A 70,102-nucleotide genomic window follows, 5' to 3' on the forward strand; every position below is an offset into this window, starting at 1 on the left:
CCCGAACAGAGGGTCTCGAAGGCGAGAATGGGCCCGAACGAGGGTCCCGCAGACCACGATAGGAGCGAACGGAGAGTCTCGCAGGCCAGAATAGGCCCGAATAGAGTCCCGCAGGGAAGGACAGGCCTGAATAGAGGAGCCCCGCACACACTATCAGGCCTGAATAGCGGAGCCCCGCATGCACGAACAGGCCCAAGTAGTGGAGCCCTGCATGCACCAACAGGCCCGAGTAGCGGAGCCCCGCACGCACAATCAGGCCTGAGTAGCGGAGCTCCGCATGCTAGAACAGGACCGAATATCGGAGCTCCGTAAGCACAAAAGGCTGGAATAGAGCAGCCCCGCACGCAACAGGAGACCCCAAAGGAGACTCCCAGAGGCTAGATTAGGTCCGAACGGAGAGTTTTGCAGGTCAGAATTGTCCCGAACGGAGAGACCCGCAGGCAAGAATAGTCCCGAACGGAGAGTTGCGCAGGCGAGAATAGGCCCAAAGGAAAGTCCCGCAGGCGAGAGAATATGCCCAAATTGAGAATACTGCAGGCCAGCATACGCCTGAACGGAGATTCCCGTAGGCAAGCATAGGCCCAAACAGAGTCCCGCGGGCCAGAATAGGCCCCAACGGAGAGTCCTGCAGGCCACAATAGGCCGGAACAGAGATTCCTGCAGGCAAGCATAGGCCCAGAGTCCCGCAGGCCAGAATAGGCCCCAACGGAGTCCCGCAGGCCAGGGTATGCCCGAACGGAGATTTCCGGAGCAAGGATAGGCCCGAACAGAGTCCCGGGGGCAAGAATAGGCCCGAGTAGAGCAGCCATGCAGGCAAGATGAGGCACGAACAGAGTCCCGCTGGCAAGAGTAGCCCTGAACGGAGAACCCTCAGGCAAGAATAGGCTCAAAAGGAGAGTCCCGCAGACAAGAATAGGCCCGAACAGAATCCCAGAGGCAAGAATAGAGGAGCCCCGTAGGCAAGAGTAGGCCCGACTAAAGTCCCGCTCCAGAGAATAGGCCCAAACGGAGAGTCCCGTAGATGAAAAAGGCCTGAACAGAGAGCCCCGCAGGCAGGCATGGGCCCGAACAGAGTCCCACAGGCCAGAATAGTCCCGAACAGAGATTCCCGGAGCAAGAATAGCCCCGAACAGAATTCCGCAGGCCAGAATAGACCAGAACGGGGATTTCCGAAAGCAACCAAAGGCCCGAACAGAGTCCCGCAGGCCAGCATACGCCTGAACGGAGATTGCCGAAGGGAAGCCTAGGCCCCAACGAAGAGTCCCGCAGGCCAGAATAGGCCCGAACGGAGATTGTCGGAGGCAAGAATAGGCCCCAATAGAGTCCCACAGGCAAAAATAGGCCCGAGTAGAGGAGCCGTGCAGGCAAGAAGAGGCCCGAACAGAGTCCCGCAGGCAAGGATACGCCCAAATGGAGAGTCCCGCAGGCAAGAATAGGCCCGAACGGAGAGACCCGCAGGCCAGCATACGCCTGAACGGAGATTCCCGCAGGCAAGCATAGGCCCAAACAGAGTCCTGCAGGCCAGAATAGGCCCGAACGGAGAGTCCTGCAGGCCAGAATAGGCCAGAATAGAGATTCCTGCAGGCAAGCATAGGCTCCAACAGAGTCCCGCAAGCCAGGGTACGCCCGAACGGAGATTCCCGGAGCAAGAATAGGCCCGAAAAGAGTCCCGCAGGCCAGAATAGGCCCGAACGGAGAGTCCCGCAGGCCAGAGTAGGGCGGAACAGAGATTCCTGCAGGCAAGCATAGGCCCGAACAGAGTCCCGCAGGCCCGAACAGGCCAGAACGGAGATTCCCGGAGGCAAGAATAGGCAAGAATAGAGGAGCCCCGGAGGCAAGAATAGGCCCGAGTAAAGTCCCGCTCCAGAGAATAGGCCCGAACGGAGAGTCCCGCAGGCCAACATAGGCCCGAACAGTCATTCCCGCAGGCAAGCATAGGCCCGAACAGAGTCCAGCAGGCCAGCATAGGCCCGAACGGAGATTCCCGGACCAAGAATAGACCCGAACGGTGTCCCGAAGGCAAAATGAGGCCCGAGTAGAGGAGCCGTGCAGGCAAGAAGACGCCCGAACACTGTCCGGCAAGCAAGAATAAGCCCAAACGCAGAATCCTGCAGGCAAGAACGGGCCTGAGCAGAGTCCCACTGGCAAGAAGAAGCACGAATAGAAGAGGCCCCTAGGCAAGAATAGGCCCGAGTAGAGTCCCGCTCCCAAGATTAGGCCTGAACGGAGAGTCCCGCAGGCCAGAAACGACCGAACAGAGGGTCCCGCGGGCGAGAATAGGCCTGAAGAGATGTCCTGCAGGCGAGAATACGCCCAAACTGAGAATCCCACAGGTCAGCATAACCCTGAAAGTGGATTCCTGCAGGCAAGCATACGCCCGAACAGAGTCCCACAAGCCAGAATAGGACCGAACGGAGTTTTCTGGGGGCAACAATAGGCCTGGACAGAGTCCCGCAGGCAAAAAGAGGCCCGAGTAGAGGGGCTGTGCAGGCAAGAAGAGGCCCGAACAGAGTCCTGCAGGCAAGAATAGGCCCAAACGAAGAGCCCCGCTGGCAAGAAGAGACCCGAACAGAGTCCCGAAGGCCAGAAAGGCCCGAACGGAGAGTTCCCCAGGTGAGAATAGGCCCGAACGGAGAGTCCCGCAGGCCACAATAGGCCCGAATAGAGGAGCCCTTAGGCAAAAATAGGCCCGAATAGAGACCCGCTCACAAGAATAGGCCCGAACGGAGAGTCCCGCAGGCCAGAAAAGCCCGAACAGAGGGTCTCGAAGGCGAGAATGGGCCCGAACGAGGGTCCCGCAGACCACGATAGGAGCGATCGGAGAGTCTCGCAGGCCAGAATAGGCCCGAATAGAGTCCCGCAGGGAAGGACAGGCCTGAATAGAGGAGCCCCGCACACACTATCAGGCCTGAATAGCGGAGCCCCGCATGCACGAACAGGCCCAAGTAGTGGAGCCCTGCATGCACCAACAGGCCCGAGTAGCGGAGCCCCGCACGCACAATCAGGCCTGAGTAGCGGAGCTCCGCATGCTAGAACAGGACCGAATATCGGAGCTCCGTAAGCACAAAAGGCTGGAATAGAGCAGCCCCGCACGCAACAGGAGACCCCAAAGGAGACTCCCAGAGGCTAGATTAGGTCCGAACGGAGAGTTTTGCAGGTCAGAATTGTCCCGAACGGAGAGTTGCGCAGGTGAGAATAGTCCCGAACGGAGAGTTGCGCAGGCGAGAATAGGCCCAAAGGAAAGTCCCGCAGGCGAGAGAATATGCCCAAATTGAGAATACCGCAGGCCAGCATACGCCTGAACGGAGATTCCCGTAGGCAAGCATAGGCCCAAACAGAGTCCCGCAGGCCAGAATAGGCCCCAACGGAGAGTCCTGCAGGCCACAATAGGCCGGAACAGAGATTCCTGCAGGCAAGCATAGGCCCAAACAGAGTCCCGCAGGCCAGAATAGGCCCGAACGGAGTCCCGCAGGCCAGGGAATGCCCGAACGGAGATTCCCGGAGCAAGGATAGGCCCGAACAGAGTCCCGGGGGCAAGAATAGGCCCGAGTAGAGCAGCCATGCAGGCAAGATGAGGCACGAACAGAGTCCCGCTGGCAAGAGTAGCCCTGAACGGAGAACCCTCAGGCAAGAATAGGCTCAAAAGGAGAGTCCCGCAGACAAGAATAGGCCCGAACAGAATCCCAGAGGCAAGAATAGAGGAGCCCCGTAGGCAAGAGTAGGCCCGACTAAAGTCCCGCTCCAGAGAATAGGCCCGAACGGAGAGTCCCGTAGATGAAAAAGGCCTGAACAGAGAGCCCCGCAGGCAGGCATGGGCCCGAACAGAGTCCCACAGGCCAGAATAGTCCCGAACAGAGATTCCCGGAGCAAGAATAGTCCCGAACAGAGATTCCCGGAGCAAGAATAGCCCCGAACAGAATTCCGCAGGCCAGAATAGACCAGAACGGGGATTTCCGAAAGCAACCAAAGGCCCGAACAGAGTCCCGCAGGCCAGCATACGCCTGAACGGAGATTGCCGAAGGGAAGCCTAGGCCCCAACGAAGAGTCCCGCAGGCCAGAATAGGCCCGAACGGAGATTGTCGGAGGCAAGAATAGGCCCCAATAGAGTCCCACAGGCAAAAATAGGCCCGAGTAGAGGAGCCGTGCAGGCAAGAAGAGGCCCGAACAGAGTCCCGCAGGCAAGGATACGCCCAAATGGAGAGTCCCGCAGGCAAGAACAGGCCCGAACGGAGAGACCCGCAGGCCAGCATACGCCTGAACGGAGATTCCCGCAGGCAAGCATAGGCCCAAACAGAGTCCTGCAGGCCAGAATAGGCCCGAACGGAGAGTCCTGCAGGCCAGAATAGGCCAGAATAGAGATTCCTGCAGGCAAGCATAGGTTCCAACAGAGTCCCGCAAGCCAGGGTACGCCCGAACGGAGATTCCCGGAGCAAGAATAGGCCCGAAAAGAGTCCCGCAGGCCAGAATAGGCCCGAACGGAGATTCCCGCAGGCCAGAGTAGGGCGGAACAGAGATTCCTGCAGGCAAGCATAGGCCCGAACAGAGTCCCGCAGGCCCGAACAGGCCAGAACGGAGATTCCAGGAGGCAAGAATAGGCAAGAATAGAGGAGCCCCGGAGGCAAGAATAGGCCCGAGTAAAGTCCCGCTCCAGAGAATAGGCCCGAACGGAGAGTCCCGCAGGCCAACATAGGCCCGAACGGTCATTCCCGCAGGCAAGCATAGGCCCGAACAGAGTCCAGCAGGCCAGCATAGGCCCGAACGGAGATTCCCGGACCAAGAATAGACCCGAACGGTGTCCCGAAGGCAAAATGAGGCCCGAGTAGAGGAGCCGTGCAGGCAAGAAGACGCCCGAACACTGTCCGGCAAGCAAGAATAAGCCCAAACGCAGAATCCTGCAGGCAAGAACGGGCCTGAGCAGAGTCCCACTGGCAAGAATAAGCACGAATAGAAGAGGCCCCTAGGCAAGAATAGGCCCGAGTAGAGTCCCGCTCCCAAGATTAGGCCTGAACGGAGAGTCCCGCAGGCCAGAAACGACCGAACAGAGGGTCCCGCGGGCGAGAATAGGCCCGAAGAGATGTCCTGCAGGCGAGAATACGCCCAAACTGAGAATCCCACAGGTCAGCATAACCCTGAAAGTGGATTCCTGCAGGCAAGCATACGCCCGAACAGAGTCCCACAAGCCAGAATAGGACCGAACGGAGTTTTCTGGGGGCAACAATAGGCCTGGACAGAGTCCCGCAGGCAAAAATAGGCCCGAGTAGAGGGGCTGTGCAGGCAAGAAGAGGCCCGAACAGAGTCCTGCAGGCAAGAATAGGCCCAAACGAAGAGCCCCGCTGGCAAGAAGAGACCCGAACAGAGTCCCGAAGGCCAGAAAGGCCCGAACGGAGAGTTCCCCAGGTGAGAATAGGCCCGAACGGAGAGTCCCGCAGGCCAGAATAGGCCCGAATAGAGGAGCCCTTAGGCAAAAATAGGCCCGAATAGAGACCCGCTCACAAGAATAGGCCCGAACGGAGAGTCCCGCAGGCCAGAAAAGCCCGAACAGAGGGTCTCGAAGGCGAGAATGGGCCCGAACGAGGGTCCCGCAGACCACGATAGGAGCGAACGGAGAGTCTCGCAGGCCAGAATAGGCCCGAATAGAGTCCCGCAGGGAAGGACAGGCCTGAATAGAGGAGCCCCGCACACACTATCAGGCCTGAATAGCGGAGCCCCGCATGCACGAACAGGCCCAAGTAGTGGAGCCCTGCATGCACCAACAGGCCCGAGTAGCGGAGCCCCGCACGCACAATCAGGCCTGAGTAGCGGAGCTCCGCATGCTAGAACAGGACCGAATATCGGAGCTCCGTAAGCACAAAAGGCTGGAATAGAGCAGCCCCGCACGCAACAGGAGACCCCAAAGGAGACTCCCAGAGGCTAGATTAGGTCCGAACGGAGAGTTTTGCAGGTCAGAATTGTCCCGAACGGAGAGACCCGCAGGCAAGAATAGTCCCGAACGGAGAGTTGCGCAGGCGAGAATAGGCCCAAAGGAAAGTCCCGCAGGCGAGAGAATATGCCCAAATTGAGAATACTGCAGGCCAGCATACGCCTGAACGGAGATTCCCGTAGGCAAGCATAGGCCCAAACAGAGTCCCGCGGGCCAGAATAGGCCCCAACGGAGAGTCCTGCAGGCCACAATAGGCCGGAACAGAGATTCCTGCAGGCAAGCATAGGCCCAGAGTCCCGCAGGCCAGAATAGGCCCCAACGGAGTCCCGCAGGCCAGGGTATGCCCGAACGGAGATTTCCGGAGCAAGGATAGGCCCGAACAGAGTCCCGGGGGCAAGAATAGGCCCGAGTAGAGCAGCCATGCAGGCAAGATGAGGCACGAACAGAGTCCCGCTGGCAAGAGTAGCCCTGAACGGAGAACCCTCAGGCAAGAATAGGCTCAAAAGGAGAGTCCCGCAGACAAGAATAGGCCCGAACAGAATCCCAGAGGCAAGAATAGAGGAGCCCCGTAGGCAAGAGTAGGCCCGACTAAAGTCCCGCTCCAGAGAATAGGCCCAAACGGAGAGTCCCGTAGATGAAAAAGGCCTGAACAGAGAGCCCCGCAGGCAGGCATGGGCCCGAACAGAGTCCCACAGGCCAGAATAGTCCCGAACAGAGATTCCCGGAGCAAGAATAGCCCCGAACAGAATTCCGCAGGCCAGAATAGACCAGAACGGGGATTTCCGAAAGCAACCAAAGGCCCGAACAGAGTCCCGCAGGCCAGCATACGCCTGAACGGAGATTGCCGAAGGGAAGCCTAGGCCCCAACGAAGAGTCCCGCAGGCCAGAATAGGCCCGAACGGAGATTGTCGGAGGCAAGAATAGGCCCCAATAGAGTCCCACAGGCAAAAATAGGCCCGAGTAGAGGAGCCGTGCAGGCAAGAAGAGGCCCGAACAGAGTCCCGCAGGCAAGGATACGCCCAAATGGAGAGTCCCGCAGGCAAGAATAGGCCCGAACGGAGAGACCCGCAGGCCAGCATACGCCTGAACGGAGATTCCCGCAGGCAAGCATAGGCCCAAACAGAGTCCTGCAGGCCAGAATAGGCCCGAACGGAGAGTCCTGCAGGCCAGAATAGGCCAGAATAGAGATTCCTGCAGGCAAGCATAGGCTCCAACAGAGTCCCGCAAGCCAGGGTACGCCCGAACGGAGATTCCCGGAGCAAGAATAGGCCCGAAAAGAGTCCCGCAGGCCAGAATAGGCCCGAACGGAGAGTCCCGCAGGCCAGAGTAGGGCGGAACAGAGATTCCTGCAGGCAAGCATAGGCCCGAACAGAGTCCCGCAGGCCCGAACAGGCCAGAACGGAGATTCCCGGAGGCAAGAATAGGCAAGAATAGAGGAGCCCCGGAGGCAAGAATAGGCCCGAGTAAAGTCCCGCTCCAGAGAATAGGCCCGAACGGAGAGTCCCGCAGGCCAACATAGGCCCGAACAGTCATTCCCGCAGGCAAGCATAGGCCCGAACAGAGTCCAGCAGGCCAGCATAGGCCCGAACGGAGATTCCCGGACCAAGAATAGACCCGAACGGTGTCCCGAAGGCAAAATGAGGCCCGAGTAGAGGAGCCGTGCAGGCAAGAAGACGCCCGAACACTGTCCGGCAAGCAAGAATAAGCCCAAACGCAGAATCCTGCAGGCAAGAACGGGCCTGAGCAGAGTCCCACTGGCAAGAATAAGCACGAATAGAAGAGGCCCCTAGGCAAGAATAGGCCCGAGTAGAGTCCCGCTCCCAAGATTAGGCCTGAACGGAGAGTCCCGCAGGCCAGAAACGACCGAACAGAGGGTCCCGCGGGCGAGAATAGGCCTGAAGAGATGTCCTGCAGGCGAGAATACGCCCAAACTGAGAATCCCACAGGTCAGCATAACCCTGAAAGTGGATTCCTGCAGGCAAGCATACGCCCGAACAGAGTCCCACAAGCCAGAATAGGACCGAACGGAGTTTTCTGGGGGCAACAATAGGCCTGGACAGAGTCCCGCAGGCAAAAAGAGGCCCGAGTAGAGGGGCTGTGCAGGCAAGAAGAGGCCCGAACAGAGTCCTGCAGGCAAGAATAGGCCCAAACGAAGAGCCCCGCTGGCAAGAAGAGACCCGAACAGAGTCCCGAAGGCCAGAAAGGCCCGAACGGAGAGTTCCCCAGGTGAGAATAGGCCCGAACGGAGAGTCCCGCAGGCCACAATAGGCCCGAATAGAGGAGCCCTTAGGCAAAAATAGGCCCGAATAGAGACCCGCTCACAAGAATAGGCCCGAACGGAGAGTCCCGCAGGCCAGAAAAGCCCGAACAGAGGGTCTCGAAGGCGAGAATGGGCCCGAACGAGGGTCCCGCAGACCACGATAGGAGCGATCGGAGAGTCTCGCAGGCCAGAATAGGCCCGAATAGAGTCCCGCAGGGAAGGACAGGCCTGAATAGAGGAGCCCCGCACACACTATCAGGCCTGAATAGCGGAGCCCCGCATGCACGAACAGGCCCAAGTAGTGGAGCCCTGCATGCACCAACAGGCCCGAGTAGCGGAGCCCCGCACGCACAATCAGGCCTGAGTAGCGGAGCTCCGCATGCTAGAACAGGACCGAATATCGGAGCTCCGTAAGCACAAAAGGCTGGAATAGAGCAGCCCCGCACGCAACAGGAGACCCCAAAGGAGACTCCCAGAGGCTAGATTAGGTCCGAACGGAGAGTTTTGCAGGTCAGAATTGTCCCGAACGGAGAGTTGCGCAGGTGAGAATAGTCCCGAACGGAGAGTTGCGCAGGCGAGAATAGGCCCAAAGGAAAGTCCCGCAGGCGAGAGAATATGCCCAAATTGAGAATACCGCAGGCCAGCATACGCCTGAACGGAGATTCCCGTAGGCAAGCATAGGCCCAAACAGAGTCCCGCAGGCCAGAATAGGCCCCAACGGAGAGTCCTGCAGGCCACAATAGGCCGGAACAGAGATTCCTGCAGGCAAGCATAGGCCCAAACAGAGTCCCGCAGGCCAGAATAGGCCCCAACGGAGTCCCGCAGGCCACGGAATGCCCGAACGGAGATTCCCGGAGCAAGGATAGGCCCGAACAGAGTCCCGCGGGCAAGAATAGGCCCGAGTAGAGCAGCCATGCAGGCAAGATGAGGCACGAACAGAGTCCCGCTGGCAAGAGTAGCCCTGAACGGAGAACCCTCAGGCAAGAATAGGCTCAAAAGGAGAGTCCCGCAGACAAGAATAGGCCCGAACAGAATCCCAGAGGCAAGAATAGAGGAGCCCCGTAGGCAAGAGTAGGCCCGACTAAAGTCCCGCTCCAGAGAATAGGCCCGAACGGAGAGTCCCGTAGATGAAAAAGGCCTGAACAGAGAGCCCCGCAGGCAGGCATGGGCCCGAACAGAGTCCCACAGGCCAGAATAGTCCCGAACAGAGATTCCCGGAGCAAGAATAGTCCCGAACAGAGATTCCCGGAGCAAGAATAGCCCCGAACAGAATTCCGCAGGCCAGAATAGACCAGAACGGGGATTTCCGAAAGCAACCAAAGGCCCGAACAGAGTCCCGCAGGCCAGCATACGCCTGAACGGAGATTGCCGAAGGGAAGCCTAGGCCCCAACGAAGAGTCCCGCAGGCCAGAATAGGCCCGAACGGAGATTGTCGGAGGCAAGAATAGGCCCCAATAGAGTCCCACAGGCAAAAATAGGCCCGAGTAGAGGAGCCGTGCAGGCAAGAAGAGGCCCGAACAGAGTCCCGCAGGCAAGGATACGCCCAAATGGAGAGTCCCGCAGGCAAGAATAGGCCCGAACGGAGAGACCCGCAGGCCAGCATACGCCTGAACGGAGATTCCCGCAGGCAAGCATAGGCCCAAACAGAGTCCTGCAGGCCAGAATAGGCCCGAACGGAGAGTCCTGCAGGCCAGAATAGGCCAGAATAGAGATTCCTGCAGGCAAGCATAGGCTCCAACAGAGTCCCGCAAGCCAGGGTACGCCCGAACGGAGATTCCCGGAGCAAGAATAGGCCCGAAAAGAGTCCCGCAGGCCAGAATAGGCCCGAACGGAGAGTCCCGCAGGCCAGAGTAGGGCGGAACAGAGATTCCTGCAGGCAAGCATAGGCCCGAACAGAGTCCCGCAGGCCCGAACAGGCCAGAACGGAGATTCCCGGAGGCAAGAATAGGCAAGAATAGAGGAGCCCCGGAGGCAAGAATAGGCCCGAGTAAAGTCCCGCTCCAGAGAATAGGCCCGAACGGAGAGTCCCGCAGGCCAACATAGGCCCGAACGGTCATTCCCGCAGGCAAGCATAGGCCCGAACAGAGTCCAGCAGGCCAGCATAGGCCCGAACGGAGATTCCCGGACCAAGAATAGACCCGAACGGTGTCCCGAAGGCAAAATGAGGCCCGAGTAGAGGAGCCGTGCAGGCAAGAAGACGCCCGAACACTGTCCGGCAAGCAAGAATAAGCCCAAACGCAGAATCCTGCAGGCAAGAACGGGCCTGAGCAGAGTCCCACTGGCAAGAATAAGCACGAATAGAAGAGGCCCCTAGGCAAGAATAGGCCCGAGTAGAGTCCCGCTCCCAAGATTAGGCCTGAACGGAGAGTCCCGCAGGCCAGAAACGACCGAACAGAGGGTCCCGCGGCCGAGAATAGGCCCGAAGAGATGTCCTGCAGGCGAGAATACGCCCAAACTGAGAATCCCACAGGTCAGCATAACCCTGAAAGTGGATTCCTGCAGGCAAGCATACGCCCGAACAGAGTCCCACAAGCCAGAATAGGACCGAACGGAGTTTTCTGGGGGCAACAATAGGCCTGGACAGAGTCCCGCAGGCAAAAAGAGGCCCGAGTAGAGGGGCTGTGCAGGCAAGAAGAGGCCCGAACAGAGTCCTGCAGGCAAGAATAGGCCCAAACGAAGAGCCCCGCTGGCAAGAAGAGACCCGAACAGAGTCCCGAAGGCCAGAAAGGCCCGAACGGAGAGTTCCCCAGGTGAGAATAGGCCCGAACGGAGAGTCCCGCAGGCCAGAATAGGCCCGAATAGAGGAGCCCTTAGGCAAAAATAGGCCCGAATAGAGACCCGCTCACAAGAATAGGCCCGAACGGAGAGTCCCGCAGGCCAGAAAAGCCCGAACAGAGGGTCTCGAAGGCGAGAATGGGCCCGAACGAGGGTCCCGCAGACCACGATAGGAGCGATCGGAGAGTCTCGCAGGCCAGAATAGGCCCGAATAGAGTCCCGCAGGGAAGGACAGGCCTGAATAGAGGAGCCCCGCACACACTATCAGGCCTGAATAGCGGAGCCCCGCATGCACGAACAGGCCCAAGTAGTGGAGCCCTGCATGCACCAACAGGCCCGAGTAGCGGAGCCCCGCACGCACAATCAGGCCTGAGTAGCGGAGCTCCGCATGCTAGAACAGGACCGAATATCGGAGCTCCGTAAGCACAAAAGGCTGGAATAGAGCAGCCCCGCACGCAACAGGAGACCCCAAAGGAGACTCCCAGAGGCTAGATTAGGTCCGAACGGAGAGTTTTGCAGGTCAGAATTGTCCCGAACGGAGAGTTGCGCAGGTGAGAATAGTCCCGAACGGAGAGTTGCGCAGGCGAGAATAGGCCCAAAGGAAAGTCCCGCAGGCGAGAGAATATGCCCAAATTGAGAATACCGCAGGCCAGCATACGCCTGAACGGAGATTCCCGTAGGCAAGCATAGGCCCAAACAGAGTCCCGCAGGCCAGAATAGGCCCCAACGGAGAGTCCTGCAGGCCACAATAGGCCGGAACAGAGATTCCTGCAGGCAAGCATAGGCCCAAACAGAGTCCCGCAGGCCAGAATAGGCCCGAACGGAGTCCCGCAGGCCAGGGAATGCCCGAACGGAGATTCCCGGAGCAAGGATAGGCCCGAACAGAGTCCCGCGGGCAAGAATAGGCCCGAGTAGAGCAGCCATGCAGGCAAGATGAGGCACGAACAGAGTCCCGCTGGCAAGAGTAGCCCTGAACGGAGAACCCTCAGGCAAGAATAGGCTCAAAAGGAGAGTCCCGCAGACAAGAATAGGCCCGAACAGAATCCCAGAGGCAAGAATAGAGGAGCCCCGTAGGCAAGAGTAGGCCCGACTAAAGTCCCGCTCCAGAGAATAGGCCCGAACGGAGAGTCCCGTAGATGAAAAAGGCCTGAACAGAGAGCCCCGCAGGCAGGCATGGGCCCGAACAGAGTCCCACAGGCCAGAATAGTCCCGAACAGAGATTCCCGGAGCAAGAATAGTCCCGAACAGAGATTCCCGGAGCAAGAATAGCCCCGAACAGAATTCCGCAGGCCAGAATAGACCAGAACGGGGATTTCCGAAAGCAACCAAAGGCCCGAACAGAGTCCCGCAGGCCAGCATACGCCTGAACGGAGATTGCCGAAGGGAAGCCTAGGCCCCAACGAAGAGTCCCGCAGGCCAGAATAGGCCCGAACGGAGATTGTCGGAGGCAAGAATAGGCCCCAATAGAGTCCCACAGGCAAAAATAGGCCCGAGTAGAGGAGCCGTGCAGGCAAGAAGAGGCCCGAACAGAGTCCCGCAGGCAAGGATACGCCCAAATGGAGAGTCCCGCAGGCAAGAATAGGCCCGAACGGAGAGACCCGCAGGCCAGCATACGCCTGAACGGAGATTCCCGCAGGCAAGCATAGGCCCAAACAGAGTCCTGCAGGCCAGAATAGGCCCGAACGGAGAGTCCTGCAGGCCAGAATAGGCCAGAATAGAGATTCCTGCAGGCAAGCATAGGCTCCAACAGAGTCCCGCAAGCCAGGGTACGCCCGAACGGAGATTCCCGGAGCAAGAATAGGCCCGAAAAGAGTCCCGCAGGCCAGAATAGGCCCGAACGGAGAGTCCCGCAGGCCAGAGTAGGGCGGAACAGAGATTCCTGCAGGCAAGCATAGGCCCGAACAGAGTCCCGCAGGCCCGAACAGGCCAGAACGGAGATTCCCGGAGGCAAGAATAGGCAAGAATAGAGGAGCCCCGGAGGCAAGAATAGGCCCGAGTAAAGTCCCGCTCCAGAGAATAGGCCCGAACGGAGAGTCCCGCAGGCCAACATAGGCCCGAACGATCATTCCCGCAGGCAAGCATAGGCCCGAACAGAGTCCAGCAGGCCAGCATAGGCCCGAACGGAGATTCCCGGACCAAGAATAGACCCGAACGGTGTCCCGAAGGCAAAATGAGGCCCGAGTAGAGGAGCCGTGCAGGCAAGAAGACGCCCGAACACTGTCCGGCAAGCAAGAATAAGCCCAAACGCAGAATCCTGCAGGCAAGAACGGGCCTGAGCAGAGTCCCACTGGCAAGAATAAGCACGAATAGAAGAGGCCCCTAGGCAAGAATAGGCCCGAGTAGAGTCCCGCTCCCAAGATTAGGCCTGAACGGAGAGTCCCGCAGGCCAGAAACGACCAAACAGAGGGTCCCGCGGGCGAGAATAGGCCCGAAGAGATGTCCTGCAGGCGAGAATACGCCCAAACTGAGAATCCCACAGGTCAGCATAACCCTGAAAGTGGATTCCTGCAGGCAAGCATACGCCCGAACAGAGTCCCACAAGCCAGAATAGGACCGAACGGAGTTTTCTGGGGGCAACAATAGGCCTGGACAGAGTCCCGCAGGCAAAAATAGGCCCGAGTAGAGGGGCTGTGCAGGCAAGAAGAGGCCCGAACAGAGTCCTGCAGGCAAGAATAGGCCCAAACGAAGAGCCCCGCTGGCAAGAAGAGACCCGAACAGAGTCCCGAAGGCCAGAAAGGCCCGAACGGAGAGTTCCCCAGGTGAGAATAGGCCCGAACGGAGAGTCCCGCAGGCCAGAATAGGCCCGAATAGAGGAGCCCTTAGGCAAAAATAGGCCCGAATAGAGACCCGCTCACAAGAATAGGCCCGAACGGAGAGTCCCGCAGGCCAGAAAAGCCCGAACAGAGGGTCTCGAAGGCGAGAATGGGCCCGAACGAGGGTCCCGCAGACCACGATAGGAGCGATCGGAGAGTCTCGCAGGCCAGAATAGGCCCGAATAGAGTCCCGCAGGGAAGGACAGGCCTGAATAGAGGAGCCCCGCACACACTATCAGGCCTGAATAGCGGAGCCCCGCATGCACGAACAGGCCCAAGTAGTGGAGCCCTGCATGCACCAACAGGCCCGAGTAGCGGAGCCCCGCACGCACAATCAGGCCTGAGTAGCGGAGCTCCGCATGCTAGAACAGGACCGAATATCGGAGCTCCGTAAGCACAAAAGGCTGGAATAGAGCAGCCCCGCACGCAACAGGAGACCCCAAAGGAGACTCCCAGAGGCTAGATTAGGTCCGAACGGAGAGTTTTGCAGGTCAGAATTGTCCCGAACGGAGAGTTGCGCAGGTGAGAATAGTCCCGAACGGAGAGTTGCGCAGGCGAGAATAGGCCCAAAGGAAAGTCCCGCAGGCGAGAGAATATGCCCAAATTGAGAATACCGCAGGCCAGCATACGCCTGAACGGAGATTCCCGTAGGCAAGCATAGGCCCAAACAGAGTCCCGCAGGCCAGAATAGGCCCCAACGGAGAGTCCTGCAGGCCACAATAGGCCGGAACAGAGATTCCTGCAGGCAAGCATAGGCCCAAACAGAGTCCCGCAGGCCAGAATAGGCCCCAACGGAGTCCCGCAGGCCACGGAATGCCCGAACGGAGATTCCCGGAGCAAGGATAGGCCCGAACAGAGTCCCGCGGGCAAGAATAGGCCCGAGTAGAGCAGCCATGCAGGCAAGATGAGGCACGAACAGAGTCCCGCTGGCAAGAGTAGCCCTGAACGGAGAACCCTCAGGCAAGAATAGGCTCAAAAGGAGAGTCCCGCAGACAAGAATAGGCCCGAACAGAATCCCAGAGGCAAGAATAGAGGAGCCCCGTAGGCAAGAGTAGGCCCGACTAAAGTCCCGCTCCAGAGAATAGGCCCGAACGGAGAGTCCCGTAGATGAAAAAGGCCTGAACAGAGAGCCCCGCAGGCAGGCATGGGCCCGAACAGAGTCCCACAGGCCAGAATAGTCCCGAACAGAGATTCCCGGAGCAAGAATAGTCCCGAACAGAGATTCCCGGAGCAAGAATAGCCCCGAACAGAATTCCGCAGGCCAGAATAGACCAGAACGGGGATTTCCGAAAGCAACCAAAGGCCCGAACAGAGTCCCGCAGGCCAGCATACGCCTGAACGGAGATTGCCGAAGGGAAGCCTAGGCCCCAACGAAGAGTCCCGCAGGCCAGAATAGGCCCGAACGGAGATTGTCGGAGGCAAGAATAGGCCCCAATAGAGTCCCACAGGCAAAAATAGGCCCGAGTAGAGGAGCCGTGCAGGCAAGAAGAGGCCCGAACAGAGTCCCGCAGGCAAGGATACGCCCAAATGGAGAGTCCCGCAGGCAAGAATAGGCCCGAACGGAGAGACCCGCAGGCCAGCATACGCCTGAACGGAGATTCCCGCAGGCAAGCATAGGCCCAAACAGAGTCCTGCAGGCCAGAATAGGCCCGAACGGAGAGTCCTGCAGGCCAGAATAGGCCAGAATAGAGATTCCTGCAGGCAAGCATAGGCTCCAACAGAGTCCCGCAAGCCAGGGTACGCCCGAACGGAGATTCCCGGAGCAAGAATAGGCCCGAAAAGAGTCCCGCAGGCCAGAATAGGCCCGAACGGAGAGTCCCGCAGGCCAGAGTAGGGCGGAACAGAGATTCCTGCAGGCAAGCATAGGCCCGAACAGAGTCCCGCAGGCCCGAACAGGCCAGAACGGAGATTCCCGGAGGCAAGAATAGGCAAGAATAGAGGAGCCCCGGAGGCAAGAATAGGCCCGAGTAAAGTCCCGCTCCAGAGAATAGGCCCGAACGGAGAGTCCCGCAGGCCAACATAGGCCCGAACGGTCATTCCCGCAGGCAAGCATAGGCCCGAACAGAGTCCAGCAGGCCAGCATAGGCCCGAACGGAGATTCCCGGACCAAGAATAGACCCGAACGGTGTCCCGAAGGCAAAATGAGGCCCGAGTAGAGGAGCCGTGCAGGCAAGAAGACGCCCGAACACTGTCCGGCAAGCAAGAATAAGCCCAAACGCAGAATCCTGCAGGCAAGAACGGGCCTGAGCAGAGTCCCACTGGCAAGAATAAGCACGAATAGAAGAGGCCCCTAGGCAAGAATAGGCCCGAGTAGAGTCCCGCTCCCAAGATTAGGCCTGAACGGAGAGTCCCGCAGGCCAGAAACGACCGAACAGAGGGTCCCGCGGCCGAGAATAGGCCCGAAGAGATGTCCTGCAGGCGAGAATACGCCCAAACTGAGAATCCCACAGGTCAGCATAACCCTGAAAGTGGATTCCTGCAGGCAAGCATACGCCCGAACAGAGTCCCACAAGCCAGAATAGGACCGAACGGAGTTTTCTGGGGGCAACAATAGGCCTGGACAGAGTCCCGCAGGCAAAAAGAGGCCCGAGTAGAGGGGCTGTGCAGGCAAGAAGAGGCCCGAACAGAGTCCTGCAGGCAAGAATAGGCCCAAACGAAGAGCCCCGCTGGCAAGAAGAGACCCGAACAGAGTCCCGAAGGCCAGAAAGGCCCGAACGGAGAGTTCCCCAGGTGAGAATAGGCCCGAACGGAGAGTCCCGCAGGCCAGAATAGGCCCGAATAGAGGAGCCCTTAGGCAAAAATAGGCCCGAATAGAGACCCGCTCACAAGAATAGGCCCGAACGGAGAGTCCCGCAGGCCAGAAAAGCCCGAACAGAGGGTCTCGAAGGCGAGAATGGGCCCGAACGAGGGTCCCGCAGACCACGATAGGAGCGATCGGAGAGTCTCGCAGGCCAGAATAGGCCCGAATAGAGTCCCGCAGGGAAGGACAGGCCTGAATAGAGGAGCCCCGCACACACTATCAGGCCTGAATAGCGGAGCCCCGCATGCACGAACAGGCCCAAGTAGTGGAGCCCTGCATGCACCAACAGGCCCGAGTAGCGGAGCCCCGCACGCACAATCAGGCCTGAGTAGCGGAGCTCCGCATGCTAGAACAGGACCGAATATCGGAGCTCCGTAAGCACAAAAGGCTGGAATAGAGCAGCCCCGCACGCAACAGGAGACCCCAAAGGAGACTCCCAGAGGCTAGATTAGGTCCGAACGGAGAGTTTTGCAGGTCAGAATTGTCCCGAACGGAGAGTTGCGCAGGTGAGAATAGTCCCGAACGGAGAGTTGCGCAGGCGAGAATAGGCCCAAAGGAAAGTCCCGCAGGCGAGAGAATATGCCCAAATTGAGAATACCGCAGGCCAGCATACGCCTGAACGGAGATTCCCGTAGGCAAGCATAGGCCCAAACAGAGTCCCGCAGGCCAGAATAGGCCCCAACGGAGAGTCCTGCAGGCCACAATAGGCCGGAACAGAGATTCCTGCAGGCAAGCATAGGCCCAAACAGAGTCCCGCAGGCCAGAATAGGCCCGAACGGAGTCCCGCAGGCCAGGGAATGCCCGAACGGAGATTCCCGGAGCAAGGATAGGCCCGAACAGAGTCCCGCGGGCAAGAATAGGCCCGAGTAGAGCAGCCATGCAGGCAAGATGAGGCACGAACAGAGTCCCGCTGGCAAGAGTAGCCCTGAACGGAGAACCCTCAGGCAAGAATAGGCTCAAAAGGAGAGTCCCGCAGACAAGAATAGGCCCGAACAGAATCCCAGAGGCAAGAATAGAGGAGCCCCGTAGGCAAGAGTAGGCCCGACTAAAGTCCCGCTCCAGAGAATAGGCCCGAACGGAGAGTCCCGTAGATGAAAAAGGCCTGAACAGAGAGCCCCGCAGGCAGGCATGGGCCCGAACAGAGTCCCACAGGCCAGAATAGTCCCGAACAGAGATTCCCGGAGCAAGAATAGTCCCGAACAGAGATTCCCGGAGCAAGAATAGCCCCGAACAGAATTCCGCAGGCCAGAATAGACCAGAACGGGGATTTCCGAAAGCAACCAAAGGCCCGAACAGAGTCCCGCAGGCCAGCATACGCCTGAACGGAGATTGCCGAAGGGAAGCCTAGGCCCCAACGAAGAGTCCCGCAGGCCAGAATAGGCCCGAACGGAGATTGTCGGAGGCAAGAATAGGCCCCAATAGAGTCCCACAGGCAAAAATAGGCCCGAGTAGAGGAGCCGTGCAGGCAAGAAGAGGCCCGAACAGAGTCCCGCAGGCAAGGATACGCCCAAATGGAGAGTCCCGCAGGCAAGAATAGGCCCGAACGGAGAGACCCGCAGGCCAGCATACGCCTGAACGGAGATTCCCGCAGGCAAGCATAGGCCCAAACAGAGTCCTGCAGGCCAGAATAGGCCCGAACGGAGAGTCCTGCAGGCCAGAATAGGCCAGAATAGAGATTCCTGCAGGCAAGCATAGGCTCCAACAGAGTCCCGCAAGCCAGGGTACGCCCGAACGGAGATTCCCGGAGCAAGAATAGGCCCGAAAAGAGTCCCGCAGGCCAGAATAGGCCCGAACGGAGAGTCCCGCAGGCCAGAGTAGGGCGGAACAGAGATTCCTGCAGGCAAGCATAGGCCCGAACAGAGTCCCGCAGGCCCGAACAGGCCAGAACGGAGATTCCCGGAGGCAAGAATAGGCAAGAATAGAGGAGCCCCGGAGGCAAGAATAGGCCCGAGTAAAGTCCCGCTCCAGAGAATAGGCCCGAACGGAGAGTCCCGCAGGCCAACATAGGCCCGAACGATCATTCCCGCAGGCAAGCATAGGCCCGAACAGAGTCCAGCAGGCCAGCATAGGCCCGAACGGAGATTCCCGGACCAAGAATAGACCCGAACGGTGTCCCGAAGGCAAAATGAGGCCCGAGTAGAGGAGCCGTGCAGGCAAGAAGACGCCCGAACACTGTCCGGCAAGCAAGAATAAGCCCAAACGCAGAATCCTGCAGGCAAGAACGGGCCTGAGCAGAGTCCCACTGGCAAGAATAAGCACGAATAGAAGAGGCCCCTAGGCAAGAATAGGCCCGAGTAGAGTCCCGCTCCCAAGATTAGGCCTGAACGGAGAGTCCCGCAGGCCAGAAACGACCAAACAGAGGGTCCCGCGGGCGAGAATAGGCCCGAAGAGATGTCCTGCAGGCGAGAATACGCCCAAACTGAGAATCCCACAGGTCAGCATAACCCTGAAAGTGGATTCCTGCAGGCAAGCATACGCCCGAACAGAGTCCCACAAGCCAGAATAGGACCGAACGGAGTTTTCTGGGGGCAACAATAGGCCTGGACAGAGTCCCGCAGGCAAAAATAGGCCCGAGTAGAGGGGCTGTGCAGGCAAGAAGAGGCCCGAACAGAGTCCTGCAGGCAAGAATAGGCCCAAACGAAGAGCCCCGCTGGCAAGAAGAGACCCGAACAGAGTCCCGAAGGCCAGAAAGGCCCGAACGGAGAGTTCCCCAGGTGAGAATAGGCCCGAACGGAGAGTCCCGCAGGCCAGAATAGGCCCGAATAGAGGAGCCCTTAGGCAAAAATAGGCCCGAATAGAGACCCGCTCACAAGAATAGGCCCGAACGGAGAGTCCCGCAGGCCAGAAAAGCCCGAACAGAGGGTCTCGAAGGCGAGAATGGGCCCGAACGAGGGTCCCGCAGACCACGATAGGAGCGATCGGAGAGTCTCGCAGGCCAGAATAGGCCCGAATAGAGTCCCGCAGGGAAGGACAGGCCTGAATAGAGGAGCCCCGCACACACTATCAGGCCTGAATAGCGGAGCCCCGCATGCACGAACAGGCCCAAGTAGTGGAGCCCTGCATGCACCAACAGGCCCGAGTAGCGGAGCCCCGCACGCACAATCAGGCCTGAGTAGCGGAGCTCCGCATGCTAGAACAGGACCGAATATCGGAGCTCCGTAAGCACAAAAGGCTGGAATAGAGCAGCCCCGCACGCAACAGGAGACCCCAAAGGAGACTCCCAGAGGCTAGATTAGGTCCGAACGGAGAGTTTTGCAGGTCAGAATTGTCCCGAACGGAGAGTTGCGCAGGTGAGAATAGTCCCGAACGGAGAGTTGCGCAGGCGAGAATAGGCCCAAAGGAAAGTCCCGCAGGCGAGAGAATATGCCCAAATTGAGAATACCGCAGGCCAGCATACGCCTGAACGGAGATTCCCGTAGGCAAGCATAGGCCCAAACAGAGTCCCGCAGGCCAGAATAGGCCCCAACGGAGAGTCCCGCAGGCCAGCATACGCCTGAACGGAGATTGCCGAAGGGAAGCCTAGGCCCCAACGAAGAGTCCCGCAGGCCAGAATAGGCCCGAACGGAGATTGTCGGAGGCAAGAATAGGCCCCAATAGAGTCCCACAGACAAAAATAGGCCCGAGTAGAGGAGCCGTGCAGGCAAGAAGAGGCCCGAACAGAGTCCCGCAGGCAAGGATACGCCCAAATGGAGAGTCCCGCAGGCAAGAATAGGCCCGAACGGAGAGACCCGCAGGCCAGCATACGCCTGAACGGAGATTCCCGCAGGCAAGCATAGGCCCAAACAGAGTCCTGCAGGCCAGAATAGGCCCGAACGGAGAGTCCTGCAGGCCAGAATAGGCCAGAATAGAGATTCCTGCAGGCAAGCATAGGCTCCAACAGAGTCCCGCAAGCCAGGGTACGCCCGAACGGAGATTCCCGGAGCAAGAATAGGCCCGAAAAGAGTCCCGCAGGCCAGAATAGGCCCGAACGGAGAGTCCCGCAGGCCAGAGTAGGGCGGAACAGAGATTCCTGCAGGCAAGCATAGGCCCGAACAGAGTCCCGCAGGCCCGAACAGGCCAGAACGGAGATTCCCGGAGGCAAGAATAGGCAAGAATAGAGGAGCCCCGGAGGCAAGAATAGGCCCGAGTAAAGTCCCGCTCCAGAGAATAGGCCCGAACGGAGAGTCCCGCAGGCCAACATAGGCCCGAACGGTCATTCCCGCAGGCAAGCATAGGCCCGAACAGAGTCCAGCAGGCCAGCATAGGCCCGAACGGAGATTCCCGGACCAAGAATAGACCCGAACGGTGTCCCGAAGGCAAAATGAGGCCCGAGTAGAGGAGCCGTGCAGGCAAGAAGACGCCCGAACACTGTCCGGCAAGCAAGAATAAGCCCAAACGCAGAATCCTGCAGGCAAGAACGGGCCTGAGCAGAGTCCCACTGGCAAGAATAAGCACGAATAGAAGAGGCCCCTAGGCAAGAATAGGCCCGAGTAGAGTCCCGCTCCCAAGATTAGGCCTGAACGGAGAGTCCCGCAGGCCAGAAACGACCGAACAGAGGGTCCCGCGGCCGAGAATAGGCCCGAAGAGATGTCCTGCAGGCGAGAATACGCCCAAACTGAGAATCCCACAGGTCAGCATAACCCTGAAAGTGGATTCCTGCAGGCAAGCATACGCCCGAACAGAGTCCCACAAGCCAGAATAGGACCGAACGGAGTTTTCTGGGGGCAACAATACGCCTGGACAGAGTCCCGCAGGCAAAAATAGGCCCGAGTAGAGGGGCTGTGCAGGCAAGAAGAGGCCCGAACAGAGTCCTGCAGGCAAGAATAGGCCCAAATGAAGAGCCCCGCTGGCAAGAAGAGACCCGAACAGAGTCCCGCAGGCCAGAAAAGCCCGAACAGAGGGTCTCGAAGGCGAGAATGGGCCCGAACGAGGGTCCCGCAGACCACGATAGGAGCGAACGGAGAGTCTCGCAGGCCAGAATAGGCCCGAATAGAGTCCCGCAGGGAAGGACAGGCCTGAATAGAGGAGCCCCGCACACACTATCAGGCCTGAATAGCGGAGCCCCGCATGCACGAACAGGCCCAAGTAGAGGAGCCCTGCATGCACCAACAGGCCCGAGTAGCGGAGCCCCGCACGCACAATCAGGCCTGAGTAGCGGAGCTCCGCATGCTAGAACAGGACCGAATATCGGAGCTCCCTAAGCACAAAAGGCTGGAATAGAGCAGCCCCGCACGCAACAGGAGACCCCAAAGGAGACTCCCAGAGGCTAGATTAGGTCCGAACGGAGAGTTTTGCAGGTCAGAATTGTCCCGAACGGAGAGTTGCGCAGGTGAGAATAGTCCCGAACGGAGAGTTGCGCAGGCGAGAATAGGCCCAAAGGAAAGTCCCGCAGGCGAGAGAATATGCCCAAATTGAGAATACCGCAGGCCAGCATACGCCTGAACGGAGATTCCCGTAGGCAAGCATAGGCCCAAACAGAGTCCCGCAGGCCAGAATAGGCCCGAACGGAGTCCCGCAGGCCAGGGTATGCCCGAACGGAGATTTCCGGAGCAAGGATAGGCCCGAACAGAGTCCCGCGGGCAAGAATAGGCCCGAGTAGAGCAGCCATGCAGGCAAGATGAGGCACGAACAGAGTCCCGCTGGCAAGAGTAGCCCTGAACGGAGAACCCTCAGGCAAGAATAGGCTCAAAAGGAGAGTCCCGCAGACAAGAATAGGCCCGAACAGAATCCCAGAGGCAAGAATAGAGGAGCCCCGTAGGCAAGAGTAGGCCCGACTAAAGTCCCGCTCCAGAGAATAGGCCCGAACGGAGAGTCCCGTAGATGAAAAAGGCCTGAACAGAGAGCCCCGCAGGCAGGCATGGGCCCGAACAGAGTCCCACAGGCCAGAATAGTCCCGAACAGAGATTCCCGGAGCAAGAATAGTCCCGAACAGAGATTCCCGGAGCAAGAATAGCCCCGAACAGAATTCCGCAGGCCAGAATAGACCAGAACGGGGATTTCCGAAAGCAACCAAAGGCCCGAACAGAGTCCCGCAGGCCAGCATACGCCTGAACGGAGATTGCCGAAGGGAAGCCTAGGCCCCAACGAAGAGTCCCGCAGGCCAGAATAGGCCCGCACGGAGATTGTCGGAGGCAAGAATAGGCCCCAATAGAGTCCCACAGGCAAAAATAGGCCCGAGTAGAGGAGCCGTGCAGGCAAGAAGAGGCCCGAACAGAGTCCCGCAGGCAAGGATACGCCCAAATGGAGAGTCCCGCAGGCAAGAATAGGCCCGAACGGAGAGACCCGCAGGCCAGCATACGCCTGAATGGAGATTCCCGCCGGCAAGCATCGGCCCAAACAGAGTCCTGCAGGCCAGAATAGGCCCGAACGGAGAGTCCTGCAGGCCAGAATAGGCCAGAACAGAGATTCCTGCAGGCAAGCATAGGCTCCAACAGAGTCCCGCAAGCCAGGGTACGCCCGAACGGAGATTCCCGGAGCAAGAATAGGCCCGAAAAGAGTCCCGCAGGCCAGAATAGGCCCGAACGGAGAGTTTCGCAGGCCAGAGTAGGGCGGAACAGAGATTCCTGCAGGCAAGCATCGGACCGAACACAGTCCCGCAGTCCCGAACAGGCCAGAACGGAGATTCCCAGACGCAAGAATAGGCCCGAACGGAGAGTCCCGCACGCCAGAATAGGCCCGAACGGAGATTGTCGGAGGCAAGAATAGGCCCCAGTAGAGTCCCACAGGCAAAAATAGGCCCGAGTAGAGGAGCCGTGCAGGCAAGAAGAGGCCCGAACAGAGTCCCGCAGGCAAGGATACGCCCAAATGGAGAGTCCCGCAGGCAAGAATAGGCCCGAACGAAGAGACCCGCAGGCCAGCATACGCCTGAACGGAGGTTCCCGCAGGCAAGCATAGGCCCAAACAGAGTCTTGCAGGCCAGAATAGGCCCGAACGGAGAGTCCTGCAGGCCAGAATAGGCCAGAATAGAGATTCCTGCAGGCAAGCATAGGCTCCAACAGAGTCCCGCAAGCCAGGGTACGCCCGAACAGAGATTCCCGGGGCAAGAATAGGCCCGAAAAGAGTCCCGCAGGCCAGAATAGGCCCGAACGGAGATTCCCGCAGGCCAGAGTAGGGCGGAACAGAGATTCCTGCAGGCAAGCATAGGCCCGAACAGAGTCCCGCAGGCCCGAACAGGCCAGAACGGAGATTCCCGGAGGCAAGAATAGGCAAGAATAGAGGAGCCCCGGAGGCAAGAATAGGCCCGAGTAAAGTCCCGCTCCAGAGAATAGGCCCGAACGGAGAGTCCCGCAGGCCAACATAGGCCCGAACGGTCATTCCCGCAGGCAAGCATAGGCCCGAACAGAGTCCAGCAGGCCAGCATAGGCCCGAACGGAGATTCCCGGACCAAGAATAGACCCGAACGGTGTCCCGAAGGCAAAATGAGGCCCGAGTAGAGGAGTCGTGCAGGCAAGAAGACGCCCGAACACTGTCCGGCAAGCAAGAATAAGCCCAAACGCAGAATCCTGCAGGCAAGAACGGGCCTGAGCAGAGTCCCACTGGCAAGAAGAAGCACGAATAGAAGAGGCCCCTAGGCAAGAATAGGCCCGAGTAGAGTCCCGCTCCCAAGATTAGGCCTGAACGGAGAGTCCCGCAGGCCAGAAACGACCGAACAGAGGGTCCCGCGGGCGAGAATAGGCCCGAAGAGATGTCCTGCAGGCGAGAATACGCCCAAACTGAGAATCCCACAGGTCAGCATAACCCTGAAAGTGGATTCCTGCAGGCAAGCATACGCCCGCACAGAGTCCCACAAGCCAGAATAGGACCGAACGGAGTTTTCTGGGGGCAACAATAGGCCTGGACAGAGTCCCGCAGGCAAAAAGAGGCCCGAGTAGAGGGGCTGTGCAGGCAAGAAGAGGCCCGAACAGAGTCCTGCAGGCAAGAATAGGCCCAAACGAAGAGCCCCGCTGGCAAGAAGAGACCCGAACAGAGTCCCGAAGGCCAGAAAGGCCCGAACGGAGAGTTCCCCAGGTGAGAATAGGCCCGAACGGAGAGTCCCGCAGGCCAGAATAGGCCCGAATAGAGGAGCCCTTAGGCAAAAATAGGCCCGAATAGAGACCCGCTCACAAGAATAGGCCCGAACGGAGAGTCCCGCAGGCCAGAAAAGCCCGAACAGAGGGTCTCGAAGGCGAGAATGGGCCCGAACGAGGGTCCCGCAGACCACGATAGGAGCGATCGGAGAGTCTCGCAGGCCAGAATAGGCCCGAATAGAGTCCCGCAGGGAAGGACAGGCCTGAATAGAGGAGCCCCGCACACACTATCAGGCCTGAATAGCGGAGCCCCGCATGCACGAACAGGCCCAAGTAGTGGAGCCCTGCATGCACCAACAGGCCCGAGTAGCGGAGCCCCGCACGCACAATCAGGCCTGAGTAGCGGAGCTCCGCATGCTAGAACAGGACCGAATATCGGAGCTCCGTAAGCACAAAAGGCTGGAATAGAGCAGCCCCGCACGCAACAGGAGACCCCAAAGGAGACTCCCAGAGGCTAGATTAGGTCCGAACGGAGAGTTTTGCAGGTCAGAATTGTCCCGAACGGAGAGTTGCGCAGGTGAGAATAGTCCCGAACGGAGAGTTGCGCAGGCGAGAATAGGCCCAAAGGAAAGTCCCGCAGGCGAGAGAATATGCCCAAATTGAGAATACCGCAGGCCAGCATACGCCTGAACGGAGATTCCCGTAGGCAAGCATAGGCCCAAACAGAGTCCCGCAGGCCAGAATAGGCCCCAACGGAGAGTCCTGCAGGCCACAATAGGCCGGAACAGAGATTCCTGCAGGCAAGCATAGGCCCAAACAGAGTCCCGCAGGCCAGAATAGGCCCGAACGGAGACCCGCAGGCCAGGGAATGCCCGAACGGAGATTCCCGGAGCAAGGATAGGCCCGAACAGAGTCCCGCGGGCAAGAATAGGCCCGAGTAGAGCAGCCATGCAGGCAAGATGAGGCACGAACAGAGTCCCGCTGGCAAGAGTAGCCCTGAACGGAGAACCCTCAGGCAAGAATAGGCTCAAAAGGAGAGTCCCGCAGACAAGAATAGGCCCGAACAGAATCCCAGAGGCAAGAATAGAGGAGCCCCGTAGGCAAGAGTAGGCCCGACTAAAGTCCCGCTCCAGAGAATAGGCCCGAACGGAGAGTCCCGTAGATGAAAAAGGCCTGAACAGAGAGCCCCGCAGGCAGGCATGGGCCCGAACAGAGTCCCACAGGCCAGAATAGTCCCGAACAGAGATTCCCGGAGCAAGAATAGTCCCGAACAGAGATTCCCGGAGCAAGAATAGCCCCGAACAGAATTCCGCAGGCCAGAATAGACCAGAACGGGGATTTCCGAAAGCAACCAAAGGCCCGAACAGAGTCCCGCAGGCCAGCATACGCCTGAACGGAGATTGCCGAAGGGAAGCCTAGGCCCCAACGAAGAGTCCCGCAGGCCAGAATAGGCCCGCACGGAGATTGTCGGAGGCAAGAATAGGCCCCAATAGAGTCCCACAGGCAAAAATAGGCCCGAGTAGAGGAGCCGTGCAGGCAAGAAGAGGCCCGAACAGAGTCCCGCAGGCAAGGATACGCCCAAATGGAGAGTCCCGCAGGCAAGAATAGGCCCGAACGGAGAGACCCGCAGGCCAGCATACGCCTGAACGGAGATTCCCGCAGGCAAGCATAGGCCCAAACAGAGTCCTGCAGGCCAGAATAGGCCCGAACGGAGAGTCCTGCAGGCCAGAATAGGCCAGAATAGAGATTCCTGCAGGCAAGCATAGGCTCCAACAGAGTCCCGCAAGCCAGGGTACGCCCGAACGGAGATTCCCGGAGCAAGAATAGGCCCGAAAAGAGTCCCGCAGGCCAGAATAGGCCCGAACGGAGAGTCCCGCAGGCCAGAGTAGGGCGGAACAGAGATTCCTGCAGGCAAGCATAGGCCCGAACAGAGTCCCGCAGGCCCGAACAGGCCAGAACGGAGATTCCCGGAGGCAAGAATAGGCAAGAATAGAGGAGCCCCGGAGGCAAGAATAGGCCCGAGTAAAGTCCCGCTCCAGAGAATGGGCCCGAACGGAGAGTCCCGCAGGCCAACATAGGCCCGAACGGTCATTCCCGCAGGCAAGCATAGGCCCGAACAGAGTCCAGCAGGCCAGCATAGGCCCGAACGGAGATTCCCGGACCAAGAATAGACCCGAACGGTGTCCCGAAGGCAAAATGAGGCCCGAGTAGAGGAGCCGTGCAGGCAAGAAGACGCCCGAACACTGTCCGGCAAGCAAGAATAAGCCCAAACGCAGAATCCTGCAGGCAAGAACGGGCCTGAGCAGAGTCCCACTGGCAAGAATAAGCACGAATAGAAGAGGCCCCTAGGCAAGAATAGGCCCGAGTAGAGTCCCGCTCCCAAGATTAGGCCTGAACGGAGAGTCCCGCAGGCCAGAAACGACCGAACAGAGGGTCCCGCGGCCGAGAATAGGCCCGAAGAGATGTCCTGCAGGCGAGAATACGCCCAAACTGAGAATCCCACAGGTCAGCATAACCCTGAAAGTGGATTCCTGCAGGCAAGCATACGCCCGAACAGAGTCCCACAAGCCAGAATAGGACCGAACGGAGTTTTCTGGGGGCAACAATAGGCCTGGACAGAGTCCCGCAGGCAAAAATAGGCCCGAGTAGAGGGGCTGTGCAGGCAAGAAGAGGCCCGAACAGAGTCCTGCAGGCAAGAATAGGCCCAAACGAAGAGCCCCGCTGGCAAGAAGAGACCCGAACAGAGTCCCGAAGGCCAGAAAGGCCCGAACGGAGAGTTCCCCAGGTGAGAATAGGCCCGAACGGAGAGTCCCGCAGGCCAGAATAGGCCCGAATAGAGGAGCCCTTAGGCAAAAATAGGCCCGAATAGAGACCCGCTCACAAGAATAGGCCCGAACGGAGAGTCCCGCAGGCCAGAAAAGCCCGAACAGAGGGTCTCGAAGGCGAGAATGGGCCCGAACGAGGGTGCCGCAGACCACGATAGGAGCGAACGGAGAGTCTCGCAGGCCAGAATAGGCCCGAGTAGAGTCCCGCAGGGAAGGACAGGCCTGAATAGAGGAGCCCCGCACACACTATCAGGCCTGAATAGCGGAGCCCCGCATGCACGAACAGGCCCAAGTAGTGGAGCCCTGCATGCACCAACAGGCCCGAGTAGCGGAGCCCCGCACGCACAATCAGGCCTGAGTAGCGGAGCTCCGCATGCTAGAACAGGACCGAATATCGGAGCTCCGTAAGCACAAAAGGCTGGAATAGAGCAGCCCCGCACGCAACAGGAGACCCCAAAGGAGACTCCCAGAGGCTAGATTAGGTCCGAACGGAGAGTTTTGCAGGTCAGAATTGTCCCGAACGGAGAGTTGCGCAGGTGAGAATAGTCCCGAACGGAGAGTTGCGCAGGCGAGAATAGGCCCAAAGGAAAGTCCCGCAGGCGAGAGAATATGCCCAAATTGAGAATACCGCAGGCCAGCATACGCCTGAACGGAGATTCCCGTAGGCAAGCATAGGCCCAAACAGAGTCCTGCAGGCCAGAATAGGCCCCAACGGAGAGTCCTGCAGGCCACAATAGGCCGGAACAGAGATTCCTGCAGGCAAGCATAGGCCCAGAGTCCCGCAGGCCAGAATAGGCCCGAACGGAGTCCCGCAGGCCAGGGTATGCCCGAACGGAGATTCCCGGAGCAAGGATAGGCCTGAACAGAGTCCCGCGGGCAAGAATAGGCCCGAGTAGAGCAGCCATGCAGGCAAGATGAGGCACGAACAGAGTCCCGCTGGCAAGAGTAGCCCTGAACGGAGAACCCTCAGGCAAGAATAGGCTCAAAAGGAGAGTCCCGCAGACAAGAATAGGCCCGAACAGAATCCCAGAGGCAAGAATAGAGGAGCCCCGTAGGCAAGAGTAGGCCCGACTAAAGTCCCGCTCCAGAGAATAGGCCCGAACGGAGAGTCCCGTAGATGAAAAAGGCCTGAACAGAGAGCCCCGCAGGCAGGCATGGGCCCGAACAGAGTCCCACAGGCCAGAATAGTCCCGAACAGAGATTCCCGGAGCAAGAATAGTCCCGAACAGAGATTCCCGGAGCAAGAATAGCCCCGAACAGAATTCCGCAGGCCAGAATAGACCAGAACGGGGATTTCCGAAAGCAACCAAAGGCCCGAACAGAGTCCCGCAGGCCAGCATACGCCTGAACGGAGATTGCCGAAGGGAAGCCTAGGCCCCAACGAAGAGTCCCGCAGGCCAGAATAGGCCCGAACGGAGATTGTCGGAGGCAAGAATAGGCCCCAATAGAGTCCCACAGGCAAAAATAGGCCCGAGTAGAGGAGCCGTGCAGGCAAGAAGAGGCCCGAACAGAGTCCCGCAGGCAAGGATACGCCCAAATGGAGAGTCCCGCAGGCAAGAATAGGCCCGAACGGAGAGACCCGCAGGCCAGCATACGCCTGAATGGAGATTCCCGCCGGCAAGCATCGGCCCAAACAGAGTCCTGCAGGCCAGAATAGGCCCGAACGGAGAGTCCTGCAGGCCAGAATAGGCCAGAACAGAGATTCCTGCAGGCAAGCATAGGCTCCAACAGAGTCCCGCAAGCCAGGGTACGCCCGAACGGAGATTCCCGGAGCAAGAATAGGCCCGAAAAGAGTCCCGCAGGCCAGAATAGGCCCGAACGGAGAGTTTCGCAGGCCAGAGTAGGGCGGAACAGAGATTCCTGCAGGCAAGCATCGGACCGAACACAGTCCCGCAGGCCCGAACAGGCCAGAACGGAGATTCCCAGACGCAAGAATAGGCCCGAACGGAGAGTCCCGCAGGCCAGAATAGGCCCGAACGGAGATTGTCGGAGGCAAGAATAGGCCCCAATAGAGTCCCACAGGCAAAAATAGGCCCGTGTAGAGGAGCCGTGCAGGCAAGAAGAGGCCCGAACAGAGTCCCGCAGGCAAGGATACGCCCAAATGGAGAGTCCCGCAGGCAAGAATAGGCCCGAACGAAGAGACCCGCAGGCCAGCATACGCCTGAACGGAGATTCCCGCAGGCAAGCATAGGCCCAAACAGAGTCTTGCAGGCCAGAATAGGCCCGAACGGAGAGTCCTGCAGGCCAGAATAGGCCAGAATAGAGATTCCTGCAGGCAAGCATAGGCTCCAACAGAGTCCCGCAAGCCAGGGTACGCCCGAACAGAGATTCCCGGGGCAAGAATAGGCCCGAAAAGAGTCCCGCAGGCCAGAATAGGCCCGAACGGAGATTCCCGCAGGCCAGAGTAGGGCGGAACAGAGATTCCTGCAGGCAAGCATAGGCCCGAACAGAGTCCCGCAGGCCCGAACAGGCCAGAACGGAGATTCCCGGAGGCAAGAATAGGCAAGAATAGAGGAGCCCCGGAGGCAAGAATAGGCCCGAGTAAAGTCCCGCTCCAGAGAATAGGCCCGAACGGAGAGTCCCGCAGGCCAACATAGGCCCGAACGGTCATTCCCGCAGGCAAGCATAGGCCCGAACAGAGTCCAGCAGGCCAGCATAGGCCCGAACGGAGATTCCCGGACCAAGAATAGACCCGAACGGTGTCCCGAAGGCAAAATGAGGCCCGAGTAGAGGAGTCGTGCAGGCAAGAAGACGCCCGAACACTGTCCGGCAAGCAAGAATAAGCCCAAACGCAGAATCCTGCAGGCAAGAACGGGCCTGAGCAGAGTCCCACTGGCAAGAAGAAGCACGAATAGAAGAGGCCCCTAGGCAAGAATAGGCCCGAGTAGAGTCCCGCTCCCAAGATTAGGCCTGAACGGAGAGTCCCGCAGGCCAGAAACGACCAAACAGAGGGTCCCGCGGCCGAGAATAGGCCCGAAGAGATGTCCTGCAGGCGAGAATACGCCCAAACTGAGAATCCCACAGGTCAGCATAACCCTGAAAGTGGATTCCTGCAGGCAAGCATACGCCCGCACAGAGTCCCACAAGCCAGAATAGGACCGAACGGAGTTTTCTGGGGGCAACAATAGGCCTGGACAGAGTCCCGCAGGCAAAAAGAGGCCCGAGTAGAGGGGCTGTGCAGGCAAGAAGAGGCCCGAACAGAGTCCTGCAGGCAAGAATAGGCCCAAACGAAGAGCCCCGCTGGCAAGAAGAGACCCGAACAGAGTCCCGAAGGCCAGAAAGGCCCGAACGGAGAGTTCCCCAGGTGAGAATAGGCCCGAACGGAGAGTCCCGCAGGCCAGAATAGGCCCGAATAGAGGAGCCCTTAGGCAAAAATAGGCCCGAATAGAGACCCGCTCACAAGAATAGGCCCGAACGGAGAGTCCCGCAGGCCAGAAAAGCCCGAACAGAGGGTCTCGAAGGCGAGAATGGGCCCGAACGAGGGTCCCGCAGACCACGATAGGAGCGATCTGAGAGTCTCGCAGGCCAGAATAGGCCCGAATAGAGTCCCGCAGGGAAGGACAGGCCTGAATAGAGGAGCCCCGCACACACTATCAGGCCTGAATAGCGGAGCCCCGCATGCACGAACAGGCCCAAGTAGTGGAGCCCTGCATGCACCAACAGGCCCGAGTAGCGGAGCCCCGCACGCACAATCAGGCCTGAGTAGCGGAGCTCCGCATGCTAGAACAGGACCGAATATCGGAGCTCCGTAAGCACAAAAGGCTGGAATAGAGCAGCCCCGCACGCAACAGGAGACCCCAAAGGAGACTCCCAGAGGCTAGATTAGGTCCGAACGGAGAGTTTTGCAGGTCAGAATTGTCCCGAACGGAGAGTTGCGCAGGTGAGAATAGTCCCGAACGGAGAGTTGCGCAGGCGAGAATAGGCCCAAAGGAAAGTCCCGCAGGCGAGAGAATATGCCCAAATTGAGAATACCGCAGGCCAGCATACGCCTGAACGGAGATTCCCGTAGGCAAGCATAGGCCCAAACAGAGTCCCGCAGGCCAGAATAGGCCCCAACGGAGAGTCCTGCAGGCCACAATAGGCCGGAACAGAGATTCCTGCAGGCAAGCATAGGCCCAAACAGAGTCCCGCAGGCCAGAATAGGCCCCAACGGAGTCCCGCAGGCCACGGAATGCCCGAACGGAGATTCCCGGAGCAAGGATAGGCCCGAACAGAGTCCCGCGGGCAAGAATAGGCCCGAGTAGAGCAGCCATGCAGGCAAGATGAGGCACGAACAGAGTCCCGCTGGCAAGAGTAGCCCTGAACGGAGAACCCTCAGGCAAGAATAGGCTCAAAAGGAGAGTCCCGCAGACAAGAATAGGCCCGAACAGAATCCCAGAGGCAAGAATAGAGGAGCCCCGTAGGCAAGAGTAGGCCCGACTAAAGTCCCGCTCCAGAGAATAGGCCCGAACGGAGAGTCCCGTAGATGAAAAAGGCCTGAACAGAGAGCCCCGCAGGCAGGCATGGGCCCGAACAGAGTCCCACAGGCCAGAATAGTCCCGAACAGAGATTCCCGGAGCAAGAATAGTCCCGAACAGAGATTCCCGGAGCAAGAATAGCCCCGAACAGAATTCCGCAGGCCAGAATAGACCAGAACGGGGATTTCCGAAAGCAACCAAAGGCCCGAACAGAGTCCCGCAGGCCAGCATACGCCTGAACGGAGATTGCCGAAGGGAAGCCTAGGCCCCAACGAAGAGTCCCGCAGGCCAGAATAGGCCCGCACGGAGATTGTCGGAGGCAAGAATAGGCCCCAATAGAGTCCCACAGGCAAAAATAGGCCCGAGTAGAGGAGCCGTGCAGGCAAGAAGAGGCCCGAACAGAGTCCCGCAGGCAAGGATACGCCCAAATGGAGAGTCCCGCAGGCAAGAATAGGCCCGAACGGAGAGACCCGCAGGCCAGCATACGCCTGAACGGAGATTCCCGCAGGCAAGCATAGGCCCAAACAGAGTCCTGCAGGCCAGAATAGGCCCGAACGGAGAGTCCTGCAGGCCAGAATAGGCCAGAATAGAGATTCCTGCAGGCAAGCATAGGCTCCAACAGAGTCCCGCAAGCCAGGGTACGCCCGAACGGAGATTCCCGGAGCAAGAATAGGCCCGAAAAGAGTCCCGCAGGCCAGAATAGGCCCGAACGGAGAGTCCCGCAGGCCAGAGTAGGGCGGAACAGAGATTCCTGCAGGCAAGCATAGGCCCGAACAGAGTCCCGCAGGCCCGAACAGGCCAGAACGGAGATTCCCGGAGGCAAGAATAGGCAAGAATAGAGGAGCCCCGGAGGCAAGAATAGGCCCGAGTAAAGTCCCGCTCCAGAGAATGGGCCCGAACGGAGAGTCCCGCAGGCCAACATAGGCCCGAACGGTCATTCCCGCAGGCAAGCATAGGCCCGAACAGAGTCCAGCAGGCCAGCATAGGCCCGAACGGAGATTCCCGGACCAAGAATAGACCCGAACGGTGTCCCGAAGGCAAAATGAGGCCCGAGTAGAGGAGCCGTGCAGGCAAGAAGACGCCCGAACACTGTCCGGCAAGCAAGAATAAGCCCAAACGCAGAATCCTGCAGGCAAGAACGGGCCTGAGCAGAGTCCCACTGGCAAGAATAAGCACGAATAGAAGAGGCCCCTAGGCAAGAATAGGCCCGAGTAGAGTCCCGCTCCCAAGATTAGGCCTGAACGGAGAGTCCCGCAGGCCAGAAACGACCGAACAGAGGGTCCCGCGGCCGAGAATAGGCCCGAAGAGATGTCCTGCAGGCGAGAATACGCCCAAACTGAGAATCCCACAGGTCAGCATAACCCTGAAAGTGGATTCCTGCAGGCAAGCATACGCCCGAACAGAGTCCCACAAGCCAGAATAGGACCGAACGGAGTTTTCTGGGGGCAACAATAGGCCTGGACAGAGTCCCGCAGGCAAAAAGAGGCCCGAGTAGAGGGGCTGTGCAGGCAAGAAGAGGCCCGAACAGAGTCCTGCAGGCAAGAATAGGCCCAAACGAAGAGCCCCGCTGGCAAGAAGAGACCCGAACAGAGTCCCGCAGGCCAGAAAAGCCCGAACAGAGGGTCTCGAAGGCGAGAATGGGCCCGAACGAGGGTCCCGCAGACCACGATAGGAGCGAACGGAGAGTCTCGCAGGCCAGAATAGGCCCGAATAGAGTCCCGCAGGGAAGGACAGGCCTGAATAGAGGAGCCCCGCACACACTATCAGGCCTGAATAGCGGAGCCCCGCATGCACGAACAGGCCCAAGTAGTGGAGCCCTGCATGCACCAACAGGCCCGAGTAGCGGAGCCCCGCACGCACAATCAGGCCTGAGTAGCGGAGCTCCGCATGCTAGAACAGGACAGAATATCGGAGCTCCGTAAGCACAAAAGGCTGGAATAGAGCAGCCCCGCACGCAACAGGAGACCCCAAAGGAGACTCCCAGAGGCTAGATTAGGTCCGAACGGAGAGTTTTGCAGGTCAGAATTGTCCCGAACGGAGAGTTGCGCAGGTGAGAATAGTCCCGAACGGAGAGTTGCGCAGGTGAGAATAGTCCCGAACGGAGAGTTGCGCAGGCGAGAATAGGCCCAAAGGAAAGTCCCGCAGGCGAGAGAATATGCCCAAATTGAGAATACCGCAGGCCAGCATACGCCTGAACGGAGATTCCCGTAGGCAAGCATAGGCCCAAACAGAGTCCCGCAGGCCAGAATAGGCCCCAGCGGAGAGTCCTGCAGGCCACAATAGGCCGGAACAGAGATTCCTGCAGGCAAGCATAGGCCCAGAGTCCCGCAGGCCAGAATAGGCCCGAACGGAGTCCCGCAGGCCAGGGTATGCCCGAACGGAGATTCCCGGAGCAAGGATAGGCCCGAACAGAGTCCCGCGGGCAAGAATAGGCCCGAGTAGAGCAGCCATGCAGGCAAGATGAGGCACGAACAGAGTCCCGCTGGCAAGAGTAGCCCTGAACGGAGAACCCTCAGGCAAGAATAGGCTCAAAAGGAGAGTCCCGCAGACAAGAATAGGCCCGAACAGAATCCCAGAGGCAAGAATAGAGGAGCCCCGTAGGCAAGAGTAGGCCCGACTAAAGTCCCGCTCCAGAGAATAGGCCCGAACGGAGAGTCCCGTAGATGAAAAAGGCCTGAACAGAGAGCCCCGCAGGCAGGCATGGGCCCGAACAGAGTCCCACAGGCCAGAATAGTCCCGAACAGAGATTCCCGGAGCAAGAATAGTCCCGAACAGAGATTCCCGGAGCAAGAATAGCCCCGAACAGAATTCCGCAGGCCAGAATAGACCAGAACGGGGATTTCCGAAAGCAACCAAAGGCCCGAACAGAGTCCCGCAGGCCAGCATACGCCTGAACGGAGATTGCCGAAGGGAAGCCTAGGCCCCAACGAAGAGTCCCGCAGGCCAGAATAGGCCCGAACGGAGATTGTCGGAGGCAAGAATAGGCCCCAATAGAGTCCCACAGGCAAAAATAGGCCCGAGTAGAGGAGCCGTGCAGGCAAGAAGAGGCCCGAACAGAGTCCCGCAGGCAAGGATACGCCCAAATGGAGAGTCCCGCAGGCAAGAACAGGCCCGAACGGAGAGACCCGCAGGCCAGCATACGCCTGAACGGAGATTCCCGCAGGCAAGCATAGGCCCAAACAGAGTCCTGCAGGCCAGAATAGGCCCGAACGGAGAGTCCTGCAGGCCAGAATAGGCCAGAATAGAGATTCCTGCAGGCAAGCATAGGCCCGAAGAGAGTCCCGCAAGCCAGGGTACGCCCGAACGGAGATTCCCGGAGCAAGAATAGGCCCGAAAAGAGTCCCGCAGGCCAGAATAGGCCCGAACGGAGATTCCCGCAGGCCAGAGTAGGGCGGAACAGAGATTCCTGCAGGCAAGCATAGGCCCGAACAGAGTCCCGCAGGCCCGAACAGGCCAGAACGGAGATTCCCGGAGGCAAGAATAGGCAAGAATAGAGGAGCCCCGGAGGCAAGAATAGGCCCGAGTAAAGTCCCGCTCCAGAGAATAGGCCCGAACGGAGAGTCCCGCAGGCCAACATAGGCCCGAACGGTCATTCCCGCAGGCAAGCATAGGCCCGAACAGAGTCCAGCAGGCCAGCATAGGCCCGAACGGAGATTCCCGGACCAAGAATAGACCCGAACGGTGTCCCGAAGGCAAAATGAGGCCCGAGTAGAGGAGTCGTGCAGGCAAGAAGACGCCCGAACACTGTCCGGCAAGCAAGAATAAGCCCAAACGCAGAATCCTGCAGGCAAGAACGGGCCTGAGCAGAGTCCCACTGGCAAGAAGAAGCACGAATAGAAGAGGCCCCTAGGCAAGAATAGGCCCGAGTAGAGTCCCGCTCCCAAGATTAGGCCTGAACGGAGAGTCCCGCAGGCCAGAAACGACCAAACAGAGGGTCCCGCGGCCGAGAATAGGCCCGAAGAGATGTCCTGCAGGCGAGAATACGCCCAAACTGAGAATCCCACAGGTCAGCATAACCCTGAAAGTGGATTCCTGCAGGCAAGCATACGCCCGAACAGAGTCCCACAAGCCAGAATAGGACCGAACGGAGTTTTCTGGGGGCAACAATAGGCCTGGACAGAGTCCCGCAGGCAAAAAGAGGCCCGAGTAGAGGGGCTGTGCAGGCAAGAAGAGGCCCGAACAGAGTCCTGCAGGCAAGAATAGGCCCAAACGAAGAGCCCCGCTGGCAAGAAGAGACCCGAACAGAGTCCCGAAGGCCAGAAAGGCCCGAACGGAGAGTTCACCAGGTGAGAATAGGCCCGAACGGAGAGTCCCGCAGGCCAGAATAGGCCCGATTAGAGGAGCCCTTAGGCAAAAATAGGCCCGAATAGAGACCCGCTCACAAGAATAGGCCCGAACGGAGAGTCCCACAGGCCAGAAAAGCCCGAACAGAGGGTCTCGAAGGCGAGAATGGGCCCGAACGAGGGTCCCGCAGACCACGATAGGAGCGATCGGAGAGTCTCGCAGGCCAGAATAGGCCCGAATAGAGTCCCGCAGGGAAGGACAGGCCTGAATAGAGGAGCCCCGCACACACTATCAGGCCTGAATAGCGGAGCCCCGCATGCACGAACAGGCCCAAGTAGTGGAGCCCTGCATGCACCAACAGGCCCGAGTAGCGGAGCCCCGCACGCACAATCAGGCCTGAGTAGCGGAGCTCCGCATGCTAGAACAGGACCGAATATCGGAGCTCCGTAAGCACAAAAGGCTGGAATAGAGCAGCCCCGCACGCAACCGGAGACCCCAAAGGAGACTCCCAGAGGCTAGATTAGGTCCGAACGGAGAGTTTTGCAGGTCAGAATTGTCCCGAACGGAGAGTTGCGCAGGTGAGAATAGTCCCGAACGGAGAGTTGCGCAGGCGAGAATAGGCCCAAAGGAAAGTCCCGCAGGCGAGAGAATATGCCCAAATTGAGAATACCGCAGGCCAGCATACGCCTGAACGGAGATTCCCGTAGGCAAGCATAGGCCCAAACAGAGTCCCGCAGGCCAGAATAGGCCCCAACGGAGAGTCCTGCAGGCCACAATAGGCCGGAACAGAGATTCCTGCAGGCAAGCATAGGCCCAAACAGAGTCCCGCAGGCCAGAATAGGCCCGAACGGAGTCCCGCAGGCCAGGGAATGCCCGAACGGAGATTCCCGGAGCAAGGATAGGCCCGAACAGAGTCCCGGGGGCAAGAATAGGCCCGAGTAGAGCAGCCATGCAGGCAAGATGAGGCACGAACAGAGTCCCGCTGGCAAGAGTAGCCCTGAACGGAGAACCCTCAGGCAAGAATAGGCTCAAAAGGAGAGTCCCGCAGACAAGAATAGGCCCGAACAGAATCCCAGAGGCAAGAATAGAGGAGCCCCGTAGGCAAGAGTAGGCCCGACTAAAGTCCCGCTCCAGAGAATAGGCCCGAACGGAGAGTCCCGTAGATGAAAAAGGCCTGAACAGAGAGCCCCGCAGGCAGGCATGGGCCCGAACAGAGTCCCACAGGCCAGAATAGTCCCGAACAGAGATTCCCGGAGCAAGAATAGTCCCGAACAGAGATTCCCGGAGCAAGAATAGCCCCGAACAGAATTCCGCAGGCCAGAATAGACCAGAACGGGGATTTCCGAAAGCAACCAAAGGCCCGAACAGAGTCCCGCAGGCCAGCATACGCCTGAACGGAGATTGCCGAAGGGAAGCCTAGGCCCCAACGAAGAGTCCCGCAGGCCAGAATAGGCCCGAACGGAGATTGTCGGAGGCAAGAATAGGCCCCAATAGAGTCCCACAGGCAAAAATAGGCCCGAGTAGAGGAGCCGTGCAGGCAAGAAGAGGCCCGAACAGAGTCCCGCAGGCAAGGATACGCCCAAATGGAGAGTCCCGCAGGCAAGAACAGGCCCGAACGGAGAGACCCGCAGGCCAGCATACGCCTGAACGGAGATTCCCGCAGGCAAGCATAGGCCCAAACAGAGTCCTGCAGGCCAGAATAGGCCCGAACGGAGAGTCCTGCAGGCCAGAATAGGCCAGAATAGAGATTCCTGCAGGCAAGCATAGGTTCCAACAGAGTCCCGCAAGCCAGGGTACGCCCGAACGGAGATTCCCGGAGCAAGAATAGGCCCGAAAAGAGTCCCGCAGGCCAGAATAGGCCCGAACGGAGAGTCCCGCAGGCCAGAGTAGGGCAGAACAGAGATTCCTGCAGGCAAGCATAGGCCCGAACAGAGTCCCGCAGGCCCGAACAGGCCAGAACGGAGATTCCAGGAGGCAAGAATAGGCAAGAATAGAGGAGCCCCGGAGGCAAGAATAGGCCCGAGTAAAGTCCCGCTCCAGAGAATAGGCCCGAACGGAGAGTCCCGCAGGCCAACATAGGCCCGAACGGTCATTCCCGCAGGCAAGCATAGGCCCGAACAGAGTCCAGCAGGCCAGCATAGGCCCGAACGGAGATTCCCGGACCAAGAATAGACCCGAACGGTGTCCCGAAGGCAAAATGAGGCCCGAGTAGAGGAGCCGTGCAGGCAAGAAGACGCCCGAACACTGTCCGGCAAGCAAGAATAAGCCCAAACGCAGAATCCTGCAGGCAAGAACGGGCCTGAGCAGAGTCCCACTGGCAAGAATAAGCACGAATAGAAGAGGCCCCTAGGCAAGAATAGGCCCGAGTAGAGTCCCGCTCCCAAGATTAGGCCTGAACGGAGAGTCCCGCAGGCCAGAAACGACCGAACAGAGGGTCCCGCGGCCGAGAATAGGCCCGAAGAGATGTCCTGCAGGCGAGAATACGCCCAAACTGAGAATCCCACAGGTCAGCATAACCCTGAAAGTGGATTCCTGCAGGCAAGCATACGCCCGAACAGAGTCCCACAAGCCAGAATAGGACCGAACGGAGTTTTCTGGGGGCAACAATAGGCCTGGACAGAGTCCCGCAGGCAAAAATAGGCCCGAGTAGAGGGGCTGTGCAGGCAAGAAGAGGCCCGAACAGAGTCCTGCAGGCAAGAATAGGCCCAAACGAAGAGCCCCGCTGGCAAGAAGAGACCCGAACAGAGTCCCGAAGGCCAGAAAGGCCCGAACGGAGAGTTCCCCAGGTGAGAATAGGCCCGAACGGAGAGTCCCGCAGGCCAGAATAGGCCCGAATAGAGGAGCCCTTAGGCAAAAATAGGCCCGAATAGAGACCCGCTCACAAGAATAGGCCCGAACGGAGAGTCCCGCAGGCCAGAAAAGCCCGAACAGAGGGTCTCGAAGGCGAGAATGGGCCCGAACGAGGGTCCCGCAGACCACGATAGGAGCGAACGGAGAGTCTCGCAGGCCAGAATAGGCCCGAATAGAGTCCCGCAGGGAAGGACAGGCCTGAATAGAGGAGCCCCGCACACACTATCAGGCCTGAATAGCGGAGCCCCGCATGCACGAACAGGCCCAAGTAGTGGAGCCCTGCATGCACCAACAGGCCCGAGTAGCGGAGCCCCGCACGCACAATCAGGCCTGAGTAGCGGAGCTCCGCATGCTAGAACAGGACCGAATATCGGAGCTCCGTAAGCACAAAAGGCTGGAATAGAGCAGCCCCGCACGCAACCGGAGACCCCAAAGGAGACTCCCAGAGGCTAGATTAGGTCCGAACGGAGAGTTTTGCAGGTCAGAATTGTCCCGAACGGAGAGACCCGCAGGCAAGAATAGTCCCGAACGGAGAGTTGCGCAGGCGAGAATAGGCCCAAAGGAAAGTCCCGCAGGCGAGAGAATATGCCCAAATTGAGAATACCGCAGGCCAGCATACGCCTGAACGGAGATTCCCGTAGGCAAGCATAGGCCCAAACAGAGTCCCGCGGGCCAGAATAGGCCCCAACGGAGAGTCCTGCAGGCCACAATAGGCCGGAACAGAGATTCCTGCAGGCAAGCATAGGCCCAGAGTCCCGCAGGCCAGAATAGGCCCCAACGGAGTCCCGCAGGCCAGGGTATGCCCGAAAGGAGATTTCCGGAGCAAGGATAGGCCCGAACAGAGTCCCGGGGGCAAGAATAGGCCCGAGTAGAGCAGCCATGCAGGCAAGATGAGGCACGAACAGAGTCCCGCTGGCAAGAGTAGCCCTGAACGGAGAACCCTCAGGCAAGAATAGGTTCAAAAGGAGAGTCCCGCAGACAAGAATAGGCCCGAACAGAATCCCAGAGGCAAGAATAGAGGAGCCCCGTAGGCAAGAGTAGGCCCGACTAAAGTCCCGCTCCAGAGAATAGGCCCGAACGGAGAGTCCCGTAGATGAAAAAGGCCTGAACAGAGAGCCCCGCAGGCAGGCATGGGCCCGAACAGAGTCCCACAGGCCAGAATAGTCCCGAACAGAGATTCCCGGAGCAAGAATAGTCCCGAACAGAGATTCCCGGAGCAAGAATAGCCCCGAACAGAATTCCGCAGGCCAGAATAGACCAGAACGGGGATTTCCGAAAGCAACCAAAGGCCCGAACAGAGTCCCGCAGGCCAGCATACGCCTGAACGGAGATTGCCGAAGGGAAGCCTAGGCCCCAACGAAGAGTCCCGCAGGCCAGAATAGGCCCGCACGGAGATTGTCGGAGGCAAGAATAGGCCCCAATAGAGTCCCACAGGCAAAAATAGGCCCGAGTAGAGGAGCCGTGCAGGCAAGAAGAGGCCCGAACAGAGCCCCGCAGGCAAGGATACGCCCAAATGGAGAGTCCCGCAGGCAAGAATAGGCCCGAACGGAGAGACCCGCAGGCCAGCATACGCCTGAACGGAGATTCCCGCAGGCAAGCATAGGCCCAAACAGAGTCCTGCAGGCCAGAATAGGCCAGAACAGAGATTCCTGCAGGCAAGCATAGGCCCGAAGAGAGTCCCGCAAGCCAGGGTACGCCCGAACGGAGATTCCCGGAGCAAGAATAGGCCCGAAAAGAGTCCCGCAGGCCAGAATAGGCCCGAACGGAGATTCCCGCAGGCCAGAGTAGGGCGGAACAGAGATTCCTGCAGGCAAGCATAGGCCCGAACAGAGTCCCGCAGGCCCGAACAGGCCAGAACGGAGATTCCCGGAGGCAAGAATAGGCAAGAATAGAGGAGCCCCGGAGGCAAGAATAGGCCCGAGTAAAGTCCCGCTCCAGAGAATAGGCCCGAACGGAGAGTCCCGCAGGCCAACATAGGCCCGAACGGTCATTCCCGCAGGCAAGCATAGGCCCGAACAGAGTCCAGCAGGCCAGCATAGGCCCGAACGGAGATTCCCGGACCAAGAATAGACCCGAACGGTGTCCCGAAGGCAAAATGAGGCCCGAGTAGAGGAGTCGTGCAGGCAAGAAGACGCCCGAACACTGTCCGGCAAGCAAGAATAAGCCCAAACGCAGAATCCTGCAGGCAAGAACGGGCCTGAGCAGAGTCCCACTGGCAAGAAGAAGCACGAATAGAAGAGGCCCCTAGGCAAGAATAGGCCCGAGTAGAGTCCCGCTCCCAAGATTAGGCCTGAACGGAGAGTCCCGCAGGCCAGAAACGACCAAACAGAGGGTCCCGCGGCCGAGAATAGGCCCGAAGAGATGTCCTGCAGGCGAGAATACGCCCAAACTGAGAATCCCACAGGTCAGCATAACCCTGAAAGTGGATTCCTGCAGGCAAGCATACGCCCGAACAGAGTCCCACAAGCCAGAATAGGACCGAACGGAGTTTTCTGGGGGCAACAATAGGCCTGGACAGAGTCCCGCAGGCAAAAAGAGGCCCGAGTAGAGGGGCTGTGCAGGCAAGAAGAGGCCCGAACAGAGTCCTGCAGGCAAGAATAGGCCCAAACGAAGAGCCCCGCTGGCAAGAAGAGACCCGAACAGAGTCCCGAAGGCCAGAAAGGCCCGAACGGAGAGTTCACCAGGTGAGAATAGGCCCGAACGGAGAGTCCCGCAGGCCAGAATAGGCCCGATTAGAGGAGCCCTTAGGCAAAAATAGGCCCGAATAGAGACCCGCTCACAAGAATAGGCCCGAACGGAGAGTCCCACAGGCCAGAAAAGCCCGAACAGAGGGTCTCGAAGGCGAGAATGGGCCCGAACGAGGGTCCCGCAGACCACGATAGGAGCGATCGGAGAGTCTCGCAGGCCAGAATAGGCCCGAATAGAGTCCCGCAGGGAAGGACAGGCCTGAATAGAGGAGCCCCGCACACACTATCAGGCCTGAATAGCGGAGCCCCGCATGCACGAACAGGCCCAAGTAGTGGAGCCCTGCATGCACCAACAGGCCCGAGTAGCGGAGCCCCGCACGCACAATCAGGCCTGAGTAGCGGAGCTCCGCATGCTAGAACAGGACCGAATATCGGAGCTCCGTAAGCACAAAAGGCTGGAATAGAGCAGCCCCGCACGCAACCGGAGACCCCAAAGGAGACTCCCAGAGGCTAGATTAGGTCCGAACGGAGAGTTTTGCAGGTCAGAATTGTCCCGAACGGAGAGTTGCGCAGGTGAGAATAGTCCCGAACGGAGAGTTGCGCAGGCGAGAATAGGCCCAAAGGAAAGTCCCGCAGGCGAGAGAATATGCCCAAATTGAGAATACCGCAGGCCAGCATACGCCTGAACGGAGATTCCCGTAGGCAAGCATAGGCCCAAACAGAGTCCCGCAGGCCAGAATAGGCCCCAACGGAGAGTCCTGCAGGCCACAATAGGCCGGAACAGAGATTCCTGCAGGCAAGCATAGGCCCAAACAGAGTCCCGCAGGCCAGAATAGGCCCGAACGGAGTCCCGCAGGCCAGGGAATGCCCGAACGGAGATTCCCGGAGCAAGGATAGGCCCGAACAGAGTCCCGGGGGCAAGAATAGGCCCGAGTAGAGCAGCCATGCAGGCAAGATGAGGCACGAACAGAGTCCCGCTGGCAAGAGTAGCCCTGAACGGAGAACCCTCAGGCAAGAATAGGCTCAAAAGGAGAGTCCCGCAGACAAGAATAGGCCCGAACAGAATCCCAGAGGCAAGAATAGAGGAGCCCCGTAGGCAAGAGTAGGCCCGACTAAAGTCCCGCTCCAGAGAATAGGCCCGAACGGAGAGTCCCGTAGATGAAAAAGGCCTGAACAGAGAGCCCCGCAGGCAGGCATGGGCCCGAACAGAGTCCCACAGGCCAGAATAGTCCCGAACAGAGATTCCCGGAGCAAGAATAGTCCCGAACAGAGATTCCCGGAGCAAGAATAGCCCCGAACAGAATTCCGCAGGCCAGAATAGACCAGAACGGGGATTTCCGAAAGCAACCAAAGGCCCGAACAGAGTCCCGCAGGCCAGCATACGCCTGAACGGAGATTGCCGAAGGGAAGCCTAGGCCCCAACGAAGAGTCCCGCAGGCCAGAATAGGCCCGAACGGAGATTGTCGGAGGCAAGAATAGGCCCCAATAGAGTCCCACAGGCAAAAATAGGCCCGAGTAGAGGAGCCGTGCAGGCAAGAAGAGGCCCGAACAGAGTCCCGCAGGCAAGGATACGCCCAAATGGAGAGTCCCGCAGGCAAGAACAGGCCCGAACGGAGAGACCCGCAGGCCAGCATACGCCTGAACGGAGATTCCCGCAGGCAAGCATAGGCCCAAACAGAGTCCTGCAGGCCAGAATAGGCCCGAACGGAGAGTCCTGCAGGCCAGAATAGGCCAGAATAGAGATTCCTGCAGGCAAGCATAGGTTCCAACAGAGTCCCGCAAGCCAGGGTACGCCCGAACGGAGATTCCCGGAGCAAGAATAGGCCCGAAAAGAGTCCCGCAGGCCAGAATAGGCCCGAACGGAGATTCCCGCAGGCCAGAGTAGGGCGGAACAGAGATTCCTGCAGGCAAGCATAGGCCCGAACAGAGTCCCGCAGGCCCGAACAGGCCAGAACGGAGATTCCAGGAGGCAAGAATAGGCAAGAATAGAGGAGCCCCGGAGGCAAGAATAGGCCCGAGTAAAGTCCCGCTCCAGAGAATAGGCCCGAACGGAGAGTCCCGCAGGCCAACATAGGCCCGAACGGTCATTCCCGCAGGCAAGCATAGGCCCGAACAGAGTCCAGCAGGCCAGCATAGGCCCGAACGGAGATTCCCGGACCAAGAATAGACCCGAACGGTGTCCCGAAGGCAAAATGAGGCCCGAGTAGAGGAGCCGTGCAGGCAAGAAGACGCCCGAACACTGTCCGGCAAGCAAGAATAAGCCCAAACGCAGAATCCTGCAGGCAAGAACGGGCCTGAGCAGAGTCCCACTGGCAAGAATAAGCACGAATAGAAGAGGCCCCTAGGCAAGAATAGGCCCGAGTAGAGTCCCGCTCCCAAGATTAGGCCTGAACGGAGAGTCCCGCAGGCCAGAAACGACCGAACAGAGGGTCCCGCGGCCGAGAATAGGCCCGAAGAGATGTCCTGCAGGCGAGAATACGCCCAAACTGAGAATCCCACAGGTCAGCATAACCCTGAAAGTGGATTCCTGCAGGCAAGCATACGCCCGAACAGAGTCCCACAAGCCAGAATAGGACCGAACGGAGTTTTCTGGGGGCAACAATAGGCCTGGACAGAGTCCCGCAGGCAAAAATAGGCCCGAGTAGAGGGGCTGTGCAGGCAAGAAGAGGCCCGAACAGAGTCCTGCAGGCAAGAATAGGCCCAAACGAAGAGCCCCGCTGGCAAGAAGAGACCCGAACAGAGTCCCGAAGGCCAGAAAGGCCCGAACGGAGAGTTCCCCAGGTGAGAATAGGCCCGAACGGAGAGTCCCGCAGGCCAGAATAGGCCCGAATAGAGGAGCCCTTAGGCAAAAATAGGCCCGAATAGAGACCCGCTCACAAGAATAGGCCCGAACGGAGAGTCCCGCAGGCCAGAAAAGCCCGAACAGAGGGTCTCGAAGGCGAGAATGGGCCCGAACGAGGGTCCCGCAGACCACGATAGGAGCGAACGGAGAGTCTCGCAGGCCAGAATAGGCCCGAATAGAGTCCCGCAGGGAAGGACAGGCCTGAATAGAGGAGCCCCGCACACACTATCAGGCCTGAATAGCGGAGCCCCGCATGCACGAACAGGCCCAAGTAGTGGAGCCCTGCATGCACCAACAGGCCCGAGTAGCGGAGCCCCGCACGCACAATCAGGCCTGAGTAGCGGAGCTCCGCATGCTAGAACAGGACCGAATATCGGAGCTCCGTAAGCACAAAAGGCTGGAATAGAGCAGCCCCGCACGCAACCGGAGACCCCAAAGGAGACTCCCAGAGGCTAGATTAGGTCCGAACGGAGAGTTTTGCAGGTCAGAATTGTCCCGAACGGAGAGACCCGCAGGCAAGAATAGTCCCGAACGGAGAGTTGCGCAGGCGAGAATAGGCCCAAAGGAAAGTCCCGCAGGCGAGAGAATATGCCCAAATTGAGAATACCGCAGGCCAGCATACGCCTGAACGGAGATTCCCGTAGGCAAGCATAGGCCCAAACAGAGTCCCGCGGGCCAGAATAGGCCCCAACGGAGAGTCCTGCAGGCCACAATAGGCCGGAACAGAGATTCCTGCAGGCAAGCATAGGCCCAGAGTCCCGCAGGCCAGAATAGGCCCCAACGGAGTCCCGCAGGCCAGGGTATGCCCGAAAGGAGATTTCCGGAGCAAGGATAGGCCCGAACAGAGTCCCGGGGGCAAGAATAGGCCCGAGTAGAGCAGCCATGCAGGCAAGATGAGGCACGAACAGAGTCCCGCTGGCAAGAGTAGCCCTGAACGGAGAACCCTCAGGCAAGAATAGGTTCAAAAGGAGAGTCCCGCAGACAAGAATAGGCCCGAACAGAATCCCAGAGGCAAGAATAGAGGAGCCCCGTAGGCAAGAGTAGGCCCGACTAAAGTCCCGCTCCAGAGAATAGGCCCGAACGGAGAGTCCCGTAGATGAAAAAGGCCTGAACAGAGAGCCCCGCAGGCAGGCATGGGCCCGAACAGAGTCCCACAGGCCAGAATAGTCCCGAACAGAGATTCCCGGAGCAAGAATAGTCCCGAACAGAGATTCCCGGAGCAAGAATAGCCCCGAACAGAATTCCGCAGGCCAGAATAGACCAGAACGGGGATTTCCGAAAGCAACCAAAGGCCCGAACAGAGTCCCGCAGGCCAGCATACGCCTGAACGGAGATTGCCGAAGGGAAGCCTAGGCCCCAACGAAGAGTCCCGCAGGCCAGAATAGGCCCGCACGGAGATTGTCGGAGGCAAGAATAGGCCCCAATAGAGTCCCACAGGCAAAAATAGGCCCGAGTAGAGGAGCCATGCAGGCAAGAAGAGGCCCGAACAGAGTCCCGCAGGCAAGGATACGCCCAAATGGAGAGTCCCGCAGGCAAGAATAGGCCCGAACGGAGAGACCCGCAGGCCAGCATACGCCTGAACGGAGATTCCCGCAGGCAAGCATAGGCCCAAACAGAGTCCTGCAGGCCAGAATAGGCCAGAACAGAGATTCCTGCAGGCAAGCATAGGCCCGAAGAGAGTCCCGCAAGCCAGGGTACGCCCGAACGGAGATTCCCGGAGCAAGAATAGGCCCGAAAAGAGTCCCGCAGGCCAGAATAGGCCCGAACGGAGATTCCCGCAGGCCAGAGTAGGGCGGAACAGAGATTCCTGCAGGCAAGCATAGGCCCGAACAGAGTCCCGCAGGCCCGAACAGGCCAGAACGGAGATTCCCGGAGGCAAGAATAGGCAAGAATAGAGGAGCCCCGGAGGCAAGAATAGGCCCGAGTAAAGTCCCGCTCCAGAGAATAGGCCCGAACGGAGAGTCCCGCAGGCCAACATAGGCCCGAACGGTCATTCCCGCAGGCAAGCATAGGCCCGAACAGAGTCCAGCAGGCCAGCATAGGCCCGAACGGAGATTCCCGGACCAAGAATAGACCCGAACGGTGTCCCGAAGGCAAAATGAGGCCCGAGTAGAGGAGTCGTGCAGGCAAGAAGACGCCCGAACACTGTCCGGCAAGCAAGAATAAGCCCAAACGCAGAATCCTGCAGGCAAGAACGGGCCTGAGCAGAGTCCCACTGGCAAGAAGAAGCACGAATAGAAGAGGCCCCTAGGCAAGAATAGGCCCGAGTAGAGTCCCGCTCCCAAGATTAGGCCTGAACGGAGAGTCCCGCAGGCCAGAAATGACCAAACAGAGGGTCCCGCGGCCGAGAATAGGCCCGAAGAGATGTCCTGCAGGCGAGAATACGCCCAAACTGAGAATCCCACAGGTCAGCATAACCCTGAAAGTGGATTCCTGCAGGCAAGCATACGCCCGAACAGAGTCCCACAAGCCAGAATAGGACCGAACGGAGTTTTCTGGGGGCAACAATAGGCCTGGACAGAGTCCCGCAGGCAAAAAGAGGCCCGAGTAGAGGGGCTGTGCAGGCAAGAAGAGGCCCGAACAGAGTCCTGCAGGCAAGAATAGGCCCAAACGAAGAGCCCCGCTGGCAAGAAGAGACCCGAACAGTCCCGAAGGCCAGAAAGGCCCGAACGGAGAGTTCCCCAGGTGAGAATAGGCCCGAACGGAGAGTCCCGCAGGCCACAATAGGCCCGATTAGAGGAGCCCTTAGGCAAAAATAGGCCCGAATAGAGACCCGCTCACAAGAATAGGCCCGAACGGAGAGTCCCGCAGGCCAGAAAAGCCCGAACAGAGGGTCTCGAAGGCGAGAATGGGCCCGAACGAGGGTCCCGCAGACCACGATAGGAGCGATCGGAGAGTCTCGCAGGCCAGAATAGGCCCGAATAGAGTCCCGCAGGGAAGGACAGGCCTGAATAGAGGAGCCCCGCACACACTATCAGGCCTGAATAGCGGAGCCCCGCATGCACGAACAGGCCCAAGTAGTGGAGCCCCGCATGCACCAACAGGCCCGAGTAGCGGAGCCCCGCACGCACAATCAGGCCTGAGTAGCGGAGCTCCGCATGCTAGAACAGGACCGAATATCGGAGCTCCGTAAGCACAAAAGGCTGGAATAGAGCAGCCCCGCACGCAACAGGAGACCCCAAAGGAGACTCCCAGAGGCTAGATTAGGTCCGAACGGAGAGTTTTGCAGGTCAGAATTGTCCCGAACGGAGAGTTGCGCAGGTGAGAATAGTCCCGAACGGAGAGTTGCGCAGGCGAGAATAGGCCCAAAGGAAAGTCCCGCAGGCGAGAGAATATGCCCAAATTGAGAATACCGCAGGCCAGCATACGCCTGAACGGAGATTCCCGTAGGCAAGCATAGGCCCAAACAGAGTCCCGCAGGCCAGAATAGGCCCCAACGGAGAGTCCTGCAGGCCACAATAGGCCGGAACAGAGATTCCTGCAGGCAAGCATAGGCCCAAACAGAGTCCCGCAGGCCAGAATAGGCCCGAACGGAGTCCCGCAGGCCAGGGAATGCCCGAACGGAGATTCCCGGAGCAAGGATAGGCCCGAACAGAGTCCCGGGGGCAAGAATAGGCCCGAGTAGAGCAGCCATGCAGGCAAGATGAGGCACGAACAGAGTCCCGCTGGCAAGAGTAGCCCTGAACGGAGAACCCTCAGGCAAGAATAGGCTCAAAAGGAGAGTCCCGCAGACAAGAATAGGCCCGAACAGAATCCCAGAGGCAAGAATAGAGGAGCCCCGTAGGCAAGAGTAGGCCCGACTAAAGTCCCGCTCCAGAGAATAGGCCCGAACGGAGAGTCCCGTAGATGAAAAAGGCCTGAACAGAGAGCCCCGCAGGCAGGCATGGGCCCGAACAGAGTCCCACAGGCCAGAATAGTCCCGAACAGAGATTCCCGGAGCAAGAATAGTCCCGAACAGAGATTCCCGGAGCAAGAATAGCCCCGAACAGAATTCCGCAGGCCAGAATAGACCAGAACGGGGATTTCCGAAAGCAACCAAAGGCCCGAACAGAGTCCCGCAGGCCAGCATACGCCTGAACGGAGATTGCCGAAGGGAAGCCTAGGCCCCAACGAAGAGTCCCGCAGGCCAGAATAGGCCCGAACGGAGATTGTCGGAGGCAAGAATAGGCCCCAATAGAGTCCCACAGGCAAAAATAGGCCCGAGTAGAGGAGCCGTGCAGGCAAGAAGAGGCCCGAACAGAGTCCCGCAGGCAAGGATACGCCCAAATGGAGAGTCCCGCAGGCAAGAACAGGCCCGAACGGAGAGACCCGCAGGCCAGCATACGCCTGAACGGAGATTCCCGCAGGCAAGCATAGGCCCAAACAGAGTCCTGCAGGCCAGAATAGGCCCGAACGGAGAGTCCTGCAGGCCAGAATAGGCCAGAATAGAGATTCCTGCAGGCAAGCATAGGCTCCAACAGAGTCCCGCAAGCCAGGGTACGCCCGAACGGAGATTCCCGGAGCAAGAATAGGTCCGAAAAGAGTCCCGCAGGCCAGAATAGGCCCGAACGGAGATTCCCGCAGGCCAGAGTAGGGCGGAACAGAGATTCCTGCAGGCAAGCATAGGCCCGAACAGAGTCCCGCAGGCCCGAACAGGCCAGAACGGAGATTCCAGGAGGCAAGAATAGGCAAGAATAGAGGAGCCCCGGAGGCAAGAATAGGCCCGAGTAAAGTCCCGCTCCAGAGAATAGGCCCGAACGGAGAGTCCCGCAGGCCAACATAGGCCCGAACGGTCATTCCCGCAGGCAAGCATAGGCCCGAACAGAGTCCAGCAGGCCAGCATAGGCCCGAACGGAGATTCCCGGACCAAGAATAGACCCGAACGGTGTCCCGAAGGCAAAATGAGGCCCGAGTAGAGGAGCCGTGCAGGCAAGAAGACGCCCGAACACTGTCCGGCAAGCAAGAATAAGCCCAAACGCAGAATCCTGCAGGCAAGAACGGGCCTGAGCAGAGTCCCACTGGCAAGAATAAGCACGAATAGAAGAGGCCCCTAGGCAAGAATAGGCCCGAGTAGAGTCCCGCTCCCAAGATTAGGCCTGAACGGAGAGTCCCGCAGGCCAGAAACGACCGAACAGAGGGTCCCGCGGCCGAGAATAGGCCCGAAGAGATGTCCTGCAGGCGAGAATACGCCCAAACTGAGAATCCCACAGGTCAGCATAACCCTGAAAGTGGATTCCTGCAGGCAAGCATACGCCCGAACAGAGTCCCACAAGCCAGAATAGGACCGAACGGAGTTTTCTGGGGGCAACAATAGGCCTGGACAGAGTCCCGCAGGCAAAAATAGGCCCGAGTAGAGGGGCTGTGCAGGCAAGAAGAGGCCCGAACAGAGTCCTGCAGGCAAGAATAGGCCCAAACGAAGAGCCCCGCTGGCAAGAAGAGACCCGAACAGAGTCCCGAAGGCCAGAAAGGCCCGAACGGAGAGTTCCCCAGGTGAGAATAGGCCCGAACGGAGAGTCCCGCAGGCCAGAATAGGCCCGAATAGAGGAGCCCTTAGGCAAAAATAGGCCCGAATAGAGACCCGCTCACAAGAATAGGCCCGAACGGAGAGTCCCGCAGGCCAGAAAAGCCCGAACAGAGGGTCTCGAAGGCGAGAATGGGCCCGAACGAGGGTCCCGCAGACCACGATAGGAGCGAACGGAGAGTCTCGCAGGCCAGAATAGGCCCGAATAGAGTCCCGCAGGGAAGGACAGGCCTGAATAGAGGAGCCCCGCACACACTATCAGGCCTGAATAGCGGAGCCCCGCATGCACGAACAGGCCCAAGTAGTGGAGCCCTGCATGCACCAACAGGCCCGAGTAGCGGAGCCCCGCACGCACAATCAGGCCTGAGTAGCGGAGCTCCGCATGCTAGAACAGGACCGAATATCGGAGCTCCGTAAGCACAAAAGGCTGGAATAGAGCAGCCCCGCACGCAACAGGAGACCCCAAAGGAGACTCCCAGAGGCTAGATTAGGTCCGAACGGAGAGTTTTGCAGGTCAGAATTGTCCCGAACGGAGAGACCCGCAGGCAAGAATAGTCCCGAACGGAGAGTTGCGCAGGCGAGAATAGGCCCAAAGGAAAGTCCCGCAGGCGAGAGAATATGCCCAAATTGAGAATACCGCAGGCCAGCATACGCCTGAACGGAGATTCCCGTAGGCAAGCATAGGCCCAAACAGAGTCCCGCGGGCCAGAATAGGCCCCAACGGAGAGTCCTGCAGGCCACAATAGGCCGGAACAGAGATTCCTGCAGGCAAGCATAGGCCCAGAGTCCCGCAGGCCAGAATAGGCCCCAACGGAGTCCCGCAGGCCAGGGTATGCCCGAACGGAGATTTCCGGAGCAAGGATAGGCCCGAACAGAGTCCCGGGGGCAAGAATAGGCCCGAGTAGAGCAGCCATGCAGGCAAGATGAGGCACGAACAGAGTCCCGCTGGCAAGAGTAGCCCTGAACGGAGAACCCTCAGGCAAGAATAGGCTCAAAAGGAGAGTCCCGCAGACAAGAATAGGCCCGAACAGAATCCCAGAGGCAAGAATAGAGGAGCCCCGTAGGCAAGAGTAGGCCCGACTAAAGTCCCGCTCCAGAGAATAGGCCCAAACGGAGAGTCCCGTAGATGAAAAAGGCCTGAACAGAGAGCCCCGCAGGCAGGCATGGGCCCGAACAGAGTCCCACAGGCCAGAATAGTCCCGAACAGAGATTCCCGGAGCAAGAATAGCCCCGAACAGAATTCCGCAGGCCAGAATAGACCAGAACGGGGATTTCCGAAAGCAACCAAAGGCCCGAACAGAGTCCCGCAGGCCAGCATACGCCTGAACGGAGATTGCCGAAGGGAAGCCTAGGCCCCAACGAAGAGTCCCGCAGGCCAGAATAGGCCCGAACGGAGATTGTCGGAGGCAAGAATAGGCCCCAATAGAGTCCCACAGGCAAAAATAGGCCCGAGTAGAGGAGCCGTGCAGGCAAGAAGAGGCCCGAACAGAGTCCCGCAGGCAAGGATACGCCCAAATGGAGAGTCCCGCAGGCAAGAATAGGCCCGAACGGAGAGACCCGCAGGCCAGCATACGCCTGAACGGAGATTCCCGCAGGCAAGCATAGGCCCAAACAGAGTCCTGCAGGCCAGAATAGGCCCGAACGGAGAGTCCTGCAGGCCAGAATAGGCCAGAATAGAGATTCCTGCAGGCAAGCATAGGCTCCAACAGAGTCCCGCAAGCCAGGGTACGCCCGAACGGAGATTCCCGGAGCAAGAATAGGCCCGAAAAGAGTCCCGCAGGCCAGAATAGGCCCGAACGGAGAGTCCCGCAGGCCAGAGTAGGGCGGAACAGAGATTCCTGCAGGCAAGCATAGGCCCGAACAGAGTCCCGCAGGCCCGAACAGGCCAGAACGGAGATTCCCGGAGGCAAGAATAGGCAAGAATAGAGGAGCCCCGGAGGCAAGAATAGGCCCGAGTAAAGTCCCGCTCCAGAGAATAGGCCCGAACGGAGAGTCCCGCAGGCCAACATAGGCCCGAACAGTCATTCCCGCAGGCAAGCATAGGCCCGAACAGAGTCCAGCAGGCCAGCATAGGCCCGAACGGAGATTCCCGGACCAAGAATAGACCCGAACGGTGTCCCGAAGGCAAAATGAGGCCCGAGTAGAGGAGCCGTGCAGGCAAGAAGACGCCCGAACACTGTCCGGCAAGCAAGAATAAGCCCAAACGCAGAATCCTGCAGGCAAGAACGGGCCTGAGCAGAGTCCCACTGGCAAGAAGAAGCACGAATAGAAGAGGCCCCTAGGCAAGAATAGGCCCGAGTAGAGTCCCGCTCCCAAGATTAGGCCTGAACGGAGAGTCCCGCAGGCCAGAAACGACCGAACAGAGGGTCCCGCGGGCGAGAATAGGCCTGAAGAGATGTCCTGCAGGCGAGAATACGCCCAAACTGAGAATCCCACAGGTCAGCAAAACCCTGAAAGTGGATTCCTGCAGGCAAGCATACGCCCGAACAGAGTCCCACAAGCCAGAATAGGACCGAACGGAGTTTTCTGGGGGCAACAATAGGCCTGGACAGAGTCCCGCAGGCAAAAATAGGCCCGAGTAGAGGGGCTGTGCAGGCAAGAAGAGGCCCGAACAGAGTCCTGCAGGCAAGAATAGGCCCAAACGAAGAGCCCCGCTGGCAAGAAGAGACCCGAACAGAGTCCCGAAGGCCAGAAAGGCCCGAACGGAGAGTTCCCCAGGTGAGAATAGGCCCGAACGGAGAGTCCCGCAGGCCACAATAGGCCCGAATAGAGGAGCCCTTAGGCAAAAATAGGCCCGAATAGAGACCCGCTCACAAGAATAGGCCCGAACGGAGAGTCCCGCAGGCCAGAAAAGCCCGAACAGAGGGTCTCGAAGGCGAGAATGGGCCCGAACGAGGGTCCCGCAGACCACGATAGGAGCGATCGGAGAGTCTCGCAGGCCAGAATAGGCCCGAATAGAGTCCCGCAGGGAAGGACAGGCCTGAATAGAGGAGCCCCGCACACACTATCAGGCCTGAATAGCGGAGCCCCGCATGCACGAACAGGCCCAAGTAGTGGAGCCCTGCATGCACCAACAGGCCCGAGTAGCGGAGCCCCGCACGCACAATCAGGCCTGAGTAGCGGAGCTCCGCATGCTAGAACAGGACCGAATATCGGAGCTCCGTAAGCACAAAAGGCTGGAATAGAGCAGCCCCGCACGCAACAGGAGACCCCAAAGGAGACTCCCAGAGGCTAGATTAGGTCCGAACGGAGAGTTTTGCAGGTCAGAATTGTCCCGAACGGAGAGTTGCGCAGGTGAGAATAGTCCCGAACGGAGAGTTGCGCAGGCGAGAATAGGCCCAAAGGAAAGTCCCGCAGGCGAGAGAATATGCCCAAATTGAGAATACCGCAGGCCAGCATACGCCTGAACGGAGATTCCCGTAGGCAAGCATAGGCCCAAACAGAGTCCCGCAGGCCAGAATAGGCCCCAACGGAGAGTCCTGCAGGCCACAATAGGCCGGAACAGAGATTCCTGCAGGCAAGCATAGGCCCAAACAGAGTCCCGCAGGCCAGAATAGGCCCCAACGGAGTCCCGCAGGCCACGGAATGCCCGAACGGAGATTCCCGGAGCAAGGATAGGCCCGAACAGAGTCCCGCGGGCAAGAATAGGCCCGAGTAGAGCAGCCATGCAGGCAAGATGAGGCACGAACAGAGTCCCGCTGGCAAGAGTAGCCCTGAACGGAGAACCCTCAGGCAAGAATAGGCTCAAAAGGAGAGTCCCGCAGACAAGAATAGGCCCGAACAGAATCCCAGAGGCAAGAATAGAGGAGCCCCGTAGGCAAGAGTAGGCCCGACTAAAGTCCCGCTCCAGAGAATAGGCCCGAACGGAGAGTCCCGTAGATGAAAAAGGCCTGAACAGAGAGCCCCGCAGGCAGGCATGGGCCCGAACAGAGTCCCACAGGCCAGAATAGTCCCGAACAGAGATTCCCGGAGCAAGAATAGTCCCGAACAGAGATTCCCGGAGCGAGAATAGTCCCGAACAGAGATTCCCGGAGCAAGAATAGCCCCGAACAGAATTCCGCAGGCCAGAATAGACCAGAACGGGGATTTCCGAAAGCAACCAAAGGCCCGAACAGAGTCCCGCAGGCCAGCGTACGCCTGAACGGAGATTGCCGAAGGGAAGCCTAGGCCCCAACGAAGAGTCCCGCAGGCCAGAATAGGCCCGAACGGAGATTGTCGGAGGCAGGAAAGGCGCCATCAGAGTCCCACAGGCAAAAATAGGCCCGAGTAGAGGAGCCGTGCAGGCAAGAAGAGGCCCGAACAGAGTCCCGCAGGCAAGGATACGCCCAAACGGAGAGTCCCGCAGGCAAGAATAGGCCCGAACGGAGAGACCCGCAGGCCAGCATACGCCTGAACGGAGATTCCCGCAGGCAAGCATAGGCCCAAACAGAGTCCTGCAGGCCACAATAGGCAAGAATAGAGATTCCTGCAGGCAAGCATAGGCCCGAACAGAGTCCCGCAAGCCAGGGTACGCCCGAACGGAGATTCCCGGAGCAAGCATAGGCCCGAACAGAGTCCCGCAGGCCCGAACAGGCCAGAACGGAGATTCCCGGAGGTAAGAATAGGCAAGAATAGAGGAGCCCCGGAGGCAAGAATAGGCCCGAGTAAAGTCCCGCTCCAGAGAATAGGCCCGAACGGAGAGTCCCGCAGGCCAGAAAGGTCCGAACGGAGAGTCCCGCAGGCCAACATAGGCCCGAACGTTCATTCGCGCAGGCAAGCATAGGCCCGAACAGAGTCCAGCAGGCCAGCATAGGCCCAAACGGAGATTCCCGGACCAAGAATAGACCCGAACGGTGTCCCGAAGGCAAAATGAGGCCCGAGTAGTGGAGCCGTGCAGGCAAGAAGACGCCCGAACACTGTCCGGCAAGCAAGAATAAGCCCGAACGCAGAATCCTGCAGGCAAGAACGGGCCTGAGCAGAGTCCCACTGGCAAGAAGAAGCACGAATAGAAGAGGCCCCTAGGCAAGAATAGGCCCGAGTGGAGTCCCGCTCCCGCTCCCAAGATTAGGCCCGAACGGAGGGTCCCGCGGGCGAGAATAGGCCCGAAGAGATGTCCTGCAGGCGAGAATACGCCCAAACTGAGAATCCCACAGGTCAGCATAACCCTGAAAGGAGATTCCCGCAGGCAAGCATAGGCCCAAACAGAGTCCCACAAGACAAAATAGGACCGAACGGAGTTTTCCGGGGGCAACAATAGGCCTGGACAGAGTCCCGCAGGCAAAAAGAGGCCCGAGTAGAGGGGCTGTGCAGGCAAGAAGAGGCCCGAACAGAGTCCTGCAGGCAAGAATAGGCCCAAACGAAGAGCCCCGCTGGCAAGAAGAGACCCGAACAGAGTCCCGAAGGCCAGAAAGGCCCGAACGGAGAGTTCCCCAGGTGAGAATAGGCCCGAACGGAGAGTCCCGCAGGCCAGAATAGGCCCGAATAGAGGAGCCCTTAGGCAAAAATAGGCCCGAATAGAGACCCGCTCACAAGAATAAGCCCGAACGGAGAGTCCCGCAGGCCAGAAAAGCCCGAACAGAGGGTCTCGTTGCGAGACTGGGCCCGAACGAGGGTCCCACAGACCACGATAGGAGCGAACGGAGAGTCTCGCAGGTCAGAATAGGCCCGAACAGAGTCCCGCAGGGAAGTATAGGCCCGAATAGAGTCCCGCAGGGAAGCAGAGGCCTGAATAGAGGAGCGCCGCACACACTATCAGGTCTGAATAGCGGAGCCCCGCACGCACGAACAGGCCCGAGTAGCAGAGCCCTGCAAGCACGAACAGACCCGAGTAGCGGAGCCCCGCATGCACGAACAGGCCCAAGTAGTTTAGCCCCGCATGCACCAACAGGCCCGAGTAGCGGAGCCCCGCACGCACAATCAGGCCTGAGTAGCGGAGCTCCACATGCTAGAACAGGACCGAATATCGGAGCTCCGTAAGCACAAAAGGCTGGAATAGAGCAGCCCCGCACGCAACAGGAGACCCCAAAGGAGACTCCCAGAGGCTAGATTAGGTCCGAACGGAGAGTTTTGCAGGTCAGAATTGTCCCGAACGGAGAGTTGCGCAGGTGAGAATAGTCCCGAACGGAGAGTTGCGCAGGCGAGAATAGGCCCAAAGGAAAGTCCCGCAGGCGAGAGAATATGCCCAAATTGAGAATACCGCAGGCCAGCATACGCCTGAACGGAGATTCCCGTAGGCAAGCATAGGCCCAAACAGAGTCCCGCAGGCCAGAATAGGCCCCAACGGAGAGTCCTGCAGGCCACAATAGGCCGGAACAGAGATTCCTGCAGGCAAGCATAGGCCCAAACAGAGTCCCGCAGGCCAGAATAGGCCCCAACGGAGAGTCCTGCAGGCCACAATAGGCCGGAACAGAGATTCCTGCAGGCAAGCATAGGCCCAAACAGAGTCCCGCAGGCCAGAATAGGCCCGAACGGAGTCCCGCAGGCCAGGGTATGCCCGAACGGAGATTCCCGGAGCAAGGATAGGCCCGAACAGAGTCCCGCGGGCAAGAATAGGCCCGAGTAGAGCAGCCATGCAGGCAAGATGAGGCACGAACAGAGTCCCGCTGGCAAGAGTAGCCCTGAACGGAGAACCCTCAGGCAAGAATAGGCTCAAAAGGAGAGTCCCGCAGACAAGAATAGGCCCGAACAGAATCCCAGAGGCAAGAATAGAGGAGCCCCGTAGGCAAGAGTAGGCCCGACTAAAGTCCCGCTCCAGAGAATAGGCCCGAACGGAGAGTCCCGTAGATGAAAAAGGCCTGAACAGAGAGCCCCGCAGGCAGGCATGGGCCCGAACAGAGTCCCACAGGCCAGAATAGTCCCGAACAGAGATTCCCGGAGCAAGAATAGTCCCGAACAGAGATTCCCGGAGCAAGAATAGCCCCGAACAGAATTCCGCAGGCCAGAATAGACCAGAACGGGGATTTCCGAAAGCAACCAAAGGCCCGAACAGAGTCCCGCAGGCCAGCATACGCCTGAACGGAGATTGCCGAAGGGAAGCCTAGGCCCCAACGAAGAGTCCCGCAGGCCAGAATAGGCCCGCACGGAGATTGTCGGAGGCAAGAATAGGCCCCAATAGAGTCCCACAGGCAAAAATAGGCCCGAGTAGAGGAGCCGTGCAGGCAAGAAGAGGCCCGAACAGAGTCCCGCAGGCAAGGATACGCCCAAATGGAGAGTCCCGCAGGCAAGAATAGGCCCGAACGGAGAGACCCGCAGGCCAGCATACGCCTGAACGGAGATTCCCGCAGGCAAGCATAGGCCCAAACAGAGTCCTGCAGGCCAGAATAGGCCCGAACGGAGAGTCCTGCAGGCCAGAATAGGCCAGAATAGAGATTCCTGCAGGCAAGCATAGGCTCCAACAGAGTCCCGCAAGCCAGGGTACGCCCGAACGGAGATTCCCGGAGCAAGAATAGGCCCGAAAAGAGTCCCGCAGGCCAGAATAGGCCCGAACGGAGATTCCCGCAGGCCAGAGTAGGGCGGAACAGAGATTCCTGCAGGCAAGCATAGGCCCGAACAGAGTCCCGCAGGCCAGCATAGGCCCGAACGGAGATTCCCGGACCAAGAATAGACCCGAACGGTGTCCCGAAGGCAAAAATAGGCCCGAGTAGAGGAGCCGTGCAGGCAAGAAGAGGCCCGAACAGAGTCCCGCAGGCAAGGATACGCCCAAATGGAGAGTCCCGCAGGCAAGAATAGGCCCGAACGGAGAGACCCGCAGGCCAGCATACGCCTGAACGGAGATTCCCGCAGGCAAGCATAGGCCCAAACAGAGTCCTGCAGGCCAGAATAGGCCCGAACGGAGAGTCCTGCAGGCCAGAATAGGCCAGAATAGAGATTCCTGCAGGCAAGCATAGGCTCCAACAGAGTCCCGCAAGCCAGGGTACGCCCGAACGGAGATTCCCGGAGCAAGAATAGGCCCGAAAAGAGTCCCGCAGGCCAGAATAGGCCCGAACGGAGAGTCCCGCAGGCCAGAGTAGGGCGGAACAGAGATTCCTGCAGGCAAGCATAGGCCCGAACAGAGTCCCGCAGGCCCGAACAGGCCAGAACGGAGATTCCCGGAGGCAAGAATAGGCAAGAATAGAGGAGCCCCGGAGGCAAGAATAGGCCCGAGTAAAGTCCCGCTCCAGAGAATAGGCCCGAACGGAGAGTCCCGCAGGCCAACATAGGCCCGAACGGTCATTCCCGCAGGCAAGCATAGGCCCGAACAGAGTCCAGCAGGCCAGCATAGGCCCGAACGGAGATTCCCGGACCAAGAATAGACCCGAACGGTGTCCCGAAGGCAAAATGAGGCCCGAGTAGAGGAGCCGTGCAGGCAAGAAGACGCCCGAACACTGTCCGGCAAGCAAGAATAAGCCCAAACGCAGAATCCTGCAGGCAAGAACGGGCCTGAGCAGAGTCCCACTGGCAAGAATAAGCACGAATAGAAGAGGCCCCTAGGCAAGAATAGGCCCGAGTAGAGTCCCGCTCCCAAGATTAGGCCTGAACGGAGAGTCCCGCAGGCCAGAAACGACCGAACAGAGGGTCCCGCGGCCGAGAATAGGCCCGAAGAGATGTCCTGCAGGCGAGAATACGCCCAAACTGAGAATCCCACAGGTCAGCATAACCCTGAAAGTGGATTCCTGCAGGCAAGCATACGCCCGAACAGAGTCCCACAAGCCAGAATAGGACCGAACGGAGTTTTCTGGGGGCAACAATAGGCCTGGACAGAGTCCCGCAGGCAAAAAGAGGCCCGAGTAGAGGGGCTGTGCAGGCAAGAAGAGGCCCGAACAGAGTCCTGCAGGCAAGAATAGGCCCAAACGAAGAGCCCCGCTGGCAAGAAGAGACCCGAACAGAGTCCCGAAGGCCAGAAAGGCCCGAACGGAGAGTTCCCCAGGTGAGAATAGGCCCGAACGGAGAGTCCCGCAGGCCACAATAGGCCCGAATAGAGGAGCCCTTAGGCAAAAATAGGCCCGAATAGAGACCCGCTCACAAGAATAGGCCCGAACGGAGAGTCCCGCAGGCCAGAAAAGCCCGAACAGAGGGTCTCGAAGGCGAGAATGGGCCCGAACGAGGGTGCCGCAGACCACGATAGGAGCGAACGGAGAGTCTCGCAGGCCAGAATAGGCCCGAGTAGAGTCCCGCAGGGAAGGACAGGCCTAAATAGAGGAGCCCCGCACACACTATCAGGCCTGAATAGCGGAGCCCCGCATGCACGAACAGGCCCAAGTAGTGGAGCCCTGCATGCACCAACAGGCCCGAGTAGCGGAGCCCCGCACGCACAATCAGGCCTGAGTAGCGGAGCTCCGCATGCTAGAACAGGACCGAATATCGGAGCTCCGTAAGCACAAAAGGCTGGAATAGAGCAGCCCCGCACGCAACAGGAGACCCCAAAGGAGACTCCCAGAGGCTAGATTAGGTCCGAACGGAGAGTTTTGCAGGTCAGAATTGTCCCGAACGGAGAGTTGCGCAGGTGAGAATAGTCCCGAACAGAGAGTTGCGCAGGCGAGAATAGGCCCAAAGGAAAGTCCCGCAGGCGAGAGAATATGCCCAAATTGAGAATACCGCAGGCCAGCATACGCCTGAACGGAGATTCCCGTAGGCAAGCATAGGCCCAAACAGAGTCCCGCGGGCCAGAATAGGCCCCAACGGAGAGTCCTGCAGGCCACAATAGGCCGGAACAGAGATTCCTGCAGGCAAGCATAGGCCCAAACAGAGTCCCGCAGGCCAGAATAGGCCCCAACGGAGAGTCCTGCAGGCCACAATAGGCCGGAACAGAGATTCCTGCAGGCAAGCATAGGCCCAAACAGAGTCCCGCCGGCCAGAATAGGCCCGAACGGAGTCCCGCAGGCCAGGGTATGCCCGAACGGAGATTCCCGGAGCAAGGATAGGCCCGAACAGAGTCCCGCGGGCAAGAATAGGCCCGAGTAGAGCAGCCATGCAGGCAAGATGAGGCACGAACAGAGTCCCGCTGGCAAGAGTAGCCCTGAACGGAGAACTCTCAGGCAAGAATAGGCTCAAAAGGAGAGTCCCGCAGACAAGTATAGGCCCGAACAGAATCCCAGAGGCAAGAATAGAGGAGCCCCGTAGGCAAGAGTAGGCCCGACTAAAGTCCCGCTCCAGAGAATAGGCCCAAACGGAGAGTCCCGTAGATGAAAAAGGCCTGAACAGAGAGCCCCGCAGGCAGGCATGGGCCCGAACAGAGTCCCACAGGCCAGAATAGTCCCGAACAGAGATTCCCGGAGCAAGAATAGTCCCGAACAGAGATTCCCGGAGCAAGAATAGCCCCGAACAGAATTCCGCAGGCCAGAATAGACCAGAACGGGGATTTCCGAAAGCAACCAAAGGCCCGAACAGAGTCCCGCAGGCCAGCATACGCCTGAACGGAGATTGCCGAAGGGAAGCCTAGGCCCCAACGAAGAGTCCCGCAGGCCAGAATAGGCCCGAACGGAGATTGTCGGAGGCAAGAATAGGCCCCAATAGAGTCCCACAGGCAAAAATAGGCCCGAGTAGAGGAGCCGTGCAGGCAAGAAGAGGCCCGAACAGAGTCCCGCAGGCAAGGATACGCCCAAATGGAGAGTCCCGCAGGCAAGAATAGGCCCGAACGGAGAGACCCGCAGGCCAGCATACGCCTGAACGGAGATTCCCGCAGGCAAGCATAGGCCCAAACAGAGTCCTGCAGGCCAGAATAGGCCCGAACGGAGAGTCCTGCAGGCCAGAATAGGCCAGAATAGAGATTCCTGCAGGCAAGCATAGGCTCCAACAGAGTCCCGCAAGCCAGGGTACGCCCGAACGGAGATTCCCGGAGCAAGAATAGGCCCGAAAAGAGTCCCGCAGGCCAGAATAGGCCCGAACGGAGAGTCCCGCAGGCCAGAGTAGGGCGGAACAGAGATTCCTGCAGGCAAGCATAGGCCCGAACAGAGTCCCGCAGGCCCGAACAGGCCAGAACGGAGATTCCCGGAGGCAAGAATAGGCAAGAATAGAGGAGCCCCGGAGGCAAGAATAGGCCCGAGTAAAGTCCCGCTCCAGAGAATAGGCCCGAACGGAGAGTCCCGCAGGCCAACATAGGCCCGAACGGTCATTCCCGCAGGCAAGCATAGGCCCGAACAGAGTCCAGCAGGCCAGCATAGGCCCGAACGGAGATTCCCGGACCAAGAATAGACCCGAACGGTGTCCCGAAGGCAAAATGAGGCCCGAGTAGAGGAGCCGTGCAGGCAAGAAGACGCCCGAACACTGTCCGGCAAGCAAGAATAAGCCCAAACGCAGAATCCTGCAGGCAAGAACGGGCCTGAGCAGAGTCCCACTGGCAAGAATAAGCACGAATAGAAGAGGCCCCTAGGCAAGAATAGGCCCGAGTAGAGTCCCGCTCCCAAGATTAGGCCTGAACGGAGAGTCCCGCAGGCCAGAAACGACCGAACAGAGGGTCCCGCGGCCGAGAATAGGCCCGAAGAGATGTCCTGCAGGCGAGAATACGCCCAAACTGAGAATCCCACAGGTCAGCATAACCCTGAAAGTGGATTCCTGCAGGCAAGCATACGCCCGAACAGAGTCCCACAAGCCAGAATAGGACCGAACGGAGTTTTCTGGGGGCAACAATAGGCCTGGACAGAGTCCCGCAGGCAAAAATAGGCCCGAGTAGAGGGGCTGTGCAGGCAAGAAGAGGCCCGAACAGAGTCCTGCAGGCAAGAATAGGCCCAAACGAAGAGCCCCGCTGGCAAGAAGAGACCCGAACAGAGTCCCGAAGGCCAGAAAGGCCCGAACGGAGAGTTCCCCAGGTGAGAATAGGCCCGAACGGAGAGTCCCGCAGGCCAGAATAGGCCCGAATAGAGGAGCCCTTAGGCAAAAATAGGCCCGAATAGAGACCCGCTCACAAGAATAGGCCCGAACGGAGAGTCCCGCAGGCCAGAAAAGCCCGAACAGAGGGTCTCGAAGGCGAGAATGGGCCCGAACGAGGGTCCCGCAGACCACGATAGGAGCGAACGGAGAGTCTCGCAGGCCAGAATAGGCCCGAGTAGAGTCCCGCAGGGAAGGACAGGCCTGAATAGAGGAGCCCCGCACACACTATCAGGCCTGAATAGCGGAGCCCCGCATGCACGAACAGGCCCAAGTAGTGGAGCCCTGCATGCACCAACAGGCCCGAGTAGCGGAGCCCCGCACGCACAATCAGGCCTGAGTAGCGGAGCTCCGCATGCTAGAACAGGACCGAATATCGGAGCTCCGTAAGCACAAAAGGCTGGAATAGAGCAGCCCCGCACACAACAGGAGACCCCAAAGGAGACTCCCAGAGGCTAGATTAGGTCCGAACGGAGAGTTTTGCAGGTCAGAATTGTCCCGAACGGAGAGTTGCGCAGGTGAGAATAGTCCCGAACGGAGAGTTGCGCAGGCGAGAATAGGCCCAAAGGAAAGTCCCGCAGGCGAGAGAATATGCCCAAATTGAGAATACCGCAGGCCAGCATACGCCTGAACGGAGATTCCCGTAGGCAAGCATAGGCCCAAACAGAGTCCCGCAGGCCAGAATAGGCCCCAACGGAGAGTCCTGCAGGCCACAATAGGCCGGAACAGAGATTCCTGCAGGCAAGCATAGGCCCAAACAGAGTCCGGCAGGCCAGAATAGGCCCGAACGGAGTCCCGCAGGCCAGGGTATGCCCGAACGGAGATTCCCGGAGCAAGGATAGGCCCGAACAGAGTCCCGCGGGCAAGAATAGGCCCGAGTAGAGCAGCCATGCAGGCAAGATGAGGCACGAACAGAGTCCCGCTGGCAAGAGTAGCCCTGAACGGAGAACCCTCAGGCAAGAATAGGCTCAAAAGGAGAGTCCCGCAGACAAGAATAGGCCCGAACAGAATCCCAGAGGCAAGAATAGAGGAGCCCCGTAGGCAAGAGTAGGCCCGACTAAAGTCCCGCTCCAGAGAATAGGCCCGAACGGAGAGTCCCGTAGATGAAAAAGGCCTGAACAGAGAGCCCCGCAGGCAGGCATGGGCCCGAACAGAGTCCCGCAGGCCAGAATAGTCGCGAACAGAGATTCCCGGAGCAAGAATAGTCCCGAACAGAGATTCCCGGAGCAAGAATAGTCCCGAACAGAGATTCCCGGAGCAAGAATAGCCCCGAACAGAATTCCGCAGGCCAGAATAGACCAGAACGGGGATTTCCGAAAGCAACCAAAGGCCCGAACAGAGTCCCGCAGGCCAGCGTACGCCTGAACGGAGATTGCCGAAGGGAAGCCTAGGCCCCAACGAAGAGTCCCGCAGGCCAGAATAGGCCCGAACGGAGATTGTCGGAGGCAGGAAAGGCGCCATCAGAGTCCCACAGGCAAAAATAGGCCCGAGTAGAGGAGCCGTGCAGGCAAGAAGAGGCCCGAACAGAGTCCCGCAGGCAAGGATACGCCCAAACGGAGAGTCCCGCAGGCAAGAATAGGCCCGAACGGAGAGACCCGCAGGCCAGCATACGCCTGAACGGAGATTCCCGCAGGCAAGCATAGGCCCAAACAGAGTCCTGCAGGCCACAATAGGCAAGAATAGAGATTCCTACAGGCAAGCATAGGCCCGAACAGAGTCCCGCAAGCCAGGGTACGCCCGAACGGAGATTCCCGGAGCAAGCATAGGCCCGAACAAAGTCCCGCAGGCCCGAACAGGCCAGAACGGAGATTCCCGGAGGTAAGAATAGGCAAGAATAGAGGAGCCCCGGAGGCAAGAATAGGCCCGAGTAAAGTCCCGCTCCAGAGAATAGGCCCGAACGGAGAGTCCCGCAGGCCAGAAAGGTCCGAACGGAGAGTCCCGCAGGCCAACATAGGCCCGAACGGTCATTCGCGCAGGCAAGCATAGGCCCGAACAGAGTCCAGCAGGCCAGCATAGGCCCAAACGGAGATTCCCGGACCAAGAATAGACCCGAACGGTGTCCCGAAGGCAAAATGAGGCCCGAGTAGTGGAGCCGTGCAGGCAAGAAGACGCCCGAACACTGTCCGGCAAGCAAGAATAAGCCCGAACGCAGAATCCTGCAGGCAAGAACGGGCCTGAGCAGAGTCCCACTGGCAAGAAGAAGCACGAATAGAAGAGGCCCCTAGGCAAGAATAGGCCCGAGTGGAGTCCCGCTCCCGCTCCCAAGATTAGGCCCGAACGGAGGGTCCCGCGGGCGAGAATAGGCCCGAAGAGATGTCCTGCAGGCGAGAATACGCCCAAACTGAGAATCCCACAGGTCAGCATAACCCTGAAAGGAGATTCCCGCAGGCAAGCATAGGCCCAAACAGAGTCCCACAAGACAAAATAGGACCGAACGGAGTTTTCCGGGGGCAACAATAGGCCTGGACAGAGTCCCGCAGGCAAAAAGAGGCCCGAGTAGAGGGGCTGTGCAGGCAAGAAGAGGCCCGAACAGAGTCCTGCAGGCAAGAATAGGCCCAAACGAAGAGCCCCGCTGGCAAGAAGAGACCCGAACAGAGTCCCGAAGGCCAGAAAGGCCCGAACGGAGAGTTCCCCAGGTGAGAATAGGCCCGAACGGAGAGTCCCGCAGGCCAGAATAGGCCCGAATAGAGGAGCCCTTAGGCAAAAATAGGCCCGAATAGAGACCCGCTCACAAGAATAGGCCCGAACGGAGAGTCCCGCAGGCCAGAAAAGCCCGAACAGAGGGTCTCGTTGCGAGACTGGGCCCGAACGAGGGTCCCACAGACCACGATAGGAGCGAACGGAGAGTCTCGCAGGTCAGAATAGGCCCGAACAGAGTCCCGCAGGGAAGTATAGGCCCGAATAGAGTCCCGCAGGGAAGCAGAGGCCTGAATAGAGGAGCGCCGCACACACTATCAGGTCTGAATAGCGGAGCCCCGCACGCACGAACAGGCCCGAGTAGCAGAGCCCTGCAAGCACGAACAGACCCGAGTAGCGGAGCCCCACATGCACGAACAGGCCCAAGTAGTTTAGCCCCGCATGCACCAACAGGCCCGAGTAGCGGAGCCCCGCACGCACAATCAGGCCTGAGTAGCGGAGCTCCGCATGCTAGAACAGGACCGAATATCGGAGCTCCGTAAGCACAAAAGGCTGGAATAGAGCAGCCCCGCACGCAACAGGAGACCCCAAAGGAGACTCCCAGAGGCTAGATTAGGTCCGAACGGAGAGTTTTGCAGGTCAGAATTGTCCCGAACGGAGAGTTGCGCAGGTGAGAATAGTCCCGAACGGAGAGTTGCGCAGGCGAGAATAGGCCCAAAGGAAAGTCCCGCAGGCGAGAGAATATGCCCAAATTGAGAATACCGCAGGCCAGCATACGCCTGAACGGAGATTCCCGTAGGCAAGCATAGGCCCAAACAGAGTCCCGCAGGCCAGAATAGGCCCCAACGGAGAGTCCTGCAGGCCACAATAGGCCGGAACAGAGATTCCTGCAGGCAAGCATAGGCCCAAACAGAGTCCCGCAGGCCAGAATAGGCCCGAACGGAGTCCCGCAGGCCAGGGAATGCCCGAACGGAGATTCCCGGAGCAAGGATAGGCCCGAACAGAGTCCCGGGGGCAAGAATAGGCCCGAGTAGAGCAGCCATGCAGGCAAGATGAGGCACGAACAGAGTCCCGCTGGCAAGAGTAGCCCTGAACGGAGAACCCTCAGGCAAGAATAGGCTCAAAAGGAGAGTCCCGCAGACAAGAATAGGCCCGAACAGAATCCCAGAGGCAAGAATAGAGGAGCCCCGTAGGCAAGAGTAGGCCCGACTAAAGTCCCGCTCCAGAGAATAGGCCCGAACGGAGAGTCCCGTAGATGAAAAAGGCCTGAACAGAGAGCCCCGCAGGCAGGCATGGGCCCGAACAGAGTCCCACAGGCCAGAATAGTCCCGAACAGAGATTCCCGGAGCAAGAATAGTCCCGAACAGAGATTCCCGGAGCAAGAATAGCCCCGAACAGAATTCCGCAGGCCAGAATAGACCAGAACGGGGATTTCCGAAAGCAACCAAAGGCCCGAACAGAGTCCCGCAGGCCAGCATACGCCTGAACGGAGATTGCCGAAGGGAAGCCTAGGCCCCAACGAAGAGTCCCGCAGGCCAGAATAGGCCCGAACGGAGATTGTCGGAGGCAAGAATAGGCCCCAATAGAGTCCCACAGGCAAAAATAGGCCCGAGTAGAGGAGCCGTGCAGGCAAGAAGAGGCCCGAACAGAGTCCCGCAGGCAAGGATACGCCCAAATGGAGAGTCCCGCAGGCAAGAACAGGCCCGAACGGAGAGACCCGCAGGCCAGCATACGCCTGAACGGAGATTCCCGCAGGCAAGCATAGGCCCAAACAGAGTCCTGCAGGCCAGAATAGGCCCGAACGGAGAGTCCTGCAGGCCAGAATAGGCCAGAATAGAGATTCCTGCAGGCAAGCATAGGTTCCAACAGAGTCCCGCAAGCCAGGGTACGCCCGAACGGAGATTCCCGGAGCAAGAATAGGCCCGAAAAGAGTCCCGCAGGCCAGAATAGGCCCGAACGGAGATTCCCGCAGGCCAGAGTAGGGCGGAACAGAGATTCCTGCAGGCAAGCATAGGCCCGAACAGAGTCCCGCAGGCCCGAACAGGCCAGAACGGAGATTCCCGGAGGCAAGAATAGGCAAGAATAGAGGAGCCCCGGAGGCAAGAATAGGCCCGAGTAAAGTCCCGCTCCAGAGAATAGGCCCGAACGGAGAGTCCCGCAGGCCAACATAGGCCCGAACGGTCATTCCCGCAGGCAAGCATAGGCCCGAACAGAGTCCAGCAGGCCAGCATAGGCCCGAACGGAGATTCCCGGACCAAGAATAGACCCGAACGGTGTCCCGAAGGCAAAATGAGGCCCGAGTAGAGGAGCCGTGCAGGCAAGAAGACGCCCGAACACTGTCCGGCAAGCAAGAATAAGCCCAAACGCAGAATCCTGCAGGCAAGAACGGGCCTGAGCAGAGTCCCACTGGCAAGAATAAGCACGAATAGAAGAGGCCCCTAGGCAAGAATAGGCCCGAGTAGAGTCCCGCTCCCAAGATTAGGCCTGAACGGAGAGTCCCGCAGGCCAGAAACGACCGAACAGAGGGTCCCGCGGCCGAGAATAGGCCCGAAGAGATGTCCTGCAGGCGAGAATACGCCCAAACTGAGAATCCCACAGGTCAGCATAACCCTGAAAGTGGATTCCTGCAGGCAAGCATACGCCCGAACAGAGTCCCACAAGCCAGAATAGGACCGAACGGAGTTTTCTGGGGGCAACAATAGGCCTGGACAGAGTCCCGCAGGCAAAAATAGGCCCGAGTAGAGGGGCTGTGCAGGCAAGAAGAGGCCCGAACAGAGTCCTGCAGGCAAGAATAGGCCCAAACGAAGAGCCCCGCTGGCAAGAAGAGACCCGAACAGAGTCCCGAAGGCCAGAAAGGCCCGAACGGAGAGTTCCCCAGGTGAGAATAGGCCCGAACGGAGAGTCCCGCAGGCCAGAATAGGCCCGAATAGAGGAGCCCTTAGGCAAAAATAGGCCCGAATAGAGACCCGCTCACAAGAATAGGCCCGAACGGAGAGTCCCGCAGGCCAGAAAAGCCCGAACAGAGGGTCTCGAAGGCGAGAATGGGCCCGAACGAGGGTCCCGCAGACCACGATAGGAGCGAACGGAGAGTCTCGCAGGCCAGAATAGGCCCGAATAGAGTCCCGCAGGGAAGGACAGGCCTGAATAGAGGAGCCCCGCACACACTATCAGGCCTGAATAGCGGAGCCCCGCATGCACGAACAGGCCCAAGTAGTGGAGCCCTGCATGCACCAACAGGCCCGAGTAGCGGAGCCCCGCACGCACAATCAGGCCTGAGTAGCGGAGCTCCGCATGCTAGAACAGGACCGAATATCGGAGCTCCGTAAGCACAAAAGGCTGGAATAGAGCAGCCCCGCACGCAACAGGAGACCCCAAAGGAGACTCCCAGAGGCTAGATTAGGTCCGAACGGAGAGTTTTGCAGGTCAGAATTGTCCCGAACGGAGAGACCCGCAGGCAAGAATAGTCCCGAACGGAGAGTTGCGCAGGCGAGAATAGGCCCAAAGGAAAGTCCCGCAGGCGAGAGAATATGCCCAAATTGAGAATACCGCAGGCCAGCATACGCCTGAACGGAGATTCCCGTAGGCAAGCATAGGCCCAAACAGAGTCCCGCGGGCCAGAATAGGCCCCAACGGAGAGTCCTGCAGGCCACAATAGGCCGGAACAGAGATTCCTGCAGGCAAGCATAGGCCCAGAGTCCCGCAGGCCAGAATAGGCCCCAATGGAGTCCCGCAGGCCAGGGTATGCCCGAACGGAGATTTCCGGAGCAAGGATAGGCCCGAACAGAGTCCCGGGGGCAAGAATAGGCCCGAGTAGAGCAGCCATGCAGGCAAGATGAGGCACGAACAGAGTCCCGCTGGCAAGAGTAGCCCTGAACGGAGAACCCTCAGGCAAGAATAGGCTCAAAAGGAGAGTCCCGCAGACAAGAATAGGCCCGAACAGAATCCCAGAGGCAAGAATAGAGGAGCCCCGTAGGCAAGAGTAGGCCCGACTAAAGTCCCGCTCCAGAGAATAGGCCCGAACGGAGAGTCCCGTAGATGAAAAAGGCCTGAACAGAGAGCCCCGCAGGCAGGCATGGGCCCGAACAGAGTCCCACAGGCCAGAATAGTCCCGAACAGAGATTCCCGGAGCAAGAATAGTCCCGAACAGAGATTCCCGGAGCAAGAATAGCCCCGAACAGAATTCCGCAGGCCAGAATAGACCAGAACGGGGATTTCCGAAAGCAACCAAAGGCCCGAACAGAGTCCCGCAGGCCAGCATACGCCTGAACGGAGATTGCCGAAGGGAAGCCTAGGCCCCAACGAAGAGTCCCGCAGGCCAGAATAGGCCCGAACGGAGATTGTCGGAGGCAAGAATAGGCCCCAATAGAGTCCCACAGGCAAAAATAGGCCCGAGTAGAGGAGCCGTGCAGGCAAGAAGAGGCCCGAACAGAGTCCCGCAGGCAAGGATACGCCCAAATGGAGAGTCCCGCAGGCAAGAATAGGCCCGAACGGAGAGACCCGCAGGCCAGCATACGCCTGAACGGAGATTCCCGCAGGCAAGCATAGGCCCAAACAGAGTCCTGCAGGCCAGAATAGGCCAGAACAGAGATTCCTGCAGGCAAGCATAGGCCCGAAGAGAGTCCCGCAAGCCAGGGTACGCCCGAACGGAGATTCCCGGAGCAAGAATAGGCCCGAAAAGAGTCCCGCAGGCCAGAATAGGCCCGAACGGAGATTCCCGCAGGCCAGAGTAGGGCGGAACAGAGATTCCTGCAGGCAAGCATAGGCCCGAACAGAGTCCCGCAGGCCCGAACAGGCCAGAACGGAGATTCCCGGAGGCAAGAATAGGCAAGAATAGAGGAGCCCCGGAGGCAAGAATAGGCCCGAGTAAAGTCCCGCTCCAGAGAATAGGCCCGAACGGAGAGTCCCGCAGGCCAACATAGGCCCGAACGGTCATTCCCGCAGGCAAGCATAGGCCCGAACAGAGTCCAGCAGGCCAGCATAGGCCCGAACGGAGATTCCCGGACCAAGAATAGACCCGAACGGTGTCCCGAAGGCAAAATGAGGCCCGAGTAGAGGAGTCGTGCAGGCAAGAAGACGCCCGAACACTGTCCGGCAAGCAAGAATAAGCCCAAACGCAGAATCCTGCAGGCAAGAACGGGCCTGAGCAGAGTCCCACTGGCAAGAATAAGCACGAATAGAAGAGGCCCCTAGGCAAGAATAGGCCCGAGTAGAGTCCCGCTCCCAAGATTAGGCCTGAACGGAGAGTCCCGCAGGCCAGAAACGACCAAACAGAGGGTCCCGCGGCCGAGAATAGGCCCGAAGAGATGTCCTGCAGGCGAGAATACGCCCAAACTGAGAATCCCACAGGTCAGCATAACCCTGAAAGTGGATTCCTGCAGGCAAGCATACGCCCGAACAGAGTCCCACAAGCCAGAATAGGACCGAACGGAGTTTTCTGGGGGCAACAATAGGCCTGGACAGAGTCCCGCAGGCAAAAAGAGGCCCGAGTAGAGGGGCTGTGCAGGCAAGAAGAGGCCCGAACAGAGTCCTGCAGGCAAGAATAGGCCCAAACGAAGAGCCCCGCTGGCAAGAAGAGACCCGAACAGAGTCCCGAAGGCCAGAAAGGCCCGAACGGAGAGTTCCCCAGGTGAGAATAGGCCCGAACGGA

The sequence above is a fragment of the Loxodonta africana genome (genome assembly GCF_030014295.1).
Source record: "Loxodonta africana isolate mLoxAfr1 chromosome 26 unlocalized genomic scaffold, mLoxAfr1.hap2 SUPER_26_unloc_2, whole genome shotgun sequence".
Taxonomy (NCBI): Eukaryota; Metazoa; Chordata; class Mammalia; order Proboscidea; family Elephantidae; genus Loxodonta; species Loxodonta africana.